Here is a 72,089-nt window from a genome sequence, read left to right on the forward strand (position 1 = left end):
CTGCTCTTAGGGAAAGAGCTAATCACTCCAACCAAGGTCTTTCACTGGAAGTCAGAAGCTAGCTGCTGCTGCTTAAGCACTCTGCTGAACCAACAGTCTCTGGACCCAACCGGTTCCCTCTCTCAGAACTAAGCCTGGACCTCTTCAAGGTATCCACTGAAACATCTGAAAACTCATTAAACTCATCTGCAAACCAAGCTAACCAACTATCCGTCTCTGCAGACGCCTGAGAATCCTGCCCGGACCAGAACCTGAATCTAGTTCATGTCGTTGTGTGAAACCTTTAATAAACTCTGTTAAATATTTTACCAAGTCTCCAGTGGTGTTCTGCATGTGGGTTTTATCTCTAAACCGATCATGACAATATCACAATTTGGTTGGAGGCTTTTGTGAGAACCCAAATGCAGAGGCTGAGAAGCAGGGGTGAGTTCTTTGAAGATTTAATGAATGATCACAGGCAGCAAAAACAGGAATACAAAAAAATCCAACTTAAAAATGTTAAACAAAACAGGAATCCAAAAATCCAACATAAAAATTAAACACAAACCAAAACCATGGGGACATCAGGGGAAAACAATCATGAGGAGACAGGGTTAGACGAGGGACTGCACAGGGAGTGTATTTATAGCTGACAAAGGCAGGACTAACAAGCTGATAAGGAGCAGGTGTGAGTAGAGATGACGAGGAATTCAAGGGGAAAGAAAACACAAGGGGGCAACAGAGGACAAGCAAAGAAAAACTAAAAACTTAGAGAAAAGCAACCAAGAGCGTTAAAAAATAAGTACGTAAACAACTAAATGGATTTATCAGCCCTCTCCCCACATATTTTCCTGAATTTCTCTTCCGATTCTTTCATTGAGTAGTTATGTGCAAAATCAGGTACAGTACTTTAAAGACTAAAACACATTTTTAACAACTGAATAACATAACTGAAAAATAACAAATCCAGGCATGAGCCCCACAAGGCCAAACAGTTCAAAAGGGAAAAGTCAACTGTAGTAAACTGTACTATAATAAAATAAACTACAATCTGCTTTAAATTGCAAAAACTACCACTTTTAAAGTATAATTGTTTTAGGTTGTTTGGTTTAATCACTTAAGTTCAACTGTATGCAACAGACTTCAAAATAGAATCAGTTATTCTCTTTTTAAAAATCTCTCTAAATTGCTAATTTTTCAGTTTATTTCCACCATGCCCTCTTGCCATTACACCAAGCCCGATCTACAACTTTGAGGTAGCGAGTCCTGTTTTAGCAAACTATCTGCAAACCATGACACCTGTTTATCTGTTTATCGGAATAGTTCAGTTTTCGACTAGTCTCTCCAAAAAACATCACTGGAGCAAACTTGGTCAGTGCCCACATTCCCTTTGCTTTACTGTGTGTTTATCTAAGAGAGCAAAGGTTTCCTCCTTGCAGAAACAGCAGTAGCATGCAATACTCTTATATTTATTGTAAAATCCATCAAATCAGATACAGTGCTTTGTCTTGGCTTGTATCTTAGATAACCTTTGTAAATAAATAGATCATGTTTTATCTTTGCTTTCTTGATATGATTTCCAGTGTTCTGTACTCCTCATGTTCAGTTGCTAAAACCTGGAGCTTAAACAACAAGCAGAGATTGAGCTCCAGGGATTTTCTAATCCCCTGCAATGACTAAGTTTGGCATTTAAAACATCAAGTGGTAGCAAATGTGAACAGAACTTGAGACTTCAAAATCCCAGGGATTTTTGTCAGTTAGTAATTTTTTCACCACAAACTATGCAAATTAGAAGTTTGTGGCTCCCTAAGGATCAGTGTAGCAGGGGGTCCTTCAGTGTGGCCCAAAGGAATGGGTTAGATACGTTGCATTAAAGTAGAGGAGGGTTAAACATGTGCTGTCTCAAAATAATATGCTGGTGAAGATTCTCACTCATCCAGGTCATAGTCATTCCAAAAAAAGTTAAAACACAATCCACATTTGAAGACGTTTCGCTTCCCATACAGGAAACTTTTTCAATTTGAAATGTCAGAATTAGCGTTAAGTTTGAAGCTTTTGTATAACAGCCCAAAAACTTAATTTGCCTTAGAAAACATGCAAATTGAACCAGAAGGACAGGTTCACCCCTTAGGCATGGGGGGGGGGGGGGTCGTTTTGATTTATTTGTTAGCCTGCAATCGCGATACTGGTCTATGCATCTGAAAGGAGGTCATTAGGGGTAATGGCTGCCCAGGCAAAATGTTTTGTCCCCTGCATGGGGTTGGGGGGTTGAAATGATAACGAAAAGGAATCTCAAAATAACTCAAAAAGTCTCAAAATAACCAAAGCTTCTTATTTACACCCCTTCAACCATTGTTAATCCTTTCAATGAAAGGCAGGAGTTCCGGCTGTGAAGAGCATCAAGCAATGTAATGCCAACCACCCCGGGTTACTTGTGCAAAGCATTTTTATTATTACCAACCAATTAGTTAGGCAATCTAGTTAGGCAACAAGTAATTTCTTAAACATTTTAGAAATTTGAGAGAGTAAAAATACATGTTAATTATTTGGCGAAATAATGTTTTGTTACTATATTTATAAACTATAATAACTTTAGATTTAAAAAATTATTTAAATGGCTAATTTATAACCTGAATATTTTATTTAAATAATATTATATTTCCTTCTAAATAGCCAGATAATCCCTTGTATAGCCTTTGACAATAGATATTTATTTTTCGGCCACATCTATGCTGTTGATATGCTTCTTAATAGTGTTGTTACAATCAGCCTTTGCTTTGTGGATATTTGCTTCAATGTTTTAGCTTACATTTATCAAAACATGGAATTTTTATTTTGTTTTTTAAGAATTATTACTAACAAAATATTAATATGGAAACCTCATCGCATTTTCATCTCATTGCTTATAATTTCTAATTGAGCCTGGAAATGATTAATCTTTCTACCTATTAGTGTCTCTCACCTGTTATGATGTTTTACTTATTCTTAAAATCAAAACTAACCTATTAATTCATTTCTTGTATTTCTCTTTGGCTTCTTTGGTTATTAATTTTCTTTAGGGTTTTTTTTATTTTGTATTTTTTTTTTATTGCAGGCTTGTTTTAATCCTGTTGTCATCCATGGTTAAAAAATGTGTTTTGGCAAAAAACATGTTGGGATTTTGTCATAGACTTTACAGTATTACCATGAATGAGTCACATGCTTTGTTTACATCATAAACATATATTATATCCTAATCTTGTTTCCTCAAATCATTTTAAGGAGTACTGAGGAAGATACTAATATTAAAGAAAGAAGGTGGCCTTAGGTTTTGCTTACAGTCTAACATTGACTGCCCCGTGCATCCCAGGGAGTTTCACAACGATTACCAACATAAAGCGACTGACACACTTCACACATTGTCGCTACAAGAACACATGTCACAAATCAGGCTTTGTCTCAGGCAACCATACAATCTTGAGCACATCCACCCAGAAACATCTTTATTTTCTCTAAGAAAACACAGAAGTTTGTTTGCAAATCTGCAAAAATCCAGTCTGGTCAGCCACTATTAAGTCTATTTATTGTTTGTAATTCAATGTAAAACAGTAATGAGCTACTCAACTCAAGCACTGTCCTTTTAAACAAAAATTGAGAGTAAAACTAAAAAACATGATGCACATATCTGTACAGATAAAATGTTGAGGATTTTTGTTGATGCATAAGAAGAAAACAAAGGGGCCTGTATTCATAAAAGAATCCTATGACCAGAAGTTATTCCTGTTGACATTAAGATATTTCTTGGAATTAGATAAAAGTTATTCAAGAAGCACCTCAGGCCTATAGAGTTCCTAAAGTGAAAAACTGTTAAGAATAGGGAGGAAAACTTTTGATGAGCCTAACAGTGTCTTAAGCAGAAAAGATGGAGAGATGAGCAAGAAAGGAGAGACATTCTCTATACAATAAAAACTGGGAATCAGCAAACTTTTATCCGCTTAGGCTGCAAAGATCATGTTTGATCTTAAATGAGCCTACTCTTACCTGATGTAGTGGAAGTAAAAAAAAAAAGCACATAATCTACAGAAAGAGAGATTTATCATCCTAATAGGAGGAAATTTAAAAGTATACTACAGAAGAATTGGAATATTATCTACATGCTGAAATTATTTGAAAAAAAAACTAAGATGTTCTTAGAAAGTTAAAATAAGTAGAAATATAAATACACAATTTAGACAAGACATCGTATAAAAATATAAAAACTACACACAATGAACAAAATGTGAATGAGGTGAAGTATTTGCTGGTGATATCAGTATATCCTCTAAATCAGTGTTTCCCAACCTTTTTTGACTTGTTTACCCCTTTGTGCATTTTGTCTTACTGTCCAAAAGTGGACCATACAATAACTAATTGTAAAATAAAAATAAAAAAAGTATTTTATTTAATCTTTTTAACTGGAGAGTTTAATTCTTTGGCATGTCATTCTTTCCAACTGAAAAAAAAACAACAAAAAAATACCATAAATATCTTTCCTGGAAGTTAGTAAGGAGTCAAAATTATACTAAAAATCTGCATTTATAAAACTGTAGATCTTCTGAGTAACTCCCCTGTAATCACGTTTAAACTTGAGGAATTGGGAACACAATACCGAACAAAAATTATAGTTAGACTGACTGCATTTGTTGTACTTTGTTTTCATCTTTTATTACACCTAATCTTGCTTTGATCAGGTGAGGGAAAACAGCTAATCCCAGCCTCTTCTCTACTCCAGTCTGTTCCTCTGCCTGGTTTAGAAGTGTGTCACAGCTGAAGGTGAACTCAAACATATGACTTACTTTTTGGTTGAAAAAAAAGCTTGTTTTATTTTCTAGTTGGGTCCTCACAAATCAGCCCTATTTTATTGTATTACATGAGAAATGAAATATTTTCATGTACCCCTTGTAACACACTCACGGTCCACTAGGGGTACAAGTACCCCCTGTTGGGAATCACTGCTCTAAATGGTCATTTACTTTGCTTTTATGCAGCCCTGTCCTGCCTAGCTTCTGTCTGCAGCATATACTAGTCCTATATTTCAACGGTCCTCCACATGGACTTATTCTCAGCGATCTGTTTGCTAAATGAGTTGTTGAGCTGGCTGTGGCTGTTTGGGGATCACTGGCAGAGCTAAATTATCACTGTACCCCACATTAGCCTATACATTTAATTCTAGTCAGAGTGTTTCTTTTATCAATATCTGTAAAAGTTTGTCAAAGTCCTCTTTGGTGAAGAGACGCCTCTTGTACTGATTGGCTGGACTGGACTCTTTCTTCTTTCAAGTTTAAGTAAAAAAAAAATCCCTTGGAAAAAAATACAAATAATTGAAGTCATTGAGAGTCAATGGTACAAAGTGGGTTTAGTATAACTTTCTGTATTTTGCCTAGAGATTAAAAGTTAAGAGTGAAGGTCTGCAGGTAGGATGGGAGGAAAGCTTCAGAGCAGGCAGTGAGTCAGAAGTTAAGAATTGTTAAGGACTGTATTTACATAAGCAAATGTTATTTTTCCTTACAATTTATATATTAAGATGTATCTAATCATACATTCGGTTTAAGCTTTAGCTAGAAGTATAGCATACAGTTTTACAACCAAAGGCAGATACATTTAGCAGTTTCAGTCTCTTAATTTTACTTTAGTAAGACTCATAAGAGGAATGCACAATGCTCTATGTAGATACAGGAGATTTTATTTACTATTTTTGTGTACAAACATAGGCTGCAAATGCCTCTCAAACATGTTTTACCCTCAGAATACAGTAATCCTTTTTACAGTTCTACAAGCAGAACATTGAATAGTTAACAGGAAGAAAAAGAAAGTGACATAGTTGGTCGACAATTCTCATCCTTGAGAGTAACTTTATGTTCTCAACATAAAAAAAGTAGGCAGATTTATTGGTGGCATGACTTCAGAGAAGTGGCAGCAGAAGGTTTGTTATATTACCTATAATATGGCAATACACAACAGGGTTCCTGTACAATAAATGCACATTTAAAGCAATATGCACCATACCTTCAGGAAAGCCCACAAAAAAAATAATATTTTTTTTTTTTTTGGCTGGGGCTGAATTTGTGGCGAGAACATGCAGTTACAGCAACAAACGGAGCAAAACAATACAGATTTAGAGTTTTATTAGACTCTCCTCTACCGCAAAACTGACAGGTTGGATTTGCAAAAAGGTTAAAAGTGTACCAGTTTGCTGCTTAATGATCCAGTGAATTGCACAATAAATAAAAGGGAAACCAAGGTATGTATTTTCTAGTATAATACATATTTTACAGTCCATGGAAAATCTGAGTTACCTGAACCTGCATCATCTATTCGGTTGTACACGTCAGAGAGCAAAACAATCACAGTGGCCAGTCTGCTGCTCGAAAAATATTGATACGCCGGGCTGACAGTGCAGAAACTCAGTTGAAAGATACCTTGGAAAAATATTTGTACCTTTTTCTTTACATTTTTTTCACATTAAAACCTCAAATCGTGTTGTATGTGATACACCAACAAAAAGAAGAGCTCACCTATCAAAAGGAAGGGAAAATTATGTTTTTTTCTTCGGGCAGTAACTTCAGTCACCTGACATACAAAGCTGGTTTTCATACTCCAAAAAGCTTGAAGCTGTACCTGCCCTAAAATGATGTCTTTCAAATACAAATATGCATATAACATTTTTTTTTATCAGAGTTTTGTTTTAACCTTTTTTTGAAAACCATTAATCTTCATTCTTTCCCTTTATAAATATGCACAACTTTGTGTTGGTGTTTCACATATAACTCCAATAAAATGAATTCATTTTGCAGTTCATACATCATAAAATGTTTGGACTGCATTCAAAGGATGCAAATATTTTTGCGAGACACTGTATACAGAGCTACTTAGTGGTTCTTAGAGTGAGACAAACTGGCAACAAAATGCTTTAAACACAGCAGAAGAGGCAGGTAATTAGAAAAAAAACACATTATATTAAGACATGTTTCTTACATTATCTTGACATTTTAATATAAATTAAAAGATAAAGAACTTTCTCATACCAAACTAGAAGGAATCATAAATAAATTAGCATAAAAAGGCATTACAAGAGATAAAACTGCGTGGCCCTTAGAAGACCAAATTTAGCAGAGAGTTTAAATCACTTACAGCATCAGAGGTCGATGAAGGAATGCTCATGTATAGGATGAGCTAAGACCATGCTTGTACTTTAAGGTCCTGTCTTAGCCTATAAGAAAAAAGATGAAAGATGTGTGGCTGTCCTCAGCAAAGGCAACAGGAGGATGAAAGTTTTTTTTTTTTTTTTTTTTTTTTTACCACCAGCATTTCAAGCTGGCATTGAAAGTAAAATTTCGGTGGTAAACAAAAGCAGGTGTTGAGGCACAAAAAGGTTGGATAAGTACAGGCAGCTGGGACTCAGTTTGATGGAGAAACACGACTGAATGATCATTTTTAAAAAGGAGCAAAGGGCATGCTACTGTGAGAGGAAAAAAGAGTGAAATTATATAGTGGCTGGAAGCAAGTATAAAAGAAAAAAAAATGATTTTACTATTCAAATCAACTGAGTTCTTGCTTCCCTTTTAACGTAGTTTCTTATACACCAGTCAACCACAACAGGAAAAACCACAACACCTTAAATCTACCCATTTTATTTCGCAGTAATAAATTGTGCTAGATATTTTTTGGTGCTCTACAACATATTTGGGTGTTTAACTGCAGGGATGATAAAGCTTTTCTATTTTAAAATATTTCCATAAATCTATTTCTTGCATTTGCAGTTAATTTGTGCTTTGAGTGATACAAAAAACAACAAAAAAATTTTCATCTGAGGCACATCTGCCCAAGCTATTTTTGAAATGGTATTCCTACCTGTTTTTGTGTGATTTAAGCAGGCAGGGATCGATAGGAAATTCTCATAGTATTAGAACCTTGATTAATAATAATAACATCTTACAGCATTACGGTATTTATACAAACATTTAAAACCCAATTCTCTAGCCTAATCTAATTACTTTTCTTTATCTAATTACTTTTATATCGAGCAAGAAGGCAACAACTGGGCAAGCTTCTGCTAAAATAGTGTAGAATATTGATTGCAAATTCTTATATGTTATCTACAACATTTATTATTTGGAAACATTTCCTGTTTTCAAGTAAAAAGTGTAGAACACACGCCACCTAAACTTGGGAGAGGTTTTCAAGTGCATAAGATGTTTGAAGTGCATAATTACTGAGCAGACAATCACATCTTTTAGCCATTAATCAGATACAATAAGTGAATATAGAATAGTTAGTCAGGCTATCTGCTCTGGTAACCAGCCTACAGTTGGCTGGTTACTGAATCATATTCTTCGTAACTGTACTTTTTAAACAGTTTTACTATTAAATCAGTGATGAACAACACTGTGTTTAGTAATGCAACTGATTGTCAGAGTGTGTTCGAACTGGAAATAATTCCAGCTGGTGATATTTTTTTTAAATTCTGAGTAGGAGAAAAGTGAAGTAAGCTTCTTTCAGCAATAAAACCGGTGGGAAAGGAGCAGTGCTCAAATACTAAAAGCTTTACAGCTTTAAAGTAAACTCCCAAATTTGCAGCACCTTTGCTTGCCTCTGACTGAAAATACAAGGTATGTTTCTGTTTTTTTAGTTTTGAAATGTCAGTTTAAAACCTGAACACTGAAAAGCCAGCAACTTCATTGTTCTCAGCATTTTAGAAACCAGGGGACTGAGGATGGACACGATAACACAAAGGCGCTCAGTGCTATTTGCACTTGTTACAGACATTAAGTGTGAGAATTATTTGTTTTAGCTTTTTTTCCAAGGAAAAAATAATTTTTTTTTTAAGATTTAACAAAAAAACAAGGATTATCAAAGCTGAAGGAAAAAACCCCGATACCAAACATTTCCCAATGTCCTATATTAGCTTCAAGGAGGGTAAAAATTAGTTCTGGATTTCAATATTGTGGCTGATTGGTGTAAATTGAAACCTGATCACACATTGTGCTTCCTCTGGCCACACAAATATATGTTTTATTAAGTTAAAAACAAACAAACAAAAGAAAAAAAAAACTGACAAAATCTCAGATGAAGTTTGAACACAAAGTCATCCCCAAAAAAAGAATTTAAAACATAATAGAAATTATAAAACATGCCTGCATGTTATATCAGAATCAGAGCAATTAAAAGCAAGGCCATCTTTTGGGAAATTTTACAATATTTAGGCGGAAAATAAAAAGGGCAAAAAGTAGCTGATGTGCTCTTTATGAGTGCTGTTCTGTTGCCACAGATTAAATGGTACAAACAGACACAATGTCTTATTAGAGCGGGGACAGACGTCTCTAGAGATTTGACAAATATAAGGAACGCCCTGCAGTTAAATTTGCTTGTTCTTTTTCCACAGGGGAATAACAGATTAGACTGTAATGCTTCATAGTAAAAATAAAGATATTTTGATGGAGAATTAACAGGTGAATATTATTAGAAACAAGGCTAAAATCTTGCTCATTTACAGAAAGGCTTGACGTAAATGCTAAAGGTACTATTTTCATAAAGAAAAAGACTGTGTTTCCCCGCCAGTCAACCCAAAAATAAATTATAGTAAAGAATTTATAACAAAATTACAACTTTAAGATTACAAACATCTACATGCCTCATTTTCTCTGCTAAATACAACAAAAACCGATTTGGCAAGATGTACTATGTTACAACAGGACGGACATTTCAACAATTCCTACGTAAGAAATATATTGCTTCCTGTGCATTTAAACTGGAGACTAATTTAAGAAAAAAAAACGAGACAAGAAAAACAAGTCTGCTTTTTTAGTACAAAAAAAAAGCATTAGATTACAACTATCTTTTATTATTAAATACCTATTTTCAAGTCATAGCTTTCCACTCCAGCCAGGTTTGTTTACGCTGTAAACACAATCACAGGTGTTGGCTTCCTGTGCCTTCCAAAAAAAAGGTTGATAAAAAGGCCAAAAAATGTCTCATCTATATCAAAATAATGTGTAACTTTTAAATAAGACGTGGTAAGAGCCTGGACGTGGAAAACAATTTGTGATTGTCCAAAATAAATGAAAACTTGAGGTATAATGCTGCAAAGAAAAGGTACGTGAAATCCAGAAAGATGTGTTGAACTTTAACATGTCTGCATTTATGAGACGAGAAAAACCCAAAATGTGACAGAGGCAGATCGTCTGCTGAATGACTACAGCTACCAAACTTACTAACTACTGGGTAATGATGTGTATAATCACGAACTCAAATCCTCTGAGGAGAAGAGATTATTGGCGCCCTCTTGTGTTCTGCAGAGACAATCCTTCCAAGTCAATTTAAAAACACACTACTGTAGGCTCACTTTGAGCCAGTGTCCATCCCCATTTCACACCTCTGCCGGTCATAGTCCAGAGCAGACAGAGTCGGAGTAAACTCTACACTTCAGTGGAGAAGAGGATGCTTTGTCGTTTACTGTCTGGGGTGGGAATGGTTTCCAGCTGCAGGAAATACAGCAAGACCTGGACCTGAAAGCACAACAGATAAGAGCTGTAAGTTAGAAACTAGGATGTGACATAATAAAATAAGAACGATTATTTTTATTTGGCCTACTTCCTTGATTAAAGTCATCAAATTATGTTTATGAGATAAAATATAAGTAGTATTATTTAATTTATTGGGAATGATAGAATTTTTTATGCTCCTTGACTTATTGTCTTTATTGGTATTTTTTCTGAAATAATGTTAGTCTATCCAAATATTCTGGCTTTGATTAAATTTGTTTCAATATAAATTAATTTGAAATATCTTATTGACTCCAAAGGGAAATTAAAAGCTGATATTCTTCAAAGATTTATTTTTTCTTATAGATGTTAATACCCACATCAGTCAACAGAATAGTGATCCCTAAAATGTTTTAGGGGAAAAATGGGAAATGTGCCTTTGTGTTCTGGCTCTCTTTAGATCAGGACATGATTTGCTGCTTTTGAGTTATTCTAGCCTACTTCATGTCGTCCTGCAGGTTCTATTTAGATCATAAATAGATCAAATAATCTATAATGAAAATGAACAAAATTCTTAATTTAAAAAACAAGAATTTTATCAGTCAAACAGGAACAATTTCAGTATAAAGCCTTTTTTTTTCTCTTAATAAATGAATATTTAAATACTGCCCTTTCCATTTATTCAGCTTCTTTTTGTCTTATTTTGAATTAGCTTAAGAACTAAACTTTGACCCATCCTAAGGAAAAATTAAAAACAGCAGGAATCTGTAGGGGGTACATGTTTCCACAGCAATTTAATTTAAACTCCACATTAGCTGTTCAACTAGCAGACAGAGGACTGAGTGAAGCTGGGTTTAGCTCACTTGTGCCATAACTTCCAGGGACCAGCTGTCCCCCATGCTAATGGGCTGAGTGGGGTTAGAGGGGATCTTGCTGTCCTTCTCCGCCGGCCTGAGCAGGGTGGGACCAAACACGGTTGCCAGATTGTGCAGAGACATCTTGTTGACACTTTCCTTCTCTGCCACCCTGGGAAGAGGACAACAAACAAGTGCTATTGGTGCCAAGGATCTCAGATGGTGGCACAGTGTTGTTTATGGGGGAAATCTTGTTCCCAACTGCTTAAAAGGTCTAATCACTAGTCAAAAAGAAGAATTGTTAGGGTATTTGGTTTATGCTTTAAACAGAGATTCTTCAAACAGAAATTTAAAATGAGAACTGCAGTAGAGTTTTGAGAACTTATAAACTGAAGCAGAAACGGGTGAACCTAAAACCTGATGGTCTAATGCAGAGGAATAAAACTCAAATACATACTGGGCTTAGATTAACAACCTGGATGAGGTCGTGCGAAAGTCTTAATAGCGGAAAATATTTTTACTGCTTTGGAGATGTGAAAATATATCTTTTCATATTGACACAAACTTAAGTTTCTCTTAAAATGAAATATATTCTAAAATAAAATACAGATCTGTTGATTATTTTTTAAATTATCGGATTAATAATAGGATAACAAAAGGTTCCCTAAAGAACCTTTTTGTTAGAATTTAAACCAGGTGAAACTAAAATTATTCCACTTGAAGTGTTTTCTAATGCTAAATGCTGGTAATGACCTCAAACCAAACTTTAAAGTCTTAGCTAGAAGTTGCAATCCGGTGGAACACACTAAATGATATGCCAAGAGCCGAGCTGACAAACAATACTACAAATAAAATAAATATAATGCTAGCAAATAAGCTTTTACATATTTGTGTGCTAAAATACAGAGATAAGATGTTCACCACGGAACTCATTTTACGTTCTATGATAATAAAAATCTTTACCTTTTTCTAAATGCTACTAGAATTTTAACAGTTTTTTTCACCTGAAGAGGCTAAAGCTGGGCTTTTCAGCAACAAACACCACAGGCTGACTCGTGTCAATCACCTCATTAACACGGCTAAATATGGCAAGGGTTTGTGATGCTGTGGCCCTGTTTTGTTCAGTAAAATCTTTGGGAATCTAATTTAGCATGGAATCATAATGCTTTTGAGTACATAGAAAAAAAAAGCATCATCACATGAATTCAAAATACAAAAATAAAAAAAACTAAATAATAGCAGCAGGAATCTGTAATCTGAAATCAATGCACATGGCTTATTTAGTGTCTTGTCTTTCCCATGCAGTTTGTGTCCAAATATAACATTGGTATGTGTTGAGTTACGACATCATTACCTCTTGAGGTGATCGAGAAGGAAAAGGAATGTGACCAGGTTTGGTTCTGGCAGTGAAAGCAGCAAATTCAGCATACAGCTCTCTTTGGCAACACTATCGGTGAGGGCTGCAGAGAAGCAAAGGAAGACAATAAAACAGCTCACATGATTAAAAAAAAAAAACAATACTTGAAAACTCTCTTCAAACAGCTCATTTTGACGATCAGAGTTATTTAACTTACTGATGCCACCTGCAAAGTTAGGGTAGAGCTCATCGGTGAAGAGGGGCTCAGGTAGTTCTCTGAAATATAACTTTAGGGTCCCGGCGATGGCATTAACGTCCATCTCGCTCATCATCACAGACACATCTTTATTATCTGCAAGAGAAAAATAATAAATCGTAAAAGTGAGAGGAAATTCAAGGTAGTCACCTGCTTAATATCTAACTCTGGACAAAAATGGTGAGAAATAAATACAAAGAAAATATTTGATTTAGCATGTGCAATAGGGATATTTTAGCTGATCATAATTCTCTCATAATTTTAAATACAGATTTAAAGAAAACTAATAAAATGTCTCCTTGCTGTATGGCATTTCATTTTCAATCTAAGCAGCATGTGGATTAATACAGGACTTACTTGTGTCAAAGGCAGTTTTCAAAGCCTGAATATCAGTGGCTACTCCTGATACACGATATATTCCCACCTCCTCCATGCCTCGCCTCTCTATCTCTTCTAGGCACTGACGGACGATATAGGGCACCTTGGAGCGTTCCCGTCTGGAACAGCACAACAACAAACATGGAGGATGAAGAAAAACTAATTTTATCTGTTTATATCAATATTTTTTTCATTTCAAAGTTAAGTATTTTTGCAGACTTATCGGACATCTCAGTCCCATCTCATGCATGGATCGAAATGGAAATATTGTGGATTTCAGTAAAAATTTCCTTTAAGGTCAGTTTATAACTCAAGGTGATGAAAAGTTTTCTATGTAAGAAAATCCAGTTGCACCAATTTTAAACTAAACTAACATATACAGTCATTGTTTACACAATCTTCTTAACATAAGAAATCCATCAGAGAGAGCAATCATAGGGTAACAGTGGAAAGAAGCTTTTCTCTTCAACAAAAAAGATTTCATTTATGTGCAGATTGTTATACTGAAAAATCTCTTTACTACTTAATCAATCAATTAAATGACTATCAATATTGACTTAACATTTAAATAAACGGCTATGAATTAGCATAACATTACAAAAAGTAATTTTTGGGGATTTTTGTATAAGCCTAAAATGGAAAAAATGACTGATACTTATTTAATTTTACAAGATCTAATCTGCTTTTCATATTATTGTCCTATACAAGGAGTCACTGGCTTCACTTTGAGATTAAGCCGCACTCCAGATCAAGCTGTTGGCCTAAACCAATCAGTGTGGAGTAAAATAAAAGACGTAACAGTGACCCAGTAGGGTTACACAGTAATATGAAGTGTTACAGTGGTTACGCTGAAGGAGTTTGCCCTGCAGCCGGAGGGTTGGCGGTTCAAGCCCAGACTTTCAGTGCCGTTGGGAAAGACACTTAACCCCCATTTCTTACTGATGGTGGTCAGAGGACCCGGTGATGCCAGTGTACAATGTAGCTTGCCACCATTAGTGTGTTTGTGGAAATGACTGAATGTAGAGTAAAGCTCTTTGGTCAAGTCCTCTGACTTGAAAAAGCGCTTTAAAAGTACAGGCCATTTACCATTTTTACCATTACTGACAAAACTAGCACTGGATTTACAGAAACATAAAGGTCTTAAAATGAGCTCTGAGGACAAATACCAAACTATAGTACTGTTGCTTGAGGTCATGCAGCCCAATTGGCTGCTTTCTATGCATTTATTCAAGGTTTTCTTTATTCTAATGTCAACTCACTTGGTCACTGTGGAGATTTTTACTCCAAACACACCCAAGGGTTTCTCTGAGGGCATCCTCTTCAGGCTGAACTCTCTGCTGGTGAACTTTATAGACAGTTTCACTTCAATCTGGAATGGAAAAAAGTTCACACAAGTTTAGAAGTAAGAATCAGCCATTAAGGTCATAAATTCATTTATAAAAGCTTTCCCAGATCTAATATAGCAGTGTTTTACAGAGTAAGATAAAAAAAAAATCAAAACATAATTAGATTTAAAGGAAATGCATTAAATGAAAGCAAAAAACCAGATACACTCACCCCATTCATGGGAATGACTGTTCTCTGCCAGTCTTTGCCTTGAAGAGTCTGAGGGTCGAGCTGAGATGAACAATTAAAAGTTTTAATACCAGATCAAGTTATAATTGAATTGTAAAATGTGCATATTTATTAGAATTTCTCAAATACTCAAGCTTTGGAAAAATAGAACTATCTAAATCTTTTTTTATATAAATTCAGCTTAAACCTGCCTTAATGTTGTAGGTTTAAACTTTTTTTCTTCTGTCCACATGAAATAAAAAGAGGAGTGCATAATGCTATGATCATGTATCAACAGCAAGGCTTTATCCTCTCCAGCAGACAAGCTTCAGGGATGATGCTGATATCCTGCTTTTACTACATTTTCCAGATATGAGATTAACTAATATGATTTATTTGCAGTGACTAAACCAACAACCCAACACACAGAGAACTGAGAGGCCATCTGGAACAATACACACTGTTGCAACAGACATGATGCAGCGTATGAAAAGAGACACCGAATACTGTATGTTGATGTAGCCTGAGCCCCTTCTGGTTGCATGCAATGTTGGATCTCGTTTCACATAAATGAATTTTGTGTAGCTGAGAGTGTCTTTTGTTTGAGCAATTTAATTATGAAGAATTACATTTCATTTAAAAGAGAGAGGCTTTTTCTTTCAAACTGTTTTATGGTTTGAGTTTCAATTTCCTGCAGCAAAAAGACACTTTTTGTTCTATGGCATTTAGCAGACTTACATGTAGTATTTGCAAAACTGATTATTTAAAAAAAAAAATAATAATAATAATTATATATATAACCTGAAAAAACATTTTTCTGCAAAAATACACACAATATATAAAGTAAATAAATATTTAAGGGATGAATGACAAAATTTTCATCTGCACCCTGCACAAAATAAAAGGCTTTCTGTTGTTTTCCCCTGGTTTCTTAGCTGCAAACAAAGAGAGATGCACATAAAGAAATAAATTACAAATAAAACTAAATCAGTGTCCACCAACTAAAAGATAAATCCTTTTCTCCTTAGTGAGATTACTGAAAATCTTGTTAAATATAATTTTTATCTATCTGGCAGCTGGTTTTCAATGACATCATCCCATTAAGAGAGGTTGAAGCTTCAGAATAACAATAACAAACAAGACCACTAGAGGGAGTATACTGTATGTCTAGGTTTGTCAGACAACAAGGAAGCAGACTTTTTTGCTGCAGTTTGACAAAACCAAATAACATCCAGACAGCTCAGATTAGAACTGTTAACTAATTAACTAGTTAACTAATTAACCAAAACAAGCTCTGGGTTTGGTTATTTATTTATATATTTTCCGGAAGAATTATATTTATCTTTTTTATCTTTCTTTTAGCTAATTTGCAGTGATGTCTCAAGGCTGCCGCTCACTTGGCAGCCTCATCGCTGACACTCTAAATCTGCCTTCAGTGTCAGAGTAACGTCAGTCGTCTGGTTTTCTGACAGCTAATCCTGCCAGAGCAACAATAGATAAGAGGTAGAAAATGGCAGCTTTTTGTCTGCGTGTCAAAAAAATCCCTCCCTCAAAGTAAACGAGAGCTTAACTGACAGACACATCTGTTATTTGCCATTCAGGTATGAGGACCTATTACCGTAACAGCCTAATAATTGTCTTTCTAAATCATGCATAGCTGTCAAATCAATGTGCATTTCATGCTTAGCGGCTGTAGAGATGACATAAGTCCAAATCGATACTGAGTCATGGTGAGTCTACTGATCACAATGGGATAGGGGGTGATGTCATGTCATACCAGGATCTGTCCTTTCCCAATGATGCGGTCTGTGCTGTCTCCGTCTTCTTTGTTCAGCTTGGTCCTGTTATAGCTCTTCTCGTAACAGAGCAACCTCAGGGTCTGAGAGCCCTCCAGCTCGATCTCAAACTCCTTGAAGCAAAAGAACAGATTTATTTTGTTTTGCATGAAAGAGTAAAAAAATTAGACAATTATAGATTATCCAGCTGATCATAATTCCTTGCTATTATGTAAGGCAATGCTCTACATACGGTTTGAACATTGTTATGAGATCCACACAGTGTCAGTTCATTTTGCTTTAGGACAGATGTGAGTCATCGCGTGCTGCAGATCCTCATTAGTTCATATTATTTCCATTTTGTTAAGCAGAATTCTAGCAGTTTTTTTTAAACATTTCTCCTTTCCAAGTTTGGTATTATGAGTGCTAAGTGCACTACTCTTGGTGTATATGCAGACTTTGCTCCATCTCTTCAGATTGTTTACTTCTATTGTATACCCTCCTGGGTGTCATTTTATGAGCTGCAGTTGCAGCCATTAAAAAGTAAAGATTAATCTTCCTCACAAATACAAAACAATCCAAGCACTTTGGTAGAAAAAAAAAAGAAATCAGGAAAGACAGAATGATGCAAATTGGTGGATTTGCTAGTCAGATTACATTTGGAAGCTAGTTATATATCCTGCATACACAATAAAATTTGAGAAAAACAAAGGAACTGTGTCACATACATGTCCAAACTTAGAAGTTAATATTTAGTTCAAATGTGTATTTTAACTCAACATGGACATATACATTTTCGTTTTAAAAGGAATATTTAAAAGTATTTTTTTTTTGTTTGTTTTTTTTGTTTTCAGTGAAACCATGATGAAGGCAGGTTAAATAGGGACAATTACCACTTCATGAAAGTGCCAGTTCCTCCCACTGGCCTCTATGATCTTGCATACCATTACAGATTTTTATTTATCACCCCTGATCTGGAGAATGAGATGGTCATGAAAAAAAGTTTTTTTTATAACTTTAGCTAATATGTTTTTTTTTGTTGGTTTATCCATATTTTGTGTCATTACTATGTAATAAGAATCCCCAAGTTAAATCTTTTAGGGGAAAATCTTTTCGGTAGAGAAAAAGGCTCAAAGCATCATATTTACACCACTCTGCCTAGCAGTGGGCATGTTCTTCATTTCCACATATTCCTGTTTTGTTTTACACCAGATACACACATTGTGTTTTTTGTTGTAAACCTCTATCATGTTGTCATGCAGTTCTCAGGCATTCCTCTTAGGTTGCTATTTAGTTAGTTGCTACAGAGACTTGATGACACCTGACCATAAACTGAAAGAATCCCCTCTTTGCTTCAGTTCTTCACCTTCAAACTTTAAAATATTTTAATCTCCTTTCCTTTCCTGTGCCTGGCATAAAGATAAACTTGGGTCCAGTCGTTTTTCGCTTGTTTCCGGTCCAAGTTATTACTTTGTGCTCTGACTGCAGACGTAGATAGGTGTAAGCAAGTTACTCATGAGGATCAGAGTGTTATTGCCTCGACTGAGTGTCATGTTCTCTTGTGTTTCTACATTGAAGAATGTTAAAAGTAGTTAATTAGATGCTACTTTTGGATTACCAAATAAAATGGAAACATTATGAATAACAAAAAATTTAAGGATGAATTGTTAAGTATGTGATTTTGATAAAGGGAATTGTTTCTTACATGGGATGTCTTTTCATTTATTAATAAATGTACTCAAACAATAACAGATGGATTCATTCTATGGCTTTTTATATAGCTTTTTTTTCTTTTTTGAGTTTTTACAGCACTAATGGTTTGTTTTTTCAACAGTAGGCTATCAGGAAACGTAATGAGAGAGGGGGAGAGACATGCGACAAAGGACCACAGGTTGGATTCAAACCCGGTTTGGCCGCATTGCACCATCAAAGCACACCCCTTTTATACCGGTTTAACAGGGGTTACAATAACTGAAGAGGTTGCTGTGTTCACCAGCTCCTAAGCATTAATAACTGTATGTTTTAGTGTGTTTTCTGTGTGTTTTTGTGGCCTGAAGATGCTCCTTTCTGTGGGCTTTGATGGACATATTTTTACTACCCAGAAACAGACAGCCAACTAAATAAAAGAGCAGATGCCAAACTTATGACAAGCCATAAACAGCGCACATGGAAGAAAAAAATGTTTTAAGTGGATATTGCTCTGTAAAGAGAAAAACAGATGGTTTTTCAGTATTAGGTTTTTTCCTAAAATTCTGTCATAGCAAAATGAACCCAGTAAGGATTAAGTGGTCATGGGTTTAATTTGCGCTAAAGTGAAGTGCTTTTGTATTTGTATTTTTTACCTCGTTCCACTTGGGTTCAGTGGTGTATCGGTAGACTCTCGTCTTTGCTTTATTCAAAAAGAAGCCAAATGTGTCCACCTCCAATGTGCAATAGAGATCTGACAGAGAGATGACAATAGCAGATGTAAAACAATAACATAAAACTACATATAAAATGATATTAATTTAATTTAATTGAAGCACAACATTAATGATGGGATTTCTTAGTTATTAGTGTTGCCTGATATTATTTTAAATACCCTAAATCTCAAACTGAGTGACTCACTTAAACTCTGTTTGAGGCCAGAGGCAGAATGGACGATTACATTCAGAAATCCATAGAGACCGGAGGAGTCATCCTCTGGAAAAACAGCAGAGAGAATGGAAAAGGACATCAGCGGGGGCAGATTAGAAAAGCATGCACTTCACTGTTTGTTCTGGAATTGATTCAGGTGGAGGGGAAGAGAAAGAGCAACAGTGGATTGAGAACATGTAGCCTTTGTAATCATTTCATTCTTGATGCACAAAAAAAAGAAAATGTATCTTTTATGCACAATAAAAAAGATTCTACCTTCTCTATTCAGACTAAGTGGAATGTTGTGAACAGTTTGGAGTTTGAGACAGGAGCTGGTCAACATTTGCAGCTCCATGGATGTCAGAGAGGGCGTTTTAACACCTGGAGGACAAAGAGGAAGTTTATATGAAAACCAGTGAATATAAAAACAAAAAAAGAGATATATTATGGGAATTAGGGAACAAATTAGGCTAAAAAAGAATATATTCACTGGAAGCATTTAATCAAACAATCATTGCACACTCTGATGTTGGTAGCAGGGAATGTTTTCCATTAATTGGATCAGACAAGACATGTCTGGAAGGACATCTCTGCAGCACTCACATTTCTGCTGCTGTTCCCTGATTATCTCCCTCCACTCTGAACGCTCATAGTCAGAAGAAATCAGGAAGCTGTAACTCTGAGAACACAAACACACACAGCGTTTACAAGAGAACGCCCAAAAATGGCAGATTTTTCCACTGTTTCCGAATGCATAAGACAACATAGTGGACTGGGAAAAATGATGTGCTTAAATGACTCAGATCAGACAGATTTTTATATATAAATAAATAAACTGAATTGAATATCAGCATAATAGGAAGTTAGTTTTAAAAAATTTGTATTTTAAATGACAGCTACATTCATTAAAGAAAATAATTACAGCTGAATACAGCCGGAATGATAGAAACATCAAACCACTGAAATAGCACCTGGGATGTAGGTCAAAATATGTAAAAATGTATTATGTCATGTAGGGCTCAAACAATCTGAGTAATGATTCATCGATTATTGAAATAATCTTCAACTATTATATAGTAGTCCATTGATTGTTAACTGGCTTATAGACTAAAACATGCCTTTAGCTGACAGAGCAACCCAATTAGAGCAGTAATTATATCAGAATTGTAAAAAAAATAATATGTAAACATTTTTCATTTAAGATAAAAAAAACATTCCTTCTGTCAATATGCTCTATCCAGAACTCCTGAAGTGGAAAAGTTTTTGTTTCACCTGGTTTAATTTCGTAAAAAGTCTTCTTTAAAGATTCTTTTAAAGAGGCTTCCGTCCTATTTTCAAAAGTTGAATTAATGTGCAAAATAATTGCTAGTTGCAGCCCGAATGTCATGTCTCAGTCTTAAGAAATTCAAAGCAGCCTGTTATTATAAAAGGAGAAAACATCCAAGCATGGAAAGACTTTTTGAGGACAGGCTGGGAACTATAAGGACACAACAACGGCTCATTCAGGAAGTCATCCAGGGCAACATTTAAACCACTGCTGACATCACTCATCAAGTAAGGTAATTGTTCATGAATAAACCATTAGGAAATGCAGCAAAAATGGCATACATGAAATACTGCTAACCAGAAAAAAAAATGTAAAAAGAAAGAAAACACAAGAATAAAAGTGAAAGTTATTAGACAGACTGAATATCCTTTCTTCTGATATAAAACTAGGAACATTTCAAAAAAATCACATCACACCACCTGTTAAACTGTAGCACACCAACTAGTCCACCTCTGAAGAGCTAAAAACATGAAGGTTTTGGGGCGACCTAGTCAAAGTCAATTCAGTCCAATTAATACACTGTGGCTTAAACAAGTTCAATCCTCTTGTTTTAGACCAGGGTGTAACAGTCAGTTATGTAGGTTCTGGGAGGAATATTCCTTAAAATGATGTCTAGCTCTGAATGGGGCAATATTTATAGAAAGAAAAGCAAGTTACTATAATGGTTGCATCATCACCTTTCCGTTCTTGTTGAACAGTCTGAGGGGCATGCTGGGAGATGTTAGCAGCATCAAAGACTCCTGTTCTGACAGTTTCTTTCGTAGTCGGTCGATCACTTTTGAACCCTTATTGGCTCTCTGAAATCCAATATTAAAAAGAATTAGGTACTTTATTGAAAATCAGGTTCTCAAGCCAAAAAACAAAAACAACCCTGAAACTTTCATCTCCTTTTGGAAATGTCCCCATGCATCTTACCTTCTCCCTCTGAATCTCACTACGGAGGTGTGAGATCTTGACCTTAACAGCATCGAGCTCTTCGTCCGGGACTTGGGGAATGGTGAGGGGCTCCGTCTCTTCAGGGCCTTGAAAGGTCAACTCGGTCAGGGGGATGTACCACTTACAGTCGTACTGTTGGTTTTTACTGCATTAGGATCAGGAAAAAGAAAACCAAGAAGTACAGGCAAGATTAAAGTATAAACGTGCAAAGCATGAGATCAATACAGAGAGATTACTGAAACAGATGACTGCCAGGGTGGATTTATTGGGCATTTAAAGAGGAAATTCTAGTTTTGTTCTGTTTTTGTGTGGATTTTTTGCAAGATTTTCCACAAAATAAACGCCATTTTAAAGGTATCCCTTGCTTAACGCATTCTTTTTATTTTCCACTGAATACGCTGCTTTTAATCATCAGTTTGTAATACTTTCTTCTTTTTTCTGTGAGTAGAAATCATATGTTTGTTTTATAGTTCTTATGTGTTCGTTCTCTTTCTAATACCTACAGAGAGCGAAGTCAGGTTAAAGCAGACTTTAACCTGACTTTATGACAGTTTGTAAAATGTCCTTCTTTTTTAAGCCTTAACAGTGACATGTCCACCTCCTGCTGAGGGTTTTTCACTTGGACATGTGACAAATGTTTTCTTTATCAGGCATCACTCTCGTCTACCACTTCACTATTTATTTTTGGAAATGTACTGAGCTGTTGCTCTGAAATCATCCTTCCTGCTTAGTTGTTTTATCCGAAATGTGACCTATCTGGAGATGATTTCACAGCAGCAACTACCAAATGCTTATCTGTGATAGAATAACGTCAACTTAAACAACTCCTAAGTCACTTTTCCAACTGTAACTTATATAATTTGGGCCAAAAAAGTCTAAAAAGCAGTAAATCTTTTTTCTCATATTTTTGTAGAGAAAAAGATTTTTTTTTTACCCTCCTATCTGCTTTTTCAGTTTGGCACAGAGAAGCAGATCGGTGAAGAGGAAGACGTGCCGCAGCTTCCTGGTTCCCTCCACCAGCTCCACCATGAAACTGTCCTTCAGCAGCTGGCGGTTCTATGGCAGAAAGAAACAACAGCTTTTAATTCAGATGGAATTTAAATGTGTTTCTTTTATTTGATCATTTTCAAATGTTTCAATGTGTTAAACCAACACCAACTTGAAATAATCTAAGTGAAATGATAGATACTTTTTATATTTACTTTTTTTTATGAAATAAAATCTGCTAAAGCACTTTTTGGAGAGGGCTATAGCTTCAGAGCTGAACTTTCAGGACCCAGAGCTGAACTTTCAGGACCCAGAGCTGCACTTTCAGGATGCAGAGCTGCACTTTCAGGACCCAGAGCTGCAGAGCCGCACTGTGAGGTCTCCTGTTAGAACTGTAAATTTATCGGAAGACTTAAAAAGTAAAAGCTAAGTTGATTCAGAGCCTTTCTAAAGTAAAAGCTAGTTATGATAAACTCCCCGTGAAGCTAGCTTCCTTTCTCAAACAAGTGTTGTTATGCTGGAAACTTATGTACATGTACAATTTTACTCCCAATCAAACTCCTATCTGGAATAATAGATATGTGCTACATGGAAATATTTGTCTTTGGATCCCTGGATGGAAAAGGGCATTTGGTCTATAAGATATTTTCTAAATGACAATGGAGGTTGGCTGTCCTGAGAGGATTTTTGCTTACTGTACAATTTAAATTGCTCTTACGCTAAACTCTAATCCAGCAGCAAACACGTGCTGTGCGCCATTCCCAAAGGATTTGAATACAAGTTTTGCAGTTGCATTTTGCAGGTCTGCAACGAAGAGTCCTGACAGTGCAGGTCTGGGTCCTGACAGTGCAGGACTGCAGCTAGACTCTCTTGCTTTTTTGAGGAGTTAAAAGTATTTTAAATGTATCATTTCTTGCCATTGCAGCTTAAACTGCATCTTAGCAAGATTTTTACAACTTTTTTACACCATTTGTTTTTGCACTACAGCTAAGGTCAGTCAAATTGGATAGAGAAGGTTTCTAAGCATATATTTCCACATCTGATTCTCAATTAAATTTATGTCTAAACCTTGTCTTTGGCCACTCTCATTAAAACATCACAGATATGATTGCATGTATGGGATTGTTAATCTGAAATCGTGTTCGGTCACTAATACGATTTCTTCTTTTTGAGATCCTGACCAACAGCTGTCGTGTCAAAGTTGCTGCTTGTTCAATATTTTGTTTTGCACACAGGTGCACCTTTATCAACCAATATGTGATTTCCTAAGGCAGCTGATTAAACTTCATTCTTTTGAAAGAATAAACATAAAGGGGGCATGCCAGTCTTATTACAAAATAAGAAAATGGAAGGAAATATAAATATTAGCTTTTCTTCCTCTTTCTAATTATCAGCTACTTTAGATTGCTCTATCAAACAGAATCTGAGTAAAATGCACTTAAGCTAAGGTTGGATATGACAGAATATGTAAAAGGTCAAGAACTATAAATACTCCAGCAAGACTCTTATATAATTCTCAAATCAAGCCAGAATGGAGACAGAGAAACAAAACATTTAGAGAGAACCGAGGAGCACATTGAGGAAGGTCTCAGCGTTAAAATAAAGCCCTTAGGCTGGAATTGAAAACTTAGATTTAGGACATTTTAGCACTGATTCAGATTCTGAAAATCATCTCTGTCTGTGAGCTATTCATCACAAGTATCTATTTTCAGACTGCAGGGAAATGGTGGGAAGTTTCTTACAAATAGGAGGACTGATGTTCGTCGCTGATGTCAGACTACATAATGAGATATGTGATACTGTCATTAACCAAAAGGGGGCAGTAAAGTTGTTTTCTATGGAATTGGAGAAAAAAAAACTAGTGAGGCTGCCTAATATAAAACCACAGTTTAGGTTCAAATGGCTCAATTTTATTTCCTCTAAACCTCAGCTTTACTTGAGGGATGGAGAGTAAAAACAATGACGGGAGACAGCTTGCTCTCCTCTTTTAACTTTCATTTTTTTAGGAACTAAAACACTTATCTTGTTGGGAGTTTTTGACAGAAAAACAAAATTTCTTCTGCTATCAAAAGCGCAACCAAAGCCATTGCAGCTGATTTTCTGCACCTGAGTTAAGCCTTATAGAGTTTTATGTTCCAAGTAAAGCAGAAAATTATCAAAACTTCAGATAGAAATGTAAAAAGCTTAAGTTTCAAACCACATTTTCAACGAAATCATAAAACTTCATTACCTTTTGCTGCTGGCATCAAACCCGTAACAAAAAAAATCTTTCCCCTGCAGCAAAGCCATGAAGCATGACATCATGTTTGTACGGAGCCAACTACATCCTTGTCATCGTGTTTGTGACCTCCACTCTTTTCTATTTTTTCTCTCCATTCACCGTATCAGTCACCACTAGAGTAGAGCTAAAGCTATAAAAAAAAAAAAAAGAAAGAAAATTTGCATCTTCGCAAAAATACAAAACTAATTTCATTGGATTCATTTTCTGAGTCAGAAGCTGACAACGTGAATCACGTAGAGGGAGGTAGCTGAGGAAGTATGACTAAGATTTGCAGGAAAAGAGGAGTAATGAATGAGGGAGCCCATGTAATGATATCTGAGACAAAAACAGGGAGGAGAAGGAGTAACCAGAGGAGATCCCAGAGGAAAGTCTATCAAACAGATCCTTCTTACTGTACATAAATACCAAGCCATGTGATCTGGCAGCAGCATATCTCTACTGCACTTATGGCAATCCTAACCAAAAATTAAATAATCCATTTAACCCAATAGATAAAGTGATACACATTTCCATAATTAAGAAATTCATACCGGTACTTAACTCCTGGTGAATTGTTTCCATATTTCTAGTTACAGCCTACGTTTCCATCTGTCATTCCACAAGAAGCATTTCAACAAGGTTGAGGTATGTGTTGTGAATAGTGGGTTTCTGAAAGGGTTGTTCTTTCTGCAAATCATATGAGTCTAGCTATCATTAATTACTAAATTAGTTGACAATAATTTCAAAAATTGATTAACTCCCTTTAATGTGACTCACTTTCTCAGCTCTATTGAGTGTTAGTGTAGAGTGAACAAAAAGAAAGCTATAGTTAAAAGAAAGCGAGTCCTGTTTGTCACAATCCATGCAGGGGATACAAATATGGTAAAGGGTGCTCTGGTCATGTGAGAGCACAACTTATTTAGTTTCTTCTAAAACACTACAAGCAGTGGGAAACAAACACAGCATATTAATGCAGAGACAATGGTAGTATCATACTGTGGGGATACTTCAGCTGGGAAAGAGAGATGCTAGTTATTGCAGATTGGTAGATGGATGGCGCTGAAGAAACAGAAGAAAGTTGTGCTTGGGATTCAGCTTTTTTATTTTGTAAACTATTGAAAACCATGCAGCACATTCTATCTTCTACCTTGGTGAATGTTTACATTTCTAAAACAAAATCTAGATCAAATACACGAAAGTCTGTGGTCCTGACGGGAAAGTATGAACATCTTCAAGATGTATTAATACTTTTAGAAGGCTAGTGCTGCTTTCCTCAGCTACAGACAAATAGAAACTACCCCTAATACTTAAAAACCGGTGAGGGAAATGTTTCTTTCCTCATTTCTTCCTGCAGCTGACCGTCGCATAAAAAAAAAAAAAAGTCATGTACGGATTAAATATTGACCAACTCTTGGAGGAGCCTCAGCAAGAACGTAATGTACAAGTAATGGCATGGTTTATTTTTAGAATCCATGCTTTAAAAAGTCAGCTTTGCACTTGAGTGAATGTGTGTGCATTCTATGTTTTCTTATATGGGTTGTAGGCAAGATTGAGGCATCTTCTTTGGGAGAAAAAAAAAACGGGGAATTGTGTGAATTAATGTGTACATTTCCAGTACACTCAGATCTTTTTTATTCTTCTGAAAAGGCAAACATAGCCGAGCAAGGACATAAGTCACGTAACCTGAATTTTAATTAAGTGCTTCCTGTTTACGGCCCCCCAAGTGGCATGGGGCCAGGCCCTCTGGGGGCCCACCTGTACTTATTGGATCCAACATACCTCTACTGACCCAACTGGAAATGACTCAGTAACTATGCATGGAGGGTAACAACGACCCTTTAGTAATCCTCCCACCGTTTGGATTTCAGCCATATCATAAATTAGCCCTGTGGTTTCTGCCGTGTCGTTTAGTTTTCATTATTAACACCAATTCAAATAAATTTCACCTAAAATTCCTGAATATTTAAACTTAAACATAAAAGGAATATTAAGCCCTAAAGGTAAGGGAAATTATTATCAAATAACGATTTGAAAATAAAATAAATATAGAATAAAAAAGCATTGTATGAAAAACTGTAGCTTATTCATAATAAATAGCCAAGTCCACTGTTTATCATTTGAGAGGTTTAATATAATGAACCCCATTGATTTCAGAGCGCTCCTTTCATGTAACCATGATAAATATTTGATGACTGCTGTTGGGCCCTGTACTCACTGAGATGGAAACCAAGGAGTGTAGGGATAATAAAGGAAATGTGTGTGTGTGGATGTTGCTATAACATATGGAACAGAGAGGAGGAAAGTGTGTGTATGAATGGAAAGGGTGTAGTAATGACCCCCCTGTGAGCGGGGGGAGGAGCCCCCTTGTCTGGCCTCCTCCTTTATACCATTAATAAATAATTAACTAGAAATCTGCCAGTCGGAGCAAACTGGTGGCATATTACAAGGCACTATGTATGGCAAAGGCTATCAGCCAGAGGGTATCCATTCATGTGCATCAACCTATCTCCAGGGATGGGAGAAACTGATGGGGGAGTGGGTGGTTGAGGGAGGCTCAGTATGCTGGTCCGAAAAGTGGGGGTGTCAGGAGGGAGGTGTGAGAGATGCAGAGCAAACAGACAGAATCAGTCTCATGAAGGAAACCTTGCTATGACCATATAAGGGCATGGGCTCTGCTTTAGGCTTCAGATTGGTGGCTGCCATGCACTCATCTGGTGGCGACTTCAAAGTCATTTGGGGGGAGAGTTTGTGATGTCATGACTACCAAGATGGGCAGGTTTTATTTTCTTTGAAGAAAAAAGATAAAAAAAAACAGGATGTGGAAGAAAATATTGAGATCTTTAAAGAATAAGAGCAGGAGAAAAAAAGTATATGTTCCTTAAAGTAGCTGATAAAATATCTATACTGGGAAAAAAAATATTATTTGTTAGTTGGTTCATTTTAAGTTTTGGAGCACATGATCATCAGTAACTATTTCCTTTTTTTTACATTGCAACCATAAAGTCCAATGTTTTTATTTATGTCCTAAGTGATAGACATGGGGAGGTTTATAAGGAAGAGCATAGCATGTTTTAAAGAAATTAAATAAAAAACTGTGAAGTGGGAGTATTTGTACTTCATTCCCCTTAATATATACTTTGCTGTACAATTTTACTTTTGTTAATTCTTCTTTTTAAAGTGGCTCTCAGTTACAGTAGACTGAAAGTTACTGGCCAAATCCATTTTTAAAAAAGATTCTCAGTTTAGTTTTGGTCTGGACTTTGACTGGGCCATTTTAAAATGTTAATATACTTTCTTTAATAATGTTCCCACAGAGCTCTGGGTGTAAGTTTGTGTTTTTTGTTCTATAGGAAGGTAAAACTTGAACCCAATGTCAAGAGTTTTTTTTAGAAGGTTTTCTTCCAGGGTCATTCTGTATCTAATCAGCCCTCTACTCAAAATCTCTTCCAAACTTAACTGAATCTGCTAAAGATGCTGTCAACCTGTTTCACAACGAGGGACGATGTGTTCAGGCTTTAAATGCAGTGTTTGACTCAGCATTTTATGTGCAGGGAATAAAACTTAATTGTAGTCAAACCTGTCCAAAGCACGTTCTCTTTTCTCTACAGAACTCCTCTTTTTGTACTGAGGTGAAGTTTCACAAAGATGGATATTTGCACGAAAAAAGTGACATCTATTAACAACAGGTTACATTCAATAATATTGAATTATGCAACTGATACTATATATCCTTTTTGCTTCCACTTTACATTTAAATGCTACTTTGAGTTGGTCTGGCACAAAGAATTATGATTTAATAAACAAAAGTCTGTGTTAAAATAAATCTAAGGAAAATAGGAAAAACATGGAAAATAAGAAAGTAAAAAATAAAAACTCTAAAGAAGTGTTTGGTTTTACTTTAGAGATATTTTGACTTTTTATCAAAACAGAAAATCTAAAAAAAATATTAATTACCGAAGCAGCAAATAGCATCCAAGAAAATGAAAGTATGAATATGAATTTTCAGTTCTCATATTTTACATTGAAATTTGTCATAGATTTAGGACAGAGATAGAAATCCTTTTCATCCTATCATGGGTGACTTCATCTATCGTATCTGCAAGCAACAATCAACTGAAAACAGACATGGAAGTGAATTTCAACAGGTCAGGAAAAACTTCACAAATTCCTCCCTCCGGATTCATTCCCAAGTACATAAGTTCAAGTAAAAAAGGATAAACAACCGTATGGTATGAGTCATTTCTACTGAGAAAGAGCAGAACACATGAAAGCAGCCTAGACCTTTGCAAAGGGAACATTAATCTACAACATATACATACTCTGATGGAAAACATCCTTCAAAAGCCACATTGTATATGTGAAGTGTTTCAACTGGATGAGTCTCATTAATTGAAAAAAGTCGAGTAAAAACATTGCCTTGTCTGCAGTGCTGACTCCTCATCTACCAAAAGTATTTGAAGAATTTGGAGCCAATTTAGTAGGCTTCTAATTTGTTCCCCATTACCCCTCTAACATGAAACAATGCATTCCTGGATAAAGTAGTTGAATTTATAAAGCCCTACAAGCCTGTTGCTTCGCTTAAGAAAACAATCAAACAAAACACAAGTAGTTTGGTGCTTTATATTCTGACACTCACCTCGCCCTTCTTCCAGGCTACAGACTGGCGCCTTGATGTCGTCTCCTCGTTGATGCTGGACAGAAAGTTCTGGGAGATTCTAAGGGCGTCCTGCAGGAGCGGATGGTCTGGGTGGCTGGTGGGTGTGTGCTTGAGCAAGTCCTTGTAGGAAATGAAGAAGTATTACATTAGAAACAAAACAAAAAAAAGGTTAGTGAAAACAATTACTGTGCTCAGTTAAAAAAATAAATAAAATGTATATATATATATATATATATATATATATATATATATATATATATATATATATATATTAGTGCTGTCAATCGATTAAATTTTTTTAATCGCGATTAATCGCATCAATGCCTGAGTTAACTCGCGATTAATCGCATTTTAATCGCACATTTTTTTTCCTGATTGAAAATCATTTAAATACTCTCGATGACATACAAAAAAATACACACAGGCTAGGTTTGTGCCAATGTTCTTTTTTTAAAATGAAAACAGGTTACAGATACTGATTTATGCCAAAAATAACAAATATGTAGCCAAAAAAAGGCCCTGAAAACAGGCTGATGTAAAAGACAGTCTTTACAGTTAATACAGTCTTTTGAACAAAGACAAGCATTTTACCCTACTGCTATAAAATTTTGTAGAGTTAACATTAGATGTTAATTAACCAAGGTAATAATGAACAATTTTCAATCAATACATCAAAATCAATAGACCAACATCACTAGATGGAGGTAGTCTATGCCCTAGAAATTTACTTTTCAGCCTCTTAACAAAAATGAGAACACACACACAAGCACCCACCCACCCACACACACACACACACACACACACACGATACCGACCTGTGGCGTACACATACGGCAAGAGTGCCGTAGCAGATTCCATTTCACCTCAGTAATCTGTTTTCTCAGCGTATTTCAGGTTGCTACTAGTTACCAGACACTCAACTTGTTTGTTGGTGGTGGGGCTTAAAGAAAAGGCACTAGTGTCACCCAGTGTTATGAGCGTCTTTTTCCCTTGAGGAGCTCCGCTCTCGAAGCCTATGGAAAATGCATACACTGGGGGAAAATAGCCCCGCCTTCCCGCAGGCTGCAGCGGGATGTACTTGGAAAATTGTACCATAAAACCACATAGCGTTAATCTCACGTTAAAAAAATTATCGCAGTTAAAATGGCCTCGCGTTAACGCGATAATAACGCGATAATTTTGACAGCACTAATATATATATATATATACGTAACTGTGACTTTGGGGCTGCTACTTACATGTAACACCAAAGTGCTGCGTGTCACTCGGTCCACTGGTTTATACAGCAAAGCTGCAGTCAAAATTAAACAGAAACCAGACTGAAAATTTGATTCTGCTTGCAATGAATTTAAAAAAGAAAGATTGACAATTTAAGTTGACTTAAAAAAAAAAAGATAACACGACTGACCCTCCAGTGAGTTCTTGGCCATATCCTTACAGTCTTTAGGGCTCCTCACCTTAAGGTTCTGTTTGAGCAGAAAAAGCACCAAAATTAACTTGGCATCAATGACACAGAGTAGTTTAATGACATCAGTTCATGTTCAGGTTATATTATATAGTTATATTGCTTCAAGTACTAAAGCTCTTTCCCTTCCAGATTAATCATTCCATCCTCAGCAGCTTTTTTACCCCACTATTATGGTCAGATAGCTCAGAGCTATGCATCATGGCTTAGACCATTAACAACTCTTCCATGATGGATTTCCTGTCTAGCATATAGATGCCAGCTTCAACTCTGACTGAATGGCCCTCATGAAACATGGACAAAGACCGGAATTTAGAAAGATTCATGAGGGTTGAAAAAAAAAAAGATAGAAGTAATGAGTCAAGTATCCCAAAGAAATGCCATCAGACTTTAGGGGAACATTTATTCCCCATTTAAAACAACAATGAATGAGTAGCTTTGTTTTTGAGATTAAGACTTGAGACTGAGATTAATATAAATATTAATTTTAGATTATATCAATTTTCTGTTTGTTATAAAACCCTCTAAAATCAAATACTAGAAACGATACTCTTCAGATGTATTGTAAACTATTAGGTAATTGCACCATGTTTATGGTAGAAAAGTTTAGGTTTCTAAAAGCATAAAAGTATCTGGGACAAAAGAACCTAATTCTTAAAACAGCCTTAGAAAATATTTAAGCATATCTACTAAAATGGAATAAAATATAAGTTATACAGTATGGGAATACTAATAATATTAAAACAATAATCACACCTCAGTTTAATTGTCTTTCGATTAAGCTACAAATTATAATAAGGACCACTTTTAAAACAAGATGAACAACTTGATAAAATAATTCTAATGGCAAGTAAAAAAACAAATATCAAAATGAGTAGGCATTGTTTCCCTAGTATAAAATGAGGGCTTGTATCTGTATAGATTTTCTTTTGAAATTACCAATGAAATATTGAAAACAAGTGGTTAAAATCAGATTGGATGGATATCAGCAGCCATAAAACTCTGGAAACCAGCTCTGAAAAGAATGAACAGATGACATGGTGAAGATTCAAACAATGTTGTCAAACTCAAGGACTGCAGGGGAGAAGAGGAAGATTAGGAAAGCCAATGGAACCATCTCTGGTCCAGCACTGGAAAGTCTTTCATATCATAAATCAGATTTTAATTGATTACAGGAAATTTAACTACTGTGGACAAGATTTTCATGGATCCTTATTTCAGTAGCTTTGTTCCATTACCCTACACAGTAATTGTTTGCCATTTTAAATTCTATAGCCACAGTCAACAACCCTGGACCAAGACAGCAAGATTTACAATGTTTTAAATAATTATCAAAAAGGTCCAAAAGTATATCTGTCGAAGGAACTGACTAGGCTAAAACTAGGCCAAACTTCTGATATCTTTTGTTTATGTAATGTGATTTAATGTTCATGACGCAGCCATGTGCACGAATGGGTGTTTTTTGTTGTTGTTTATTTGTTAACTCAGAGCCCTCAAGGCTTTTTTTTTTTGTCTAGCTTGCAAAGCTGTATTATAGGCCATGCTCTGTATTTATTGATCAAATTAATCTAAGATCTTTTGAAAATGTTAATGTTTTTAGTAATTCCAGTAAAAAAAGAGACTACATTGGCTGCTGCAGCTTTTACATCTAACTGAGTAATGTTGTACTTAGATTAAAAGCTGTGCAAATAGTAGCTCACCCACGAGTAGTAAAACTAAATATCTTTAGTTTCTTAACGATGCTCCTTTGGCAGTTAAAAAAAAAGATTCTAAAATAATTTCTAAGCCATTTTAGTTATTGACAGCCGAACCGATTGAAAATGCTAGCACTGGCCAGGCATATATAAAACACATTCAAAGCAGAATGAAAAGACTAAGATGTTTTTTTCCTCGTGGGTCAAGGATTTCCTCCTTTTGCCATTTTTGCATCCAGTGTGACTTTTTAAATATTAAATGTGAGCATAATTAAGGCTCTAGATCAAGTAAAGTAGTGCATTAGGTTATCCTGGGGCTGGACCAGCAGGTCAGTCAGGAATTACCACAATGTGACATCTTAATAAATATCTTAAGAGGGATATAATAACAAGACTAATGTAGAATATGTACCACTGAAGGAATGGAGAATATAATTTTAATGCACTTTAAAGAAAATGTTCAAGCTTTAATGCTTTAACAGTTAATGTTGCCAAAACATCAACAAATGGGGTTGGTTTTAGGGATGAAAACTAACAGATTATTATAGAAAAGGAACAAGATATACATGTGAACATAAACAATTGTTTGTATCTGAATAAAGAAACCTAACAAAGTGTAAGAATTTAAATACATGGAGATTAAGGAAATGGTGTTAGTGAATAAAGGGAGTTGTGCAAGTACAGTTCAACAGGGACAACAGGTTTCGAGTTTCTCTTTTTGACTCTCAAAAGGTTGCTTTTAAAAGAGACGTAGAAAAGTGAAGTTAGATCTTCCATAACTTAACCAAGTACCGATTTCCCATCTTATTAGGTCAGATGGAGACAATGGGATTCCTCTTTTCCTCACCTCAGAGATTTCAGCAAACTGTGAGTTAGCCTGGCAGCACTTTTCTGCTGTCTCTACAGCAAGCTCATAGTTGTCCAGGAATGCCCGATACACTCCAAGCTGGCTCGCCTAAAGAGAAGAGAGTTCTTCATTATGAAAAAAAATTTAAACCAATAAAAAAGACAGAAATTGTAAGTAAAGGCTGAAAATGGCCTACCTAACTGCAACTGACATGAGGGGGGGTAATCTAACTAAACATCCAGCAAAGAAGACGGACGTATAAAAACGACCCCATTTAACTATGGTGCTCCTTGACGCTTGCTGCTATAGCAACTGGGAGACCTGTTCTGCGCTGAGTGGCATAATTAATGACTGCTGTAACAGAGGCTATGATAGTACATTTAGGAAGCTGGATGACAGAATTAAATTCCAGCAAACGCTGCCTGCCAGAGCAGAGATTCATCTTAGTGGAGAACAAAAGGATGATCAATTCTTCTGAACAAAAGCTGAGGGGAGAGCTTACGGTGCAGCGGAGGTGGGCCCTGTGTGAGCTGTCAAAGCCCAATCAACCTCCCACCCCCACCTATCGAAACACACACACACACTATACTATTAAAATACTGAGAAAATCTCTTTTGGTCTTTTTAGGAATTTATTTTAGTGCTCTATTTGCCTTTTGCGATAGTGGTTCAATGTAAAAGCTTGAATATTTAGGCATATAACAAAATACAGCATTTTATGCATTTTTCTCAAAACATAAATCCAGAACACAGAAACCAAAAACCGAACCTGGAGGACAGTCAGCACATGATGGTTTTGGAAAGCATTTCCCTTTTTTAACTAAATCTACTTTTTATGGAATAAAGTGAAGAAAAGCCATCATTTTGTCAAAAAAAACATCGGTTTTATTTGCTTTAATCAGACTTATTTCTTTTTCTTTGAAAATATTTCAAAAGTGTCTAATGCTGAGTTTCACTTATAGGTTAAAATATAAATACTAATGAAAATAAATGATTACTTCTGAAATTCTTTTTTTTATAAAGAATTATGCAACCTGCATGTATCAACTTATCCTCTGGAACAAAAAAAATAAATAAACAATATTGCAAAATCACTTTGAATTGTATGCATGGAACCTGTACAGGAACTGTAAAAGTTTCAAGCTACATGCCAAATATTTAAGAAAAAACTAAATGCCATATTTTATTTTAATATTAAATTAAACATTCCCAAAACAGATTTAACATGCTATTCGGCAGAAAAGTTGTCTCACTATGAATCAGCATGAAACAGGCAGGTGTTGCTTTAAAAATCCTTCCCCAGGAAGCCCAATCTGCACTATAGCAAGAGTGATTCAGAGCGTGACATCTTGAAGAACGGGGGAACCCAAACGCCCCACAACCACATCCCCATATAACAGCGTGAAGGCTTATGGAATGTAGCCATAGAGTCAGAGCAGAAAATGCTTTAGAGAGATAGAAGGAAAGTGCTTAGGTGTTGGATTTCACAGCCTGGGACTTTCAATTTGTTAGACTAGGAGTTTAATCAGCACTAGAAAACATTTGCAAAACTGACAAATGAAAAACCAGACATTAAATGGCTGAACTTAGATTGCTTATTGCTCTAGAAAACATTTGAGCCAAGAAAGAATTGTTATATCTACAAATATTCTACAAAAAACAGGTATTTTAATTACTACACCTAAATTTAGTACAATTCATCATCTGTCCTCTGATATCAGGCTTGATTAGTTCAAGTTAACAAAAACAACAATCACCTTCAGTTCATTTCTTGAACATGCCCATGTGTTCATGACTGTTGCTCACAAATTTGTTACTTAAATCTTGTCCCAGAAACTGTGAAAAACAACAGATTTGGATGTTCCTTTACTCATCTCTAAGAAAATTCAAAGCTAGTTCCCAAGTCTGAAGCTCATGTTTAGCAGGATCAGGATCACAACTGTGAACGCGCCCCATTTCCTGCCTTGAAACGTTTCTCTCCGACACTTCACTCTCCTAGCCTGTCAGGGATGCTTTGCCTTTTCCTCTTTTCGTTGGCTCTCTCATCTTCCTCGTTCTGATGTCTCATGACAATCTGCAGGCTTTACTAAGCCTTTGCAGATTTGAGAGTCATGGTGAGACAGCTCTATCAGAGTTCCAGCAGTCGAAAAAATCTACTTGGCTTGTTGGCTCCCATCCTTTCACAGACGTCCCAACCCCACGAGGACTCATGCATCACCTCCTTTATTCCCTTTTAATTCCTTCCCCTTGTCTGCAGAACAGCATAGCTGTAAGTACTGTTTGACAGTAAGAAGGGATAAGATAGATGCAGCTTCACTGCGTTCAGTCAATATTTGCCTGATTTTCTGGTAAGGATTATTGTGAAAAAAGAAGGCAATCTTGATAAGCATATATGGTTTCAGTACAGTCCTGCTTTTCCGTAGGATAATCAGGCTTCTAAAGCATTTTCCATTTCAAATCCTACATTTTTAAAGACTCAGGTTTCTGAATATTTCTTGTGTCTTTCCAAACAACAACAACATTTCAGTGGAAAACAATTACCCTGATTTGGCTTTTACACTTTTGAGACTTCCTTAGGTTTCAAACCATAAAAAAGGTTCAACAGCCGACAGAAGTTGATTTCTAATTCAAAAGTGTCCTAAAAGACAAATGCATCAAACCTGTCGAAAAGAAAAACAGCTTTTTATGACACAGTTTGCGATAATGGCTACTTAATGCTGCCTTTAAAGCTGTAAAACGTAATGGTTTAATTGCATTATAGCTACACCAGAGCTAATCTTTATTTGTGATATGGGAAATCGCATGGTATTATGTTAGGAAATGTTATATTTAAATTGAAAACTTTTTACGTTCTGTGAACTTTTATACTGTAGAAAATAAAATAGTTAGGAAACAATACATTTTCCAAACCAAATTTTCTACGTCCCTCACTCATTAAAACATGGATATATAACATAAATATAGATTTGGATATTCAAAAGTGAAATGTATTATAAATATTCTCCAGGATTAAAAGGAGAGGGTGATTTAATAATCTTTTTTTACTTCGACGATTGAGGTTTATCTGTTTTAAATACAAATTTTATTAATTTAACCTAAAAGAGAAATTAACTATATAAAAGGAAAAGTATTCATCTTATAGTTTTATTAGTTTGTATGTGTCTATGTATCAAAAAATTAAACAAAATCAATCTTATTTTCTTATCCAAAGCCCAAAGGCAGCCTTCAGAGATTAATTAATAAGATTTTGTATGTGTGTGTGTGTGTGTGTGTGCACATGTGAGTGTGGTGAAAAGGAGCTCCTATTTATAGCAGCTTCTTGAAGACACAAAGCACACAGCGTTGTGATGGCCTCAGCTGCCTGAGGCAGAAAGGGGGCATTGTGAGGTAGGCCCCAGCTCCCCTCTGTGCGCATGTGCACACCAGAACATAAACCAGTCGAATGGGGGGGATAGACAAGGGGCATGAAGAAGAGATCAGTGGGAGAGAAGCTGTATTTCTCAGAGTATTAACAAATGATTCATTGGGATTTAATTGACCCCCTGTGAAAATGATTAAATAGAACCAGTGTACTGTACATTTGGGCCTGACATTGTTGGGAGAAACGGCTGTAGGAAAAAAAGAGAGCAAGCAGCTGTTCAGGCAAAAAAAAGAAGAAAAAGAAATCCAGATCAATTTGCGTAATCTTGAAAAAAATAAGAATATCTAAAAAAAAAAAAAAAAAAAAAATCACATCTGCTTTTATTTTTTACGTTTATCAAATTTGACTGACAGACTGCTTCTGAAATCATATGGTTGAAAGATGCAGCACATTGAGTAATGCAACTGCAGCTTTGTTGATTTGCTTTAGGAGGGAGTCCAGAGAACATAAATGTCACTGCAGAACCCTGAATGCCCTTTTCCATTGCTGTCAACCTTTCTGGCTGCCCAATGTTGTCACTTTGATTAGGGGTAACATCACGCAGCTACAGCCAGGGACTCAGACGCAGTCATGTCTGCTCAAGGACTAAAACTACAAAGAGGCCAAGCTTTTCAGAAAAGGCCTACCAGTTTCTGGAAGAGGTCCCCAACTCTCTGGTGGTGGCTCCATTGCTGCACACGGGGCAAAAGTCCATCATAGAACTCTTTGTGAATCTCGTAGAGCTCAGGCACTTTGAAGAAGATGGTTTCTATCTGGGCCACTGTGAGAACAGGCTGAGATGTTGTAGCAGCTGCTTTTAAAGGCTTCATTGGCTAAAAGAGACAAAGAGAAGTTAAGTTTAGCCGATTTAACGAAATACAGCGCAAATTAATGAAGTAGGGTTAATGAAGCGGCCATTTTTTTTAAATCCAATCCAATTTTATTTGTTAAGCACTTAAAAACTACCACAGCTAACCAAATCGTTGTACTAAAAAAAAAAAAAAAAATATATATATATATATATATATATACACACACATCTATATATATATATATATATATATATATATATATATATAGATGCATACATCTATATCTATATATACACTATATTGCCAAAAGTATTTGCTCACCCATCCAAATTATTGGAATCAGGTGTTCCAATCACTTCCATGGCCACAGGTGTATAAATTCAAGCACCTAGGCATGCAGACTGTTTTTACAAACATTTGTGAAAGAATGGGTCGCTCTCAGGAGCTCAGTGAATTCCAGCGTGGAACTGTGATAGGATGCCACCTGTGCAACAAATCCAGTCGTGAAATTTCCTCGCTCCTAAATATTCCACAGTCAACTGTCAGCTGTATTATAAGAAAATGGAAGTGTTTGGGAACGACAGCAACTCAGCCACGAAGTGGTAGGCCACGTAAACTGACGGAGCGGGGTCAGCGGATGCTGACGCGCATAGTGCGAAGAGGTCGCCAACTTTCTGCAGAGTCAATCACTACAGACCTCCAAACTTCATGTGGCCTTCAGATTAGCTCAAGAACAGTGCGCAGAGAGCTTCATGGAATGGGTTTCCATGGTCGAGCAGCTGCATCCAAGCCATACATCACCAAGTGCAATGCAAAGCGTCGGATGCGGTGGTGTAAAGCACGCCGCCACTGGACTCTAGAGCAGTGGAGACGCGTTCTCTGGAGTGACGAATCGCGCTTCTCCATCTGGCAATCTGATGGACGGGTCTGGGTTTGGCGGTTGCCAGGAGAACGGTACTTGTCTGACTGCGTTGTGCCAAGTGTAAAGTTTGGTGGAGGGGGGATTATGGTGTGGGGTTGTTTTTCAGGAGCTGGGCTTGGCCCCTTAGTTCCAGTGAAAGGAACTCTGAATGCTTCAGCATACCAAGACATTTTGGACAATTCCATGCTCCCAACTTTGTGGGAACAGTTTGGAGCTGGCCCCTTCCTCTTCCAACATGACTGTGCACCAGTGCACAAAGCAAGGTCCATAAAGACATGGATGACAGAGTCTGGTGTGGATGAACTTGACTGGCCTGCACAGAGTCCTGACCTCAACCCGATAGAACACCTTTGGGATGAATTAGAGCGGAGACTGAGAGCCAGGCCTTCTCGTCCAACATCAGTGTGCGACCTCACAAATGCGCTTCTGGAAGAATGGTCAAAAATTCCCATAAACACACTCCTAAACCTTGTGGACAGCCTTCCCAGAAGAGTTGAAGCTGTTCTAGCTGCAAAGGGTGGACCGACGTCATATTGAACCCTATGGATTAGGAACGGGATGTCACTTAAGCTCATATGTGAGTCAAGGCAGGTGAGCAAATACTTTTGGCAATATAGTGTATATATATTTTAACACTGTAAAGAAGCTCATTGATTAAATGCTTTAACTTTGTTTCACATATATATATATATATATATATATATATATATATATATATATATATATATATATATATATATATATATATATATATATTTTAACACTCTGTAAAGAAGCTCATTGATTAAATGCTTTAACTTTGTTTCACATTTTCTCATGTTAAGAAGCCAAAGCTCAATGAACTTAAGTGCCATTTTATGCAATAGACTAACACAAAGCAGCACATAACTGTTAAGTTAAAGAAACTAAACCCATATTTTTTTAAAGCTGTTTTTGCAAAAATCTGAAAGATGTGGTATTTATTTGTGTTTAGCCTTCTTCACTGATATAGTAAAATAAATTGCCAGTGTCAGGCATCAGGAGGAATTGTTTCCAAAACGGATACAGAAAGAAATGGTTGTCCACCGAAACGTGATGATCGAGCGAGCAGAAAAGCACCAAAGAGGCTCATGGTACCTCTGGAGGAGCTGCAGGTACACACAACCCTCTGGTAGAAGTATTTGACAAAACCAAAAATGATTCGTTTTTAAATTCCTAAACCTGATCTTTACAGAAAGCTGGTTTAAAGACACATTTGATTGTAAGATAGACATTAGAAGTTCTATTTAGTCTGCTGCAAAATTAAAAACATGTGGACAAAGATGTGACATGTGGATTCCTCTCATAACTCTCCTACTTTTGTTTATAAAAACCTTGAAAAGTATGTCTTCAGCGACTCAGTGCTCCTCATCAGGCCAAAACCCATGAACAAAGATCTTTTAACACTCTTTACAGGACCTTGCTCTCTTAAATGGATGTTGATGAGTGAAGCAAAGCAGAAATGTTTGAAGAACAAGCATTGAAAAACATTGGCCTCTCTCATTGGTTTTGGAGAACATTGGCTTAAGTTTAATTAACAGCAGGCTGATATTGTGGATGCAGCTTTTCTCACCAGCAGCAGAGCCTCTAGGTGGCTGAGGTATGCTTCTTCTGTGGCCAAGATCCCAGATAGAACCCACTTCCTCATCTCCAAGCCCTTTTCAAGGTCACACTCCGTCTGTGAAGAACATAAACACAATTAATTTTAAAACATCTAACAAATCTATGTCATGCTAAATAATCAATACAATGTTGTCAATCTTTGCCTCGCAAACTTAGTAAAAACTTTCAACATAGCTTAAACTGTACAAAACTGTTATAAGTGCTACAATCAATCTTATGTCTGACCAATAAAATCTTGTTTATTCATATAAGAGGGTTAGAGAATGATAGATAATGCTTTGAATTTATAGCTAACAATGAAAGGTTTGCAGGAATGCTCAATGAAACAAAGACATCCGGAAAAAAAAAATAAAAAGAAGCATCTTAGGCTGCTTCAACATTCCCCCCTAACTGAGTCAAAGCTCACCGAGGAGCACAGACATGAGAGAAAACAGAACAACAGAGAAACTCCTCGGGCTGCCTTGTTTAACCACAAAATCTGAAATAACTCAAACAGACAGGGTTTCTCCCATGGAAGAAAAAAAAATGTTGGTTCTTAACTATGTGCATGCAGGGGAAACAAAGACAGGCTCCAGTCTGGAGGTGGGGGGGATTTAATCTATGCAAGTTATACAGAACAATAAGAAGACTTTTTTTTAAGTTGTCAAAGGACAATGTATTTGTCTTTGCAAATATTTAATCAAATTTAATGACATAAAACTACCCTTTGCAGCTAGAACTGCTTCAGTTCTAATGTTGGGAAAGAGTTTCCATAAGGTGCAGGAGCACAATTAGGAATATATCTGACCATACTTCCAGATACACGTTTGTGAGCACATTCATGTTGGAAGATAAAGCATCTCCACAGCAATTCTCCCCGAAGGTATTCAGGGAGAGTCAGGCTGACGAGATCAGTCAAGTTTTTCCACAGAAAAACCAACTTATCTACATTTTTATGGTTATTGCTTCTTGCATGGATACACAGTGCCCTGTGGCCCCTTCTAGTTCAATGTTTGAACAGGGAGGGGCCATCCCCAAACTTCTCTCACACAACTGGAGCCTCAAACATTTGTATCACTGAAATTTACTGGTTGAGCCAATCTGTTGTAAAACACCTTTCTGAATTGTAGAATAGGAGGCAGGATTTGTCACTAAAGAAAAGAGGATGGCTTCAGCTAATGGAGGCAACTTCTCAGACATTCAAACCTAATCTATAAGCAAAGAACACATGTAGAGTTATCATCATTCAACTGGTTCACTAAGGATAAGGTCTGTAACTGTTTCTGTGTCTGCAGATAGTCGAGAACCTCTGTGACTTATTTTCTTTTTCCTTTGCTAACAGATTATTATAAAATATTTAGCAGTCAGGGAATTTTACAGTTGAACCTAATACACAGTGGGCATCAAGTCATGGCATTACACTAGAAGTCAACATTTCCAGCTTGAGTTGAGGGCCACTGAGGGGTGTTAACATTTTTTATTTTGGTAGCATTTTAAAGGTAAATTTTTCAAATAAAAACATTACTCTGTACCGTTTCATAAAACAGGGGTAACAACACATTGCACCATGTTTTCCAGCTCTGATGTCTGTGGGTGTACATGCATTTATTAAAATGAGGGGGCTAACAGGTTTGAAGTGGTTTCCATGACCACTACATAAATAGATGGGGATGTAGATAACAGCAAACTGTTAGGGCTCAAAATAATCACCAAAACCCTCTAGGTTTATAATAGACTGCATTACACAGGTGGTTGTTAACCAGCAGTGTAAGTGCTTTTATTAGTCTGCAGCTCCTGCAACAGGCATCTCACTATGGTTTTACTAGAAATAATGCTTGATTGAAATTGGAGAATACAGATTTGGGCAGTACAGATGGCTTATGTGGTTTTTAGTTAGTGGTTGAAGCTCAAACAACAATATTAGAGGATGTAGAGAGATCATGATATGATTCAATGAGGAAAACGCAACCACGCTTCCTCATTCCGGCCCTAGAGGTTCAGTGTCCTGCACCTTTAGGATGCGTCTCTGCTTTAACACACTTGAGTCAAATAATCAGGTCATTAGGAGGATCCTGGAGAACCTGACCGACATCTGAGGGGGTAATTCTGTTATTTGATTTAGGTGTGTAGAAGCAGAGACACCAGAGATGTCAAAAGTATTAATATTTATTCCTCAAGTTAAATTAATAAATCCTACTGTTTTAAAAAACCTTTGTAGAAGTTAGAGAATCAAATGAAGCTTTTTACTCAGGTAAAAGTACAATTCTTAAAACTATTTGAATTATATAAAAAGGAAAAAATTTAAGGACAGATGCTTTAAACCTTATACTGGTAATGCACTATCCTATTAAAGGAACATTTTTCTACAATTCTGGATGATAACTCTGTTATGCTTCATTTTATGAGTTTTATAAGTAATGGTAACAGTGTCAAATTTAATTTTGAATCCTCTTACAAAAGTATTTATTTTGGCATACGGTGAACAACAAGTTGGTTCAGTACTGAGTCCAACCTCAAAGAAATTAATTGTCTGGGTGGAACTGATTATTTTTATTTATTTTTCTTAAGCCATAACAAAAATTTGCTTAAAGGGAAAAAAAAACATATTTTTAAACTGTAAGAAGTAAAAAGTAGAGATAATTGCAAAGAAATGTAAGGAGTAGAAGTAAAAAGTTGTCTAAAAATGATTACTCCATTATAGTATAGATAGCCCAAATTTCTACTTAAGCAAGGTAACAAAGTATTTGTACTTCATTACTTGACACCTCTGCAGTAAACTGAACTCAAGAGCCATAAACTCCTTTTGATGCATTACCAACCCTAAAAACTCATTAACTGTAGGGCTATCCTACTGAAAAATAGAAAAAATAAATAGATATCAAAATGAGATAAGAATGCAGTAATGTATTTCACTTTTGGTTCATTTAGTTTGCAGTGAAATCTGTGCAACTGGTAATGAATACAAAATCCTTCCATTTATTTTGTATAAACAGAACAGTTAAAAAAAATAATATAAATGCATCAATCAAACTGCCTTAACCTAGTTTAAAGTGTGCAGTCACCTCATTAAAAGCTTAATATTTATGTTTTGATCTTCATAGCATCTTATTACTACCTTTTTCTGTCAAATGTTTACCTTAGTTTCACCAATAAGATAAAGTAGATTAAAGCTTTAGACTGATATGTTATGATGAAACGATCAATCAGCCACGTATCAAATTCTCTCTTTACGCGGTCAGTTCCCTGTTTGGCAAATTTTTTACTAATTGTAAATTACATGAAAAAATTTTTTATTATTATTTCTTGGTCTCTGTGATATGATGAATAAAATCATATTAAATTGTTATATTTATTTTAAGACATCAAATAAATTGATAATGATAACCACAGCACGTTTAGTCCCTTTTAGCTTCATCTACTCGGGTAGATCATTTAAGATTCTTATGATCCCAGACAGCTTAGTATCATGCTTATTTCTGGGGATAAGAAACTAAATAAATATTTTACATAAGAACTAAAGCAGAATAATTACGTTTTAAACAATAAGCTTGAAGTTAATTGTAACTAACTTATTTAAAACACAATTTGCACAAAACATACCAGTAGTCTGTTCCTCTTCATGTAACAGAGCCTCATCTTTGAAAGTTTATGCTTCTGGGGAACCCTCTGATCTCTCTCTGTCTAATTTCTATCTATTATCCTCTTCTTCTATGAGCACCCTGAGGAGGATTCTGACAGGTACTGCATTATGTATAACGCTGTTTAGAGTTCAGAACAGCATAACACTGACTCTTTCAATTGCTAATTAAATGTAGGCTCTAAATATGCTTATAATACTGATAAAAGTTTGTGCATGGGTTATTACACTCCAATGCAACTTATATGACCTTAAAAAGAAAATAAAACTAACTGTGACAATGACTGAAAATGTGTATCAGCTTCAGCATTTGCAGAGTAACATGAGGGTACATAGCAAACATTAAAAACAAGGTTAAGCAGCTTCATTGTAAGACAAAAAAGGAGAAATGAAGCATTTATTCATTCTTTCAGACCTCGGAGGCCTTCTTGAGAAAGTGCCCAGACAATCCATCTTTTATATGATAAGCCAAACTTTGGGTGCATCTTTAGAGGCATCTATTTGCATGGTTGAAACTGTACACCTAAACAAGAGCTTATCCAGATCTGATTTGATTCTTTTTTCGGTGCTACGGTTGGATTGGCTATCATTGTTATCACTAGGCTACCTCATTTTGGTCACATTTACACAGTGGCGGCCATTTTGTGAGTTTCACGACCCATTGTTCTTAGCTCAAACCCGCCTTGTAGCCTGGCTTCCTGGTGCTATCTGAGCAAATTCATTCTACTCCAGTGCTGCTACATTTTAATGCATTTTTGAGTCATTTTTTACTATTTACAGTAAAACTGAATTAAGCTTCACTTTTTTGATTGCATTTAAGATCTCTACATCAGTTGTTGTTCCTATCTGCTGCTATTTTAAAGGACACCATAAATAAATTATTACATCAAGCCTTAAAACTTGAACATACCTTATTCTTAGAAAACCTTTTCCCCTTTATTAGCTTTTCATTTACCTTTAACTGTTTATAGTGTTTTCACAGTTATTAGATATAATAATACTGTAATGGGGATTATAAACCAATAAAGGTGCCAATATTTTAAACTATGGCGGTCCCTTTTGTGTTAACACTGCGAGGAATAGAGACGATTTCCTTTGGTTGGTGGTTAAAAACTCACAACTATAGCCTAAATTGCTGAAAGACAACTGGATTTTAGCAGCTGGTGCAGAAGTCCAACTTTGGGTAAAAGAATAAACAACCTTGGTGAATAAGCAGATAGTTAGAATCATTAATTATATTAATGGTAATTAACCATAACTTACATTTCTAGTTACCTTATATATTCATCATCTGCTGGTAAAATTGCACACTGGCTAAATAAACGTCACATAAGAAACTTGTGATTTAGGAAAAAAAAGCAAGGTATCTAAATCAGAGGTCACAGATTAGGGGAACAGGGTCCGGATCCGGACCCAACCTGATTCAAAACATTTATAAATTACTGCATGTGGTCTGACGACATTCTCTAAACGTCACTTGCACTGCTTCTCCTTTTATTACGGTAAAACTATCTGGAGGGTCCGGAACCAGGCTGCACGTGACACAAATTAGCCAACAAGCTGTGTCAGTCAGGATTGCTGCTGTTAGTTACTTTTAGATGCAGCAGGCAAACCTGTGGCAAGCCGGGCGATGGGAAAGAAGGAGAGGACGATGAGAAAATGAGAGCAGAGAAAGTGTGGACTGCTGGAAGAAGTGCGGTAAACTAGTGAAAGAAAAGTGAAATGGTGTGCTCAAAGATGACCCTGCACATTTTGAGTGTGTTTGGCTAAACCTACTGCCGTGAAGCAGGATTCCCCACCATGGACATAATAAAAAAATAAATATCGACCCAGGCTAAAAATAAGCACTTTGATATGTGCTTTAGAATGGCTTTGCCACCAATCAAACCCTTGCAAGGCAGCCTAAAGCCCACTTCTCTCATTAAGCCATGAAATAGAACAAAAAATGATCAGTTCAGGTGTTTTATAAAAGAAGTGAGTCAGGAAATTGTCTATGTACCAAACTGAAAGATTGTTGCGCTCTACTTCAAAAACAATTCAAACGTTAAAAGGAAAAACATTCTAACTTTTGTATTTTTTACTTAAAAACTAAATGTATAACATGGATACATAAACACCTGCATTTTATTTCAGTGTTAAATGCTGTTTAAAGTAACGGATTATAATAAAAAATGTCTCCCGACCTTTACTGGTTGATGATTTTCTTTATTCGGACACTGCTGATTTTTAATTTGTTACCCCTGATCTAAATGATGAGTTAACTGACTTTCTACAGATTTACCCTTTATTGCAGGTGACATTCTGCTGATAATATTACAAAAATAGTTAAGAAGGAAACAGAAAGTAGCAATTTTGTGAAGCTATATTTTTTAATCTGTACACAATCATTTTCTTCCATCTATAATATTAGAGAATCTTAATCTGATTCCTTCCTATGTTCATGCTTGCTTGGCTGCGTCCCACTTATCCTGTGTTGCACTTCAGTTAGAAAAAAAAATCGAAAATCTAAATAAGCCATTTTTTTCTTAAAATAAGTGCATTTATTCTATAACTGAGGAGGTAAGTGACACTTTGCCAATGGAACAAGACAATTTAATATAAGAAAAAACAATTGCATTGTCTTATTTCAGGCGTATATTATATAATTATCTTACTTTAAGAGTAAAAATACTCATTCCATCGGCAGATAATCTTATTTACCTACTCAAATTAAGTGTAAATACACTTAATTTAAGAAATGTTGACTATCCCCCCCCCGATTTTTTTTAAGTGAAACACGCATTAATCCAGATTCTGCAGAAGTTAGATTTTTAGTGGAAATATTTTCAATGTTTTCTTTATGTCATCTGAACAAAAAAGGTAATGTTCTCACCTATGATATGATATAAAAGGCATCAAAAATGAAGTTTTAGATGCTTTTTAGATTTGCAGATTCATCAGTCATTCCATAAAGCTTGAAAAAGTGAGTATTATAGTTTGAGAAATAAAGCTGTCATTGATTTGAACTCTTCATTATCAGTTACATCTATTCTCCTTTTGCTTTCTAATGTCAGGAACAGTTACAGAAGGACAAAAAAAGGAAACTTTAGTGAAAAGCAAATCCTCCTTAATGGTGAATCATCACAGTGACATCATAAATCCATCAGCTCACACTGGGCCAACCGCAGCCTGTCTGGGCTCTGATACATAAATCACAGCAAGAGACAGAGATCATGTTTGAGGAGGAGTTTTCAAAGGGCAAATAAAGGACAACAGTTGCTCTGGAAGCTTGTAAGAGTTTGTTTCACTAGGAAGGTTGTTCAGGGTGAATTGTTTTAGTGTTTCATCATATATTTAACTGGCTCTCAGAGAAGAACTCTCAGACCCCAACAGATGCAGTGAAGAAACAAAAAACATTAGTGTGAATAAGTAGTAAATATGTTGTAAAGTCAGACAGCTGACAAATAATTTTAACAAGAACCATTCAGTAAAGTGCCAACCCTGCAGCTACAATGTTTGCACAAGCTATTGATTTATATAGCTTGGGAAAATATAGCATATTACCTCTCTTAGGTCCCTAGTTAGATTAAATTAAGACCACATCTGATGATGCAACTATTTTTAAATGATTCTGATTGAAAGAATTTTAAGAGATGCACCCTCCCCTTCTCACCAGATGCCATGTTAGAGTTTTCCTTTGACAGTGAGAGAAATTCAGGTCAGACAAACTCACCTGGAATCTCAGAAACCACTCTGTACTGTATGTGCAGTTTGGGGGAGTGCGTACTTCTCACCAGTGGGGCACCCTACTCCACTGGGAGCTCTGGGCATAATGACTTTTTGTGCAAAGGGCTACAGCACAGCTCCTCATTCATTGCTGTTGCAGCTCCTTAATGAGATTGTGTGCAGCAATCGTTGTTATGATCCTAATAACACTATTAGAACAAATTACACCAGAGTCCTTTGGTTTTTGCTTTGGGATGAGGCCAGCACGATACGTTTGGCTTTAGATTATCTGATTACCGCATTGTGAAGAAGGTATAGGGCCAAAACATGCACACCCTGCAGGCAGATTTCTCTCTACAACAAAAATCAACCATCATAGCATTCTTAAGATTTTGAGCATGCTCAGAACAGCTGTCACACAGGGAGCCCACTGCCCTCTTTATGCGCTCTTGAAGACCTCTCAGCAACCCTGTGGAGACCACCTATTTTCTGAATGATTTTCAGTATTAAAATTAAGTCTGAATTTGGTGTGAAGGGATCCTAAAAAAGAAAGACAATTCTGCCAATGTAGAGATGCCCCTTAATTATGTACTAATTTAAAAAGCTGTACTGTACAAATTTAAAATTAAAGGAGGGAGTATTTATGCTGCCATGATTATAAGTGCATTTGGATTACCTAAATTTGTCAGAATAAAAAGTTTGCAGATCAAACATTTAAATCAATCAGTGAATACACCATTTGCTGTTGGATGTACAGAATGTCTTATATTATACACATGGAAAATATTGCACAATAGTTTAGGATTTTATCATAGAAAGGTAAGAAAAGCATTTATGTTTTGATATTTATCATTTAAATCAAGGGTAACCAATGAAAACTCAGCAGGGACCGAATAAAGAAAATCAACAACCAGTAAAGGTCCGGAGACATTTTTAATTATAATCTGTAACTTTAAACAGCATTTAACACTGAAATAAAATGCAGGTGTTTATGCATCCATGTAATACATTGAGCTTTTAAATAAAAAATATAAAAGTTAGAATGTTTTTCCATTTTAAAATTTAAACTGTTTTTGAAGTAGAGAACCACAATCTTTCAGTTTGGTACAAAGACAATTTCCTGACTCACTTCTTTTATAAAACACCTGAACTGACCATTGAAGTGGGCTTTAGGCTGACATGAAAGGCTTAAACCTGGGTTAGATTGGCGTCAAAGCCATTCTAAAACACATATCAAAATGCTTAATGTTTTTTGGACAAAGGCATCTGCTTACCTTTTATCTAGAAAGACCATCATGTATTTTAATTAATTGATTCATTTGTTTCCACAGATAAAGAGGAAAATGAGGATGGATGGGAGGCAGTGAATATTTTTTTAAGTAGTTGGAATGAGAGATAATATGATGTTCTCAAAAAGTAACCAATCTCTAAAGGTTCATTTGTTTCTTTCATGGGTTCCAGCATCTGTGGTTACAAGGTGGGGAAAAAATAAACAAGACAAAATGGAAGTCCTCTAGTTGATGAAAATATGTTTCTTGCAAGAAAAGATTAAGCCTTTCCAGCCACAACTGTGGGTTCTAATCCCACAGTTTTGGTATTATGGTCAACAGCTGTAACTGACCGACTTGGAGGACTCCAGTGATCCTGAGGAGAGTGTGTCCCGGCTGCTACGGCTTTTGGAACTGAGGTGTGGAGAGGATGATGGTGAGTCGTCAATGTACGGCAGGATGTCATGGTGCCGCCGCTGCTCCTCTTCTCGGTCCGCATCGTAACCATATGATGGAGGAGTTCCGGTAAAATGACCATCTGTGGGGAACGAAAAAAAAAACATTAAGACCTCTTCAACGTTCGGAATTTGCACTTTCCCTTTTCTAATAAAGATTTGAAATAAAATCATCATCATCAACTTTATTAATAAAGTGCTTTAACAATGACCAAGCTGAAACAAAGTGCTTTACATCAAAGATAAAACAACTATGGGTTGATAAAGCTAAATGTGTAACAATAATGTATGCAGAACAAAAACAGTAACACTACAGAGCAATAAAACAGGTAACAGTTGAATTAAAAGAAAAGTAAATTGGATTGGAAATGCCTCGCACTTCTTCAATTTTGCAGCTAAGCTATTTTCCTTGGGGGGAGGCTAGAATGACAGAAGGATGTACTGCACAAACAGATGTGCAAGAAATTTAAATTGCATACTTTCCAGAACACTGGAATCATACCTAGAACTAATTTGATTAAATAAATTTGCTTACTAAGACCAGACAAAAGTTACCTGGATACTGTAAATCAAAGGCTATGCAGAATAAAATGTGGAAAAATCTCTCATTTTTATTCCAGACATCAAAAGATCCTTGACCTACAAATTAAAATCTATGCTCATTATAAGGGGCTTCCTGCGTGGTCGTGCATTGAGACAAAGAAAGCGAGTTGTGCATTAGATTTACTGATTGGCTGCTTCATGCTCTCAGATGGTTGCCAAGACTGGTAGAGTTAATTTCCAACTCTAATTAGAGCAGCTCAGGAAACTGGGGCAAATGAAATTCATTTCTCCTGCATCTTTGTTCATGCACCCTAAACTTTTGAAAAGAGACACCTAGGAATCTTAAAACTGCTTTAGGGTTTGAATAAGCAGAATAACAGGTAGAGCATTTAGATAATTATTTAGTTAATCTCTTGCAAACTTTAACCATAATCTTAATGATTAAGGCTACAAATATCTGTAACAATCGCAAGTGTCAAATAACCAAGTATAAAGTACTCAGTTACTCTACTTTAGTGGCTTTTTTCCCCCTGTATTTGTATTCTGGTGGAATGTTTACTTTTTGAGGACTTTTTATTTCACTTACTGCAATTGAGCATTAATATCTATCCTTTCTATTCCCTGCTTTCCCTCTGGTAATATTATATGATTGGTTTTAGATGGAAGAATTAAAGAGACAAAGCAAAGAACAAACATCAGTTAGCTGGAAAAGAAAAAACGTGTTTCAAGGTGCTATATTTATGTAGCCTGGCCAACCAGAGTGAATTACACGGAGCGTAATTCAGTCTGCACACACTGGGCAAATCTGGCTAAACCAATCACAGAGCAGGAGGCAGGATTATATGATGCATAAGTCTCAGCGCCATATTACCCATAATGCAGTAGTGCTTTTCGGATGGCATAAAAACAAGCTGGAGACCGCAACAGAGCAATGTTACAATAAAACCTAAGAACGTACTAAGGAGCACACTTTGTATCCTCAGATTTCTTTGGCAAAACCAGCAGAAATCTTTCACAGAAGAGTTTCTTTGACAGCTTGACATGTTTCATGGAAAAAAAATGACAAAAACACAGCACGTCACTTGGAGATTTTGCGTCACCCTCTTAGTTATCTGATTTGTTCTAACCTGATGAGGCTGACCCTCTTAGTCCCGCCTTTGAAATCAATCTCTGCAAACCCTTTACGACATATACACTGCATATCGGTCTGCGCTCGCCCAGTGCTTTTCTAGTTAAATTCACCATTTATTAATCAAACATCCGTCATTATTTCTAGATTTCACCAGAGTTATATTATTTATTCAAAATATGTATTTAAGAGTATTATGGCTGAAGAACACTGGATTTAATTAGTGATACCTCAGATGTTTTCTCTGTTACAGTTGCTGCAAAAGTATACTACTGGCCCCATAAACTAATTTTAGAAAGTCTTCAAATTTAGGTTTTGCAACAACAACAAAAAAATCTGTTGAAAGTTTTTATAACTTATATAACTACTGTAAAATAATCACTGTTTATAGTTTTATTGCCTGGCTTGTTATTTCTGGGTGGGGGCCCAGTTTTTTTTTGTCTTACACACCCTTTGTAACACTCCTGCTATTTTATTAAAGCAAAAAGTTGGGTAACAGCCAGAATTAGAGGACATAATTTACAAAGAAATAAAAAATCAAGTAAAGATATAAACCTTTAGCGTAATATGGTGAAATGACATGTTGTTTATACTACCGGTAAATACAACTAATACAGCATTTAACTTCATACCATATCTTCACTGTAGTCATTCGTTTGCTTCAACAAAAATCTCTTCCCAGTGTACATTTAAGGAAATTAAGTATGCAAGACAGAAGGAGTGTGTTTAGTTTGTTCAGGCTGGGACATTGTACCCACCAATGATTTGCATAGCTTACACCCTGTTGTTTGTTGATGGGTGCTGCCCACTGCTCTTTTTCTGACCAAAGGCGTACTGCTAGAGGGCAGGACCGACACAGAAGCTCTGTGTGGGGCTAACGGCCTCTTCCCACAACGCCAAACCCTTTAGCAAACCAGAGTTACCAGAGTGACGCGTGCAGATTCATTGCTGGTGTAAAAATACCGGGTGTGGTTTTTAAAAATACCCGGTTGGAAAAGAGCGAGTGCCCTCCTTGCGTGTTTTCCTTTTTGGTTTTTGTTTTTTTAGTTCTGCCTCTGTGCATTAATAGTAGGGGCCATAAAAACTAAAGCTTTTATGAGAGAAATCCCTCTCCCAGCTGTTTTTTTAACAACACTAAACATATTCAGGTCATTTCACTGTTTGAATCATATCTTGATTAGGAAAACTTTCACCACTGGGAATAGGATATATTGTTTAAACTTATTACAGTGTTCATAGGCAGCAATAGGACCTTAAATAAACTATTTCAGGTTTTAGCCACCATCACGGGAAATATTTGTGCTTTTATCATAAATTAAAGTACAGAAGCAATAATTAAATATTTTACTGATAACTATTTTTTTTATTTAATTCCTCTTTAAAAAGTACATTTTCTGCAATTTTTATTAATATCTTACTTGCATTTTTATTAATTTATTGCTTCTACCATAGAGTTCATTTTTTGGGAGTGACCTCTACATTACCCACTCATGTTCCACTAATCGCATCACACCTGAGAGTAAAACAAATACAAAAATATGAGTGAAAACACCTGTTTCTAAGGAACAGGGCATACAGACAAAAGAAGGTGGCTCATTGATTTTTCCTTGGAGCAACTGAAAACAAAAGAAACTAATTCAGCTTCTAGCAGTAGACATAAAACACACGTAGTAATTTTCCTGTAAAATGCTTGCACAGTAATAGTGCTTGGGAGGCAAAGAGCCAAAAAAACTGTCAAGGATAGAAATGTGTGGATTAGCAGGGCCATTGTATAGCAGCTGTTATTTGTACTTGTGTCAATAATGAATCGTTAAAATCCAACAGCTTAAAGAATACAAAAAAATAATAATCTTATATCAAACATGTTGTTGGAGCTGATGTAGTCTTTTGTAAATGATAGACAGATGCTAAGCAAACCAAAATAACGTTATTCTGTAGAAAAATAAAGTTAGAGAAACCAGCTGGACACTTAAAGCCTAAATCACGCAAACAAGATGTACTGTAGAGATACATTCAGGTCTATGGGTTATTAAAATTAGTTTTCTCTGACCTCAAGTTCCCTAAAAGTGACAGAAGATTTTATATAGTTATGATTTATCAAACAGACAAAAAAAAACAAAGACTACATTGTTTGAAGCCACTGTTTCCTGTTGATTCAAAGGGAAAAAGTCACTAGAAGTAACTTCATGGCCTTAATCCACTGATTATTAGTGGGTGAGATCACCTCAAAGAATACAATTTCCCAGAGTGAAAATACAGGCAAATGTCAGCACTATGCCCTATGAAAGTTAAATTAGTACTTAAAGGTATTGCTGATAAATATGGTTATATAGAAGTTAGATTTTGCTGTTAGGGCCTAAATAAAATACTGGTTCTTTTGTTTTTGCTTTCTTAAGGCACTGTCCCTATTATGTATATATCATCATCATTAGTTTAGAATGTAAAATTATAACTTATTGATAAGTAAGAATATAAGGGGCCATTTTTAAAACTGATAAATTCATTCATCCAAATAAATGTATCAGTTACACATTTTTTGGAGGGGAATAAAATATATGTTACCATATTTAACAGCTCCACCTCAGGAGCAGTTTTACTTACAGGCGGATTTTAGTGCCACTTTATGAAAAATGTGAGTGGCAATAAAAACAAAAGAAGCCACTTAGCTTGTTTTTCTTGTTATTTTATCTCCTTAATGCAATCCCTTTCTCAGAGCATGCGCCTGTTTACTCAGCTTTTGCTCTGCAACTTGTTCTCCCTGTCTCAGCAACATTTATAGCATATTGACGTACTCTTACAGTGCAAAAGCAAGCAAGTATTGATTTGCATTATCCATTTTCACATATACACAGAATTAAAAGCTTTGGCCAACTTTGAGAAAAATCTGTGGCTGGTGGACAAACTAAATGCAATGCATGGGTACAACCGGGAAAGGAAAAATGATCAGAGGAGACACCAAAGCACCCTGAGACATCAGATTAAAAAGAAAAGGGAGGTGACTCTCAAAGGGAGAATAAAATATCTTTGATAGCAAGCTTTCTTTCCACCCCCCAAACCCCATAAGGTTTTCCCATCAGTGTGCCAGTCATAAATCTGCTCCAGCTGCCAACGCCTTTATTGAACCTGCGGAAGAGGCGAGCCATGCTAACATTACCATTATAAGCTCTTCTCCAAACACACAACAAACATTCACACACTCACCTCAAAGCTCTGCACAGCCCCATAAGAGGCCGGTTATACCCTGCAACACTCAAAGCTTTCTTTCCTAATCCAGCCTTTTGATGAGGGAGGAGAACATAATCACATGATGTGTTTTAACACCCCTGCCCAAAATCTGATTCACATTCAAAGTGCTTAAAGCGTACAGTGGATTCAGAGGAGGTCTAGTCTGGATGCTGGAGATAAATAACATGGATCCCTGATGACTAAATAAACGGCAATTCTTATTTCCTGTTTAGCATACATATTGTATAAATGTATTATTTTAAAAGCAGTGCAGGCGTGAGGTTAGAGAGAAGATTGTGTTCCCCCAACCTTTCAGTTTCCAATTTAGAGATAATTTGGCACAAAAGGAAGGGGGTTGGGACACAAGTAAAGGAAGAAAGCTGCAGAAATAAAAGAAGAGCTTCAGCTTTGCTAGAGGGGACGGATCTACCACCAAACCAACTTCCTTTCTTCATCCCGTATTCCTCCCGTGACTGCACGCTTGTGGCAGCAGCTAATTGAATAAATTCTGCAATGCTGTCAGAGTAGAAATAAAATGTATTTATATCTCATCATCTTCCAATCAAATATCCCCCATGATTTTAACCTTGTTTTTCTTTTTTTTTTACATGATATAGAAATATAAAGTGTTTATTTCTGCGCAGATCCAACCCTGAGGGAGAGAGTCTGGGAAAGGACCTGGTAAATATTTATATACCAGTTTCTCCTTCAGCAGGACACCACACATATCCTGCATGAAGATCTAAAGATTTTTGTGTCTTTTTTCATCAAAGTCAATAACATTGCCAATGCTCTTTTTTCCACCAACTGAATGAGCACCAGCAGCTGCCTGAGGTCTCTCTGCCAGTCTTATTAGCATAGTGGGGATGAGAAATAATATCAAGCTAAGGTAATCTTTTTGAAAATCTCAGTGAAAATGACCCTGAAGAAAAAGCAGCTGGTTTTAGGTATAAATTTGGATTAACATATAAGCTATTTTATAATTATAACTATCCTTTCAGCCCAACCCCCCACCCCTTAGAATAAAGTGAGTGTACATTTTGGAAAGAGGAAGGAGATATATACAAAAAAGTTGAGATTATACCACTGTAATAATATTCCTATTGTTAATATAATTATTCTGCTTGTGTGCGACTGAGCTATCAACATTTTACTACACTGAATTTGCATCAAAAACTTATTCCATGGCTCCTGGAACTTCATACAGTGGACCTAACCCACAAACTCCTTTTGTGGGTTTTGCATATCTAAATGGACATTAAGTCAGACAATAAAAGTGGAAGAGAGAAAATAAATAATTTTCTTCAGATCCATGCAACATGGAGAATCGCAATAGTGACCCAACCATGACTGCAGTTACATGCTGAATAAAACAAAGCTGCAACTGTTCAAAATCAAAGTTCCAGGGGCGCGGTGGTGGTCCAGGGGCTTGCTGCCCATCTACGTGGCCGTCACAGGTTTGAATCCTGGCCTGTTAAACTTTGCTACATGTCTTTCCCTTCTTTCTACACCCATTTCATGTCTGCCTACTTTTAAAAATTAACAAAAATTAAGGCCACTGGAGCCTAAAAATAATCTTGAAAAAAAATCAATTAAATCAATGAATCCTTTTAAAGAGACATTTTTTCTAAACTTTATCTAGCTTCTCCGTAAATCAGCTAACTGCAATGTTTTCAGTTGCATCAATTATTTAATCAGCCAATATACATACATTTTTTTTAAAAGTGGTGACAGTTTATAATATTCTGCGCAATTTGGTTGGTTATTTTTTATATTTTAATTAATTAATGCAAGCAAATCATAATAAAAAATATTGATGCAATCAATTTTAATCTAATGTACTTTTGTGATTAATTTAAAAGTAAAAATAAAATGTTATATATTTTTGTGAAACAGTGTTAATTACACTCAAGATCACCAATGTGAGTATGCTGGCCAATGCTTAGTTGTGTGTTTCGTTTGATTAACAGAGTAAAAAATTTATACCAGGAATAACAATTCACTTCAACAACTTAAATTTTCTACTGGAGCACCTCTAGGACACATGCAAACACGCATTGCTTGGAAACCTACCTGAAAAAGCAAGTATTTCTTTAGTCATATGCACTTGATTAGGTTAATAACAGACAGTACTATTAAACATAAATGGGCTTATTTCTAATGGAAATGGCAACATTCTCTGATTAAAATGATCTTGAGAACGTTTAGTTAATCTAAGGCAGGGATACCCAGATTTTTCAGCCTCTGACCCACAAAATGGTACCAGAGTAAATTCATGACCCAAACGATTGGATGAGTATGCAAATATTTCTACAGAACCAATTAACCAGGAAATATATTACAAACAGCATCAACATTCATCCATTTTAAAGTGGTGTTTTATACCATTTAGCTCTTTAATATACATGTTAAATGTAGCTGCCATCGAAGTCAGAATAAATAAATAAATAAATAAATAAATAAGAGATTAATAAATATTTAACTTAAACATATAGAGCTAATAAATACATACATTTTTAGTAATAAAGGTTAAATATTAAAGTATAATTTCATGTGTTTCTTGAATATTGTTTGTTTTGATGTGGGGGAACGAGTCCTAATTAAGGGATTAAGGGGATGCAGCTGTGGGAAGACGGAGTGTTACCTTTAAGGGTCGGTACCTGTGGATCTGTAACGTGGTTCTGGAACAAACAATCAGGCAGACACCGCGCTGATTCCTCTGCCTAAGTCACCAGTGATAAGGACATTGGATAAAGGACTGAAGATTCTAATTTTCTCTCAAGGGAAAGCGGCCAATGAGGTACATTTTAGTTTAATTTACTGTTTACTTTGTTTGACCGTTAAGATGTAACGCAAAGAATTTCTGTTGAGTCATATATTGTATGGTCGCTTTTTTCCTTTGATGTCCTTTCGGGGAAATAATTAGTTTGTTTGCTTTTCTTTCTGTATGTTTTAACAGTTCTCATGGAACACTATCATGCTTCTTGTGTGATTTAAGCCAGTATCTAAAGAACGACTTGGTTTCCTGATTTTCGACTTGAGAGGGAATTACATTAAAAGTTAAGTTTAATCTCTGTATTGGATCTCAAGACGTCTTACTGGTTGATCAAGGACCCCAACTTTGGGAATCAGTGATCTAAGATATGATGAGACTGACAAAGATGCCTTTAAAATGCAATATCTTAAGAATGAAAAGGGTTAATGAGAATATTTTAAGCAAAACAGAAATAATCTGAAAAATTAATGATTACACAACCAGCCTGTAAAAGTTGTTTGTAAGTGCGTGTTGCCTTTATCCCTCCATTCTGTTTCTTTCCCCTCTTCTCCATTCATCACAGATGAGAGTTTCTGCGTGGAAAGCGTTCTTTTTTTTTCTCAGCTCAGCCAGATGCTCAGTAGGTGCACCCACTGTTCTTTTCCTACCGTACAAAGCTTTGATTTTCTAAGCGGCTGCCGTGTCTTCCCCATCAGCTGCTAAAGTCATTAGGAGAGAGACTCATTATCCTAGCCCCTGAAGCAATATCTGGGATATAAGTGTTTAAATTGCTGAAAAATCACACAGACATTCTTATGAATAATACAGCAAACTAAATCACCAGCTTCGCTCACGACTATGGATGCTGCTCATTAGAAAGCAGTTATTACAAGCAAAGATAATGAAATATGAAATATTGAAATGCTTTAGATGTAGTCTGAAGGAATTTTTTATCAGGGTAAACATTCTGATTTGTATTGATTATGAAAGAGCAGTTGTTTTTTCCTCCCTTTTTTAAACATTTGATCCTGTTTCCACTTCATTTCTCTGCTCTCTAGATGTCTGCAGTCAGACCATAACGGTACATCTTGAGGGCAGACCTCAGTCCTCTGACAGGCTAAGTAATGCCCTACGAGCACCAAGATAATCACGCATATTTCTGTGTGGGCGGAGAGCAACCTCATTAATTTATCAACACTGAAGCTGCCACCTAAATGTCCATGCTTTCCTGGGAAATAGTACCTCATCATTGCTAATATGTAGTGGTTTAATGCACAAACTATCAGACAGGGAACCAACGTTTCTGTATCTCTGAATGAGCCTTTAATCTTTTGATATAATTTTACATTTATGTAAAATATTAGTGTAATAAATATTACATAAAATTAGATTTTATGTAATATTTATTACACTGTTACACCTTGAAAGAGTACGATGAAGTGTAATCCTGCAAGCTCAAAAGCTGATATTCCTTGCTAAATTAGAGAAATTATAAAGCAATGATTAAGTGCCTTTCACTCTAAGATAGGATGCAACTGTAAAATATGGACAATAAATAGTGCACTCCATGCATCAGATTTAAAGAGATCAATGGAAAACATACCAATATAAAAGTTATAAGGGTAAACCACTAAAGCAGCAGCTAACTATTCCTCAAACAAAAAAAGTACTTTGGGATATTGCACAAATCCCTGTAAGCATGTTGCACATCAGATGTGTTTTTTTTTCATTTTGGCAAACTGTTCTTCAATTGTTAGTTCCAGTTTTTAATTCTCTGTAGCCTGATGGCAACTGAGACCTACAGCATGGAGCAAATTAATCTTTCTCAGGTTGACTATAAGATTTGGTAACATTGCTTATAATTCCTTATTTTGGTTTTTGTATGCACATAGAAAAATGTCAAACCCAGGGACTCCAAGTTTCAACTGTCCATGTATATACCATTTTTTTAGTCTACATTTTAAACTCTAAAACTAAGAGAATCTTGTAACTTCTCAGTTTACAAAATACAGGAGGTAAATGCCATTTCCTGTAGGTTTCTCCAGGTTCATAAAGAAAGTAACCTGACAGACAACTTTTATTCTGCTTCCAATCATCTGGCGTAAAAAAGTCTAATTCATCCTCATTTACACGAATAACCAAAAAATCTATTTTTTTTTTTTTTTTTTTTTTTATTATTTGTTCTATGAAGACACAAAAAGCAATAAAACCAACTAAATTCAGAAAGAAACAATAATTTAGTTTCAGGTAATTATACTAAAATAATATTAAATGATCCATGTCTGTTTCAGTCTTCTTTTTTATTTCAGCCTTTGAATTTATGGGCATCACACTGTTTTTAATACCATACAGCATTAGTGTTTTTTTAGTAGATTTTGCAAAAGCAATGATTAAAAAAAAAAAAAAAGTTAAAACTTCCCATGTTTAATGCACAATAAACCACCATGTCAGTCATCATTTGTGAGAGATATATAGCATTTCGTTAAATCTAATTACAAATCTTGGTTTGAGACAAACTTGACAAAATGCAAAAGAAATATATTCAAATAACAAAAACATTTTTGAACTGATGTCAAACTCCCTTACCTGCATTTAAACTGACAGCTCATAAATAAAAAGCCTGCACACTGAGTACTTTATTTCCTTTTTCCCCACTGTAAAGATTCAACAAGAGTTTCCATCATGTGTTGTGATTTTAGTTAAGATGTGATTAGGGTGAATAGATGCCTTGCAGCTGACGACACAGATGTTTGAATCTATCCACGGCCATATTGAATACCTGCTCGATATACCTGCTTGTGTTTTTTGGTGTGACAATATAAAAAGTGACAGAAATACTTCTTTTTACGGCTCACTTAAAGAGAACGTTGTCCGAGATCACTTTCAGAGATCAGAATGGCTGACCGGACGCTGACTGCAAGTAACCGTACCTGAATTGCAAATTTCGTATCAGGTGAGTTTCAAAACAAGTCGGGACAGCTAGCTTAGGCTGTTCTCAACTGGATTTAATGCCTTGTACAATTAGTTTTCCAGAAAATTAAATGATAAGTTTAAACTTATTAGACACTGGTTGCATTTGATATTAAGATTTGAAGATTTTGCTACAGACATTACAGTTTTTTTTAGTAATTTTAGCTTTTTACATAAAGTCAGCATAAAGATCAGCAGAACATAAGAATATCTTCTTGTTTTTTGGATACCATAAAGTACCGAAAGGCATCTGTGCTTTATAAGCTTTCAGACTTTCTCGGATGTATGAGGACGGGTTGTGTATAAGATTTGTGTATCAGTCATGAAAATGAAAATCCTGCAGCTTGTCAGTTGAAGGTGTTAGAAAATAGCCTGCAGGGACTCTGTATGGATTGTATCCAATAACACTGATTTTCTCAGTGTATTTAAGCTCACTGGGATTTAAATTCTGGTCAGAGGGCAAGAGCCACAGAGCTAAGCTAAGTGTTTGGTACTCAATATGGCAGTCATAAGGTGGAATGCTTCATGAGAAGCATTTATGACAGACAAAGGTGAAATATTTGATCAGATAGTACAGCACTGTATTGTATTCATCTTTGAAAACCAGTTTCCTTTTGTCAGGAACTAGTTGATTATATAAGGTAAAGCTCAAACAAAGAAATATATCAGACAACTGTGCATTAAGACAATTTCATCTGCATTTTTCTTATGGGAAACCAAGAAACTTGACCAAAACATGAGTCAGTACCATAGAAAGTCACTGGCACAATAGAAGGAAATGCTCAAGACACAAAGCCCAATTTCAGCATGGGCATTTATTCTTTACAATATAATGGCCAACAGTCAGTGACTGTATGCTCCAGGCATGATGGCATCAACATTTACATCACCGTGGCTACAATCCCCTGAGACCTGCAGATAATATTACCCTGCTGCTGGTAGTGCCGCTCTGTCTCAAAGGAACAAAATCAAATGACAAACAACTGCAATTCTACCTTGCAATGACCTCATAATGGGAATTAAGTCTTTTTCTTTTTTTTAATCTTCTGATAGTTCTGGTTATAAGTACTTTATTGCATTAAACAATTATAAGATGTTCTAGGCTTCTTTTGTTGTTTTTTAGATTTGAATTCAAAGGTCTTTATTCATTAGTTGCTTTACAAGAAGAAGATCCTGGGTCAAGAATTGAAAACGAGATGGATAGATCTATAGGGTCTGTGTCATTGTGCTACTGGAAGTGGTACTGTTTTGGTGAATTTGTAGAATATTAAATGTTTTAACATATATTTCTGTTGGGGAGACAATTTGGTAATCATCTCTAAGTGACACACTTTTAGAAAGTTATACAATGTCCTTGACTGGTTGCGACAGTTGGAATGCTCCAGACGCCAGAAGCTAACTCCACCATGTTTGTACCTTAAGGCCATCTTAGGCAATAGGCTCTGGTTATTTTTTTAACAAACAGGGAAAGTCACTTATTTTTCCCCACCCTAAAACTACTCCACATAACAACCATACCTACCATCTATGTGCAGTGTTGTTGCAAACAGGGGCTTCCTTTAGTATGTTCAAAATAAATCTACACAACACTCCAAAAATCTACATGGTGACAGCCAGTAGCACATGCAAAACCATTTAAATCGGGCATTCTGCACCACTTTTGCACCTGTTATCAATTGTGCATGCAGTCTTAGTAGACTATCCGCAACACAGCCGCTAAATGCAAACTTACACAAGCAATTTAGATTTTGTGATTTTTGGGATCCTCCTTTATGAGACCCAACCTGCTTTGCATCATTGAACTACCAAAACATGGATATTGACCTAGCTTCAGCCCTTTCAGGTAGCAAAATCAGTTGAAAAGCTTTGTAGGGAACTCATAAGAGAAAAAACTTCTAATGCTATGTTCAGACCTCAAGTGCTGGAAGCACCAAAAAGCTTCTGCTGCTTCATTGTTGATTCTTGTCCACATTAAGGTCCGACGCACCTCAAGTACATATTTGACGCTCCTGAAGCGCGTCCAGTAAAGTTTGTCCAGATGCATCTAATGCTTCCGATGCTCCTGTGTTCAATGGCAATGCGGCGTTGCTATATTTGCCATTATAAGTGGGTAAAAAGTAGTTTAAATATGTTTTTAGGTGAGAAAGTCCAATTGAAAACGATCTGTGTAATCAGTTCATCTAGATTACGATCCTGCCTTCAAATATTTTTTTGCTGTCGGAGCCTCTCAGACCTCCGTACACCGCCAGTGCTCTGTCACTAGGAATCACCTTCCACAGCAGCCTCTGGCTCGGTCGCCTCATCTGGGATTTCCGCTAATGTTTGCGGCAGCTGGAAGGCTTTATTCATGCAAATAATCCAAACTGCAGTCACCAAAATAATAGAAGTGAACACATTTTACCGGCAGGTTTAAAAATTTTAAGTTAATTTGCTTCAGGGGAGTGATCATAGTTTTCTGCGTCAGCAGTGCTGTGACTGTCTCCCTGCCAGCTCCCAGATCAGCTTCTCTGATTGGTTCATGTGGCACGTTGAGAAGCAAAAATTCAATTTTTCCAACCTGAGCAGCGCGTCACGTGCCTCAGATGCTTGGAAGCTCATAAGGCACTGCTTCAGCTTCTTCAACGTGTCAAGATGCGCTGCTCCTGCTACTCAAAACGTGCTGCAGGGCATTTTGATGAGCCTTGATGCACATCAACCATAGACTTTGCATGTAAACTAGATGCTTCTGCTGCCTCTGTCGCGGGCAGTCTGAACGTAGCATTAAGCAATATATACAAGGTTAAGTGAACGACTCCTAGAAGACTAACAATGGGCAAAATTCTATACACAAAATGACAAATTCTTGCAGGATCAAGGTGTTAGGATTTTTGTTTTTATAGCCGTGTAAGGGAGATTTAACAGTTTTGGTGGATAGGTGGATGGAGCCAAATACAGAACCACCACAACTATGATACAGTGATTTGATTTAAATTATCTTCAAATGTTTGATGGCAATCTAGCAAATGTGCAGAAATTTAATTGTATAAATGCGTAAAGCTTTAAAAAGACGGACAGCTTCAACTGGAGTGACAAGTAGTGAGGAGGCTGGAATATGTCACACTTTTTTTAGATTTATAAACACTTTCTGAAAACAATAATTTCCTTCCAATTCATTGATTATGCATCATTTGATGGTGAACAACACATACAATCCTGTAACTTAACTCAAAACTCAAAAGTAGATCATTCCTGTAATGCAGAAAAAAAGTCTCAAAGATCCTGAATGGGCATCATTTTAGATGTAATAAAGACATTGTTGGCTTTTCTCAACAAACATAATCTGAGATTTGCTACATTTCAATACATGTGAGCTTGTATGTAAATGTTGAAGTCATTGTTGTTTTCAATGGGCTCAAACAACTCTAATAAATAACAAAAATACTAACAACACCAAAACAAACATGCTTTCAATCAGTTTAACTTTACACTCTCATGTCCCTCGGCTCCTGGCTCAGACACAATGGCCTGCAGCTACGCTTATCATCACTGAGCAGCAGAACGAGCATAAAGGCTCCGGTCTGCCTAATCTCTGCTCAAACACAAACCACAGCATCAATGCTGCTTACGGCTGTAAACTGCTGCTTTATGCTGAAGTTGTAGTTGTTCAGGGGGACATGCATTAAGACTTTGCTAAATGGACCATAGAAATGCACCAAACCCTGTCTCCAGGGAAACTGTTGCCAGGGTTACCATGGCAAACAGGAAGAGAATTTTATGACTGGTTAGGTTACCTGAAGGGATACTGAAGGGGATTTTAAGATGCTGCTTAATATATTTCCATCAAATCTCTGAGGTCAAAACAAACAAGTTTTATTTTCCTAGTTTATTAGGTTACATTCAGCACTGTGAAGATTGCTTTTTTTATTAAATCTAAAGACATTAAAACATGAGTAAACAAAAAGAACAGAAAACCAACATTAACACCAACTTGGCCCTTACAACATGAAGTAGGCCAAAAGCTCTCAAAAAGCAGCTAATTAAAACCTAATTCAAAGAAATTCTGGAACGGTTGAGAAGCAGAATCTGTGTCTAGAGATGGTTCCAAAATAACCAGAAAACCAAAATAAAGAGCCTTTATCCAAGAATGAAGAACAAGGAATATTGGTGAATCTGTTTACTTCTCAAACAAACCAACAGCTCCTTAAAAAGGCCACAAAAATGCAGAACATCATCTGAAGAAAGGCTCATCTAATTTGGCTCAGCTAAGGCCAGGTTAATGTTTCAACAATCTAAGAGAGACTGGGCAAAAATGGAACCTATGGGAAACTTCCAAGCCCCAAACTACTGCTGAAAATGAACAACATATCGGCCCATTTTAACTTTGCGAAAAAACTTTTTCACATGCCTGAAATAATTCCTAAAACATCGAGTAGACCCCCAAGAGAGAAAAAGAGAACGCTTCTGAAGGTGTTCCAAACATGGAGGTGGTTGCATGACGGTCTGTATATGTTTCCCTGCCTCAGAACCTTAAAGACTTCTTATATAGATAAATCATATTCTAAATACTTATTGAAAACTGTCCGATTACTAGCTTTTGAAATTAAACTAAAGTTAAGTTCGTAAATTATACAAAAGAGCAATGATTCAAACTATGCCAGTAAATCCGTCTTTGTGTGGCTAAAAATAATTATTTTCTATTTGGCCTTTTTTTATTCTTGACCTAATTCTGTCTACTTCCTGTGGAGGGAACTAAACAGAAAATTCATGCTCAAAACTTTTTTTAAGTTACTGAACTGAAACAATTTTACAAAGGTTCTCTATAGTGATACAATGGAGTAGCAGCCAGACTTGTCGCAGTCAAACCGATAGCAGCCAAGGATGGTAGAGTTGCTAGAGGCAGTTAGGGCCAGTTCTGCTTGGAAAGTGTTTCTTAAAACCAAACCAACCAAAAAAAGCATTGGAAAAACTAAAACTTTAGATTTATTTTTAAATTTTATATATGACTTCAAAAGATCTTAAGTAGAAAAAAAAAAATCTGTATATGTTAAAAATCTCTTTACTGCATTTTGATTTCCTGATTGATGTAAATACAGCATACCGTATATTGAGATATCTGTCCAAGATCAGGATTGTTTTATTGTAAAGCTGCTCTCGTGACTATGGCTAGCTGTCAACATCCATTCAGCGTGTGTGCCACAGGCCCTGTTTGCCGCAACTTTTTCTGTGTGTTGCTTTCTGTCCCTGCTCCCTTCAGCGTCCTTCTTTGAACCGGAACTGTTCCAATCTATTTTCCAGAATCAAGAACCCGGCATCTATTACCTGAACCCTCATACATACATCCACATGACCCTTCTAAGATATCTCCATCTGCTCACCCCTGAACAGTGAAGACATTGAAGAGCAAACACGCACACAATACTGAGGATATGCACAGCGGCCGTTCAGACTTTGGAGATTAATGTGAATGCACAAGCATATTTTTTGCCAAATGAGGAGAGTGAATAATTAGGGAGATGAAAGGCAGAGTTTACACAGACAGTCATTTCAATTATCCCGGCTCCTTTGGCAGTCTGGCAGCTGCCGACTTTGAGGGTTATGGACTCAGCTCGCCCGAACTAGGTTAAGCAGGCAGGACAATTATTACCATTGTCTTAAACTCCGAAAACAACTCAAACATTCTGGAGCTCTTCAACTGAAATTTTGGATGGTAGGATGAATAATAGCAGCAGGTCATGCCAAAGAAAGAGAAGGAAAGTGAACATGCTGTTTTAGCTGAAGCCAACCAACTATATACATACATAAGTATATACATGTACATACATACATGCATATATACACATGTGTATATATATATATATATATATATATATATATATATATATATATATATATATATACACATGTATATATATATATATATATATATATATACACATGTATATATACACATGTATATGTATATATATATATATATATATATATATATATATGTATATATATATATATATATATATATATATATATATATATATATATATACACACTACCTCTATGAGGTATAAAAGCAAGTCCAGATAGTGAAACAGCAAAACAAATTACACACACACACCTCTGCTAATGAGAGCTCTTTTTTCCTGCTTCTGTCAGGGTTTTTATAAAAAGAACATGTCCGTTTTCATTACCAAAGTCATATCTGCAGTTAACACCAAGTCATCTGTGCTAATTGTGTTTTAAAAAACTTTGGTTCTTTCTGAAACACTGGATCTGTGTGCATTCAAACATGCATTCATGCATTCAAACAAAGGTTTTGCTATAAATTGCAAATGTAAGAATGCAACTTAAGTGTGTCTTTCTGCGACAATCCTCTGCCAATAAAAATAGATATAAGCAAGATGTTGTCTGGTCTTAACATTTAAATAAAGGCAATTCATTCAAAACTGAAAGTGCACTGATCAACCATTTAGTGTTTTGGTTTGCAAACTTAAATAACCTTAATATATGCCTCATGAGCTGAACCATAAGGGCCACAAGAAGTAAAGCCAATTTATTCCAAACATTTTAGACATGAAATCTACAGTTAAAAGAAGCAAGAACATGGATATTTGGGAAGTGAGAGAGATGAGAGGAGATAGAAGCCTGCATTAGAAGGAGAGATTATATGAGAATGATGTGGTTCTTTCTGGTGAGTGGAAATAATATGTTCAATGCTAAGAAAGAAACATGGAAATATGCTGAATTATAGGAAAAATGCAGTTATTGTGTTTCTGGTTCCTAAATGAGAAAAGTAAGGGTTAAGAGTTAAAGGGAAACCGTTAAAGGCTTCTGAAGGTTTGACTGCAAGACAGAGCAGTACAGAAGATCCTTCCTGCCTAAAGCTATGAACATGTTCAACAACTTCTTAAAATCCCTTTGAGTGTTTAAGTAACATTTCATTTCCCTTTGGGTTCAACAAAGTATTTTTGAAATAAACAGAAATCTCAGAAAATGTAAAAACTTTACCAACAGCTCCCAAAACTCAATATTTATTTGCACCCTAAACACATTATTAGCCACCTGTTCATTTGTTTAAGTTTTCAATCACATCACTTTCTTAACTATCTTTGTTCTCCCACCATGAGCTTTCTCTCACCTCCTCTCACTCTTCTTTGGAGCAGAGGCTGATAGTGAGGGAATAGTTACAAGGGCTGCCTGGGTAACATTAGCTTTATGTAACAGGACACTAGACCCGGTGGGGGGAGATCGTGGCCGTGCAGGTTGAAATGCTGCATGTGTATGTACTGCTATATACGCCCACAGGTGTCATTTACCTTCAGCACATTATAAGCTAGCAGGAACACATAACCACTTTCAAATATATATATCTATATATATATATATCTATATATATATAGATATATATATTAGTGCTGTCAAAATTATCGCGTTATTAACGCGTTAACGCGAGGCCATTTTAACGGCGATAATTTTTTTAACGTGAGATTAACGCTATGTGGTTTTATGGTACAATTTTCCAAGTACATCCCGCTGCAGCCTGCGGGAAGGCGGGGCTATTTTCCCCCAGTCTATGCATTTCTCATAGGCTTCGAGAGCGGAGCTCCTCAAGGGAAAAAGACGCTCATACACTGGATGACGCTAGTGCCTTTTCTTTAAGCCCCACCACCAACAAACAAGTTGAGTGTCTGGTAACTAGTAGCAACCTGAAATACGCTGAGAAAACTGATTACTGAGGTGAAATGGAATCTGCTACGGCACTCTTGCTGTCTGTGTACGCAACAGGTCGGTATCGTGTGTCTGTGTGTGTGTGTGTGTGTGTGTGTGTGTGTTCTCATTTTTGTTAAGAGGCTGAAAAGTAACTTTCTAGACTACCTCCATCTAGTGATTTCGGTCTATTGATTTTGATGTATTGATTGAAAATTGTTCATTATTATCTTGGTTAATTGACATCTAATGTTAACTCTACTACATTTTATAGCAGTAGGGTAAAATGCTTGTCTTTGTTCAAAAGACTGTATTAACTGTAAAGACTGTCTTTTACATCAGCCTGTTTTCAGGGCCTTTTTTTTGGCTACATATTTGTTATTTTTTGCTACATGCCTCCCCATCTTCTTGCCATATGTTTCTATGGCATAAATCAGTATCTGTGACCTGTTTTCATTTTTAAAAAAGAACATTGGCACAAACCTAGCCTGTATGTATTTTTTTGTATGTCATCGAGAGTATTTAAATGATTTTCAATCAGGAAAAAAATGTGCGATTAAAATGCGATTAATCGCGAGTTAACTCAGGCATTGATGCGATTAATCGCGATTAAAAAATGTAATCGATTGACAGCACTAATATATATATATATAGATATATATATATATATCCCTTCTTCTTTTTGACTATTGAGCCGATGTAAGAAGTACATTTCTCCACTGTGAGATCAATAAAGTCAATTAATCAAGTCTGTCACCCATACACAGAGAAATATAAAGCAAATCACTTCACTAAATTTCCCTCAAAAGAGTACAAGCTCATGGGTTCTGGAGGAGTTTGCCTATCTTTGATTAAGAAAATGATTTTATAGATGTCATCTAAACAGGGCACGGTGTTAAATCCCTTTTATTATTGCCTGGATTGTAGTGATCTGATCAAAATTTCACAAAATTTGTAGGCATTATTGTAAGACCTAAGCAGCACTCTAAGGATTAGTCTGAAATGACAGAATAAAGGGGGAAAATATAAGCAAAGATTATAAAAAACCTCTCCTAAAACCTTTTTTTCTGATGCTAATAAACTGTTAAAAAAGTATTAGGTTTCTCATTTTATTTTCAATTAACAAACCTGTAACCCCTCTTAAACTCGTGGGATGTGGTGTATCACAATGACTGGAAAGCCCAGCAGGTTCTTACACTGAAACAAAGGCAGCCTTCCCCACAGTGAGGGCGTCCTCAGCCTCTGTGGAAACCCTGTCCTTTGGAGTGTTTTGTTGGAGCATGTGTATGTATAAAATGACTGGTAGGGCACAGCAGGTGGGGGGTGGGGCTGCAGTGGGTGAAAATGGTGCAGAGCAGCATTGCACGGTTTCCTGACCACCAGACAGATGTGCCGCAGTCCCACATGCTTATTACATACCAAGGGCAAGGCAGGGAGTCACATACACACCTAAACACACACAGGAATTGGCTAACATGACATCATATAAAGCAGAATGAACCACAAGGACAGATGAAAACCAGATAGGTGTATTTATGTGCAGATATACCCAACACACACAGAACAACTGTTCCTGAAGCCCATTGTAGTTCTCCTTACTGATACTCTAATATAGAGTAGAGACAGCTGTTACGTTAAACTTCATGTGAACCAAGAAAATGAGGCTTTAAAACTGAAAAAAAAAATGAAGAATTGACAGACAGCCATTCTAATTATGTCGTTCTTCAAAAAAACCAAGCCTGTTTCCCCCTTTGAGTGATTTAAAGTGTAGCTCTGCACTCCTGGGTTATTAGGTACCAGAATGCTGTGTTGGAGGCTTGGGGGAAAAACACAACAAAATAAAAAACTAATAGTATCCTACTGCCATTGAAATAAGTCGACAGCTGTACGTCAAATATTTAAAACCTATACCTTAACTTTAACCTGCAGCTTCAGAGCCATGTGGCTCTTTACACCATCCACAACAGGTTCTATGATTTTGGATAAATGTATTAAAAACATGAGAAGCATTTTTAAATTAAAAGAGAAAAAAATACATTATTCTTGCATTTCCTTTGTTTTGTGTTTTCCTCCTATATTTGATTGCATTGCCATAACAGAATAACACAACTGATACAATGTTTCATTTTGTTTATTTTGTTTAGCTCTTGCATTTATTCATTAGGCTGCAAACTACATGCATTTTACCGTATTTGGAAAGTTTTAATTAAAAGTATATTTTATTGTCATCTATTAGATGTTTGAAATTTCTGTTGTTAGAAAACAATCCAAATTTGAACTATAGACTGTACACTAAGACTATAAAAAATTCATACAAAACAGTGTTAAACTAAAAAAAAATTGGATCATAACAGTTTCACAGCCGCAGAAAAATATAATTTATAATGGATGTAATCAAGTTTTTTTAGATTAAATTCCCTGGCCTAGATTAATACCACCAAGTAGGGTTGGAGTGGGGGTGTCTTCTCTAAAACAGTCTCTAGATAGTTTCCTTCAATTTAATTTGGGTTTCATAGCGGCACTTCACCACAGATTTCATTTGGAGGCACTTTACCAAGAAAATTTAGACTGGTTAAAGGTTTTCTATCAAAGGGAACCCAATTGAAAAAAGGGGCCCAACACTATAATCTATAACTGAAGTTATAGATGGCAGCAGCCCAGCTTATGGCTCCTTCCAAGATGGTGTCACTGCCAAACAGAGGACCAGGCCAGATAAGGTTACTATGATGAGAAAAAGAACAGCACTGACCACCAGACAGATGTGCCACAGCTCCACATGCTTATTACACAGCAAGGGCAAGGCAAGGGAGTCACATGCACACCTAAACACACACAGGAATTGGCTAACATGAGATCATATAAAGCAGAATGAACCGCAAGGACAGATGAATGCCAAGTAAATGTATTTATGTGCAGTGTTCAAGCAACCCACGATGCAACCCCAAATTTATCCTCACTGGGAATCCAACATACAGTAAAGACAGAGGAAGCTACTATAGTTAAATTAAAGAGGGAGAATATAAAGTTAGGAGTGGTCCCCGTGTCCTCCAGCAGCCAAAGCATATAGCAGCACAGCTACAGAGATAGCTAACTAAACCTATTCTCTGGCTAAATGGCTACTTAAAATACCGGTAATTTATTTATATTTCTACAACAATCAGAAAGAAATGCAAATCTTCTAAGCAATAACCTAAAAAAGGATTTGACACCTTCTGTTTCAGAGGGCCTTAAACCTAGGGCAAATTTTGAAAATCTGTAGTAGGAATGATTGCAGCTTCTTTTTAATATAATGAAATATAATGATATTTTTATTCTATGCCTGTGTTAATATCATGATGATGTGAGCATGTGGTGTTTTTTACTTAATGTAAACCAACATTAAAGTCTTAAACCATGTAAGACCGTCAAGACTTTCAAACAAAAGATACTTAAGATTTTATAATCTAGGGCCTCAAAAAGCTTTTTATAGCATGTGTTTTTGATACATTTGCATTTCATACTAACACAGTTTAGACATAGAAGATAAAGCCTTACATCAATTAGAAAATATTATATAACACTGATTTAAATGGGAAACACTAAAATTAAATACACATAGGATTTCTGACACGTTACATAGTCTCAGGGAATTTTTTTTTGTCACTAAAGGTTCACTGAAAGCAAACTAAGCAGAAGACAAATTCACTGATTGAACAAACCTGCCCAATAAAGATGATTCTTATTTATAAAAAATAACTAAGGAAGCTTAGTTTTCACATAAAGATGTATGCAGTATTAGATCTGACTAGAGGTATCTTAAAATTAAAAAGACCAGAAGAGAAAAGCAACCAAATTACAGAAAAACGATTTCCTAAAAGAGGGAGGTGATGACCTGACCCAGCATGTTACCCAACCTGAATCCACCGGAGCAACTTTCAGCTATTTTTGACAGACGGAGAGCAGAACATCCCCTCCAGCCAGGAGAAACACAAAGACCGTCTGTGAAGAATCTAGGCAATCCAGAAACTAAAGCAATGCTTTTATCCCCCAGGCTTGTTAATTTACCTTCAAACATAAAGGAGCTCAAAATGAAAAACAGCTGATATTACCCGAGGTATTTAAGATCATCCAATACTCTGCATTGCACTGCGGTGTACTCACTCAGTAGAATGTGACAAATAGAACAAAGCTGCTTCCTAAATGTTTGGTTACTTCTTTCATGATTTCTGTTTGTACCTTATTTCAGATAGAAATTACATGACTAAACTCAGGTGTTAAATTGATTTTCTTCGAGTGCATTCTTTTGCATACTATTATTCATTTTGTAAGTAATTTTCATGTATATTTAACACTGAAACATTTCTACACTCCCCACAATGCTGAATTTCAAAGCATTCAATGTGTAACAAGCTCCCATGATAAACTTTAGCATGAAACTGAAGCCTTGCTGCCGGCTAACAGCGAGAAGTAAACAAACAAGTTCCACAAACACACAGAGAAGCGTCTGAGAATGGAGGAGGAGAAGGTCTATTTGGCCGACCTTAACAGGTTT

At 36.1% G+C, this 72,089-nt stretch overlaps 1 protein-coding gene across 1 annotated transcript; it reads right to left on the reverse strand.

The window, feature by feature from the left end:
* Positions 1-5,658: 5,658 nt before the first annotated feature.
* LOC119772046 (breakpoint cluster region protein-like) lies at positions 5,659-49,290 on the reverse strand. The gene is made up of 22 exons (XM_038268317.1): positions 49,158-49,290; positions 40,166-40,270; positions 37,488-37,673; positions 33,442-33,549; positions 30,844-30,901; positions 30,674-30,726; positions 29,415-29,555; positions 22,466-22,587; positions 21,511-21,676; positions 21,273-21,392; positions 19,872-19,947; positions 19,545-19,649; positions 19,260-19,334; positions 18,995-19,092; positions 16,655-16,786; positions 14,881-14,940; positions 14,583-14,692; positions 13,303-13,442; positions 12,907-13,041; positions 12,687-12,792; positions 11,342-11,504; positions 5,659-10,502 (listed from the first exon to the last, which is right to left on the reverse strand). Exons 2-22 carry the CDS (start codon positions 40,238-40,240, stop codon positions 10,413-10,415), a joined length of 2,319 nt encoding a protein of 772 aa, XP_038124245.1. The 5' UTR covers positions 40,241-40,270; positions 49,158-49,290; the 3' UTR covers positions 5,659-10,412.
* Positions 49,291-72,089: the final 22,799 nt, after the last annotated feature.

Source organism: Cyprinodon tularosa, unplaced genomic scaffold (assembly GCF_016077235.1).
Source record: "Cyprinodon tularosa strain WSP-4 unplaced genomic scaffold, ASM1607723v1 ctg7, whole genome shotgun sequence".
Classification (NCBI taxonomy): Eukaryota; Metazoa; Chordata; class Actinopteri; order Cyprinodontiformes; family Cyprinodontidae; genus Cyprinodon; species Cyprinodon tularosa.

Excerpts from the sequence above, each read along its gene's own strand:
- LOC119772046 (XM_038268317.1), bottom strand. The coding sequence starts at position 40,240 with ATGAGGAAGTGGGTTCTATCTGGGATCTTGGCCACAGAAGAAGCATAC. Across the intron at positions 21,393-21,510 it reads GTGAGATTCAGAGGGAGAAG|AGAGCCAATAAGGGTTCAAA; the intron begins GTAAGATGCATG and ends ATTGGATTTCAG. Across the intron at positions 11,505-12,686 it reads CTTCTCGATCACCTCAAGAG|GGTGGCAGAGAAGGAAAGTG; the intron begins GTAATGATGTCG and ends TCCTCTTCCCAG.